At 41.8% G+C, this 72089-nt stretch overlaps 2 protein-coding genes across 2 annotated transcripts in view; both read left to right on the forward strand.

Annotated features, from left to right (window-relative positions):
• Window positions 1-12409: 12409 nt before the first annotated feature.
• On the forward strand, window positions 12410-54644 carry ddx3xa (DEAD-box helicase 3 X-linked a). The gene is made up of 15 exons (XM_068040660.1): window positions 12410-12605; window positions 20917-21037; window positions 21301-21501; window positions 27434-27533; window positions 27833-27968; window positions 29197-29288; window positions 29367-29465; window positions 29545-29705; window positions 45466-45610; window positions 47666-47810; window positions 48534-48715; window positions 48963-49080; window positions 49233-49386; window positions 50918-51027; window positions 51860-54644. Exons 1-15 carry the CDS (start codon window positions 12446-12448, stop codon window positions 51934-51936), a joined length of 2001 nt encoding a protein of 666 aa, XP_067896761.1. The 5' UTR covers window positions 12410-12445; the 3' UTR covers window positions 51937-54644.
• Window positions 54645-72051: 17407 nt separating this feature from the next.
• nyx (nyctalopin) overlaps window positions 72052-72089 on the forward strand; it is a 7490-nt gene continuing 7452 nt past the window's right edge. Inside the window, exon 1 of the mRNA XM_068039975.1 lies at window positions 72052-72089. This exon is cut by the window's right edge and continues 35 nt beyond it. Coding sequence (XP_067896076.1) covers window positions 72052-72089 — 38 coding nt within the window.

Here is a 72089-nt window from a genome sequence, read left to right on the forward strand (position 1 = left end):
CTTTATTTTCCTTTAACAGGAATTAATAACCAGAAAGCATAGATTAAAGAAATTGACGAAGAAGGCTTAAATGGAATTTAACTATTTTACTTGTAGGTGGGGGAGGCAGGATCTTCATGCCATTTCCCATACTGGGACGCTGCTGTAGACGGAGAGGGAAAGTGGGGTTAGGCTGAATAGCTTTCAGCTAGCACATGATGGCCAGATGGCGCTTTTGTGTGCTAGTTGTGAAGCTGTCATCTGAAATGTTCATCCATGCCTTTGTTTCCTCTAGATTTGACTGTTTGAATACTCTAGCCAGCCTATCTACTGTATCTTAACTGGCACAGTCTTCACCCATCAATCCTGTGCTTCCTGCCCCACACTAGTTCCTGGTCGGACATCTCAATTTAAAAAAAAAAAAATATTTTCAAATCCCTCCATGGCCTCTCCCCTACCTTTTCAGTTGCTCATTTAAAAACTATTCCTTTGACCAAGGTTTTGGTCTTCATTATTTCCATCTCTGGTTCAGTGTCAAATGTTATCTGTGAGGCACAAGTACCTTGAATGTTCTGCTACATTTAAGGTGCTATATAAATGCAAATTGTTGCAGCATCTTGGAATGCTTTTCCAAAAGTGCTTGTAAATGAAGCTGTGATTCAATTAAAGCTTGCTTATTCACTGTTTTGTGTAGCCCTTCCATCTGTGAGCTACTTGTTTCCCAGCCAGTTTTTTGAAGGCTAAACATGGCAACCAATTGTACAGACCAAGGATCTATACAGTCAAGTTGACTTGAGGGAGGAATGTTGGCCAGATATTGAGAATTTCTTGCTCAGTGCTATGGGATCTTTATGGTCGCCTCCACTCGTCAGAACTTGGTTTTGTCCAAAAGATGGAACTACTTGACAAGCAGCACTTCAGAATTGCTGAACAGTCTAAATCATGTTAATCCTGGAGTTGCCAGTGATCTCACGGCTCACTGAAGTGCTGTTAGCTGTCCGAGTTGACAATTGTAAATGTGATTTGTTTTGCACATTTTCGTTGCTAGTGGTTCTACAATTTGGAAAATATATCCAGAGTTGAATATTAAATGGAACAATTCTCTCTCTCTCTCTCTCTCTCTCTCACACACACACACACACACACACACACACACACACACACACACACACACACACACACACACATTTCCCCCCCCCCCCCCCCCCAGTCTTTTTCCATGGGTGGAATGTTTTTTGTCTTGCTGCAAGCACCATTTTGCTAGCAGTCTGCAATTCTCTATGGAGGAGGACAAAGTTGAAAAGACTAGGAACAAGGGTGAGTCTATGTAAACTCTACCCGTTTTTCATGAGAGCTGATTTTAAGAGCTATCTGGTCACAAGTGACTTTATTAGCAAAAGTGATAAAGTTAATCTGCACCAAATTGCAATGCAGTTCGCAGTTGGCTAAAATGTAATGGTATTGCTGCATCTGGTGAATTGACAGTTACCATTTCTTTTACAGCTTATAATCCAGTTGGAACAAATCGCTCTATTAATTTTCCAATATTGAGGATTTGTAAGTCTGCACTTTTTTGCACTTAAAATAGAGTGTGCAAAGGCATGATTTGGCTTTGAATATTTAAGATCTTTCACATGCAGAGCTGATCTGACATTTTTGTTACTGTTAGTAACAACCAAATGCCAATCTAGAACTAAATTTCCCTACTTTCCACTGACCAAGTTAATGCTAACTTAAGTCCATTATATGACGATTGTTGAATCTTGGCTTATACTGTACTAAGTTCTAACTAGTAGGCTTTTAAGGTTGGATCTGTATTGTATCTCCAAGTAGAATCTTGTGTTTTCTTTTGATGCAGCACTAATGGCAATAACATACTGCTCAGTAACTTGAGACGGCCCAGTAAAAGGATACTATCTTTTTTAGTGTTTTGTTTAAAACCATATTTTTGAAGCTTTTTTCTGCAAATTGCATTAGGTTACCCTGTATCTCAGGGAAACCACCACAGAACCAGCTGCCTTGAGTGGCTGAGATAGCTATAAAACTGGTAGATGTTTGTAGGCACGCACCCCTCCTTGTTTTGCTTCGGATACATTCCGAATAATGGCTTATACTGTTGCTCAGCTTTCCCAAGAGGTCCCTGGCAAGAGGTGGACATAAATCAGAACTGCAGTGATGTCTGGCTGGACCAATGCGGTATGACATTTAGTGTACTGGTGCATGGTGGGGAACAATGTAGTGTTGTACTAACAGTTGCATGCACCACTGCATACTACAGGCTCTGTAGATGCCTATTCAATTTAATTATCTGGTGTTTGTGGTTAAACTGCATGTTTCCCAACATTTTAACTTTGGAGCCGACAAATAAATCAGTGTTCCACGGAATAGTATGGGAGAACAATACTTGGAGACAAAAGGTTGATGCAGCAACTTGAGGTGAATGGGGCTGAAGGATCGTTGTTTCTTTTGAGCTAGTTGACAATTTCTCTAGACATCCATGTATGGTACACAAATCTCGTGAATGTACAAGACCTTAGCTAAAAATGCAAATGTAATTCTATGCTGAAGTGGCTAGATATTTTAATTTCCCAAAGCTTTGACAATTTGGATGGAAACTCCTGTAATTTGTCTTGAAGCTTGTTCTATGTGCATGTCTTTTCTTTTTAAAAGAACTATAATGTGAAGTTCAGCATTTAGATTTCACATTTATACTAACACAACACTACAGCTGGAATTTAGTGCCTCCAACCTACCTACCTGCAAAAAGTGTTCCATGTGAGTTTGACCTTGTTGAATCTTTGTCATCTTTGTATTCCAGGCTTCCTCCTTTTATAGCATGAGCATTCAATTGAGTCTCAACTTTTTTCATGAATTTGAGCTAGTTTTTGTGTACAACTTTTGATTCGTTTATGTACCCACATGGACTTTTAAAGCCATAGCACAATTATTTTGGAGCACCTCTTAACATTGTGATTTAATCAATTAACAGCTCCTGCATTCTCTGCTTACAAGTGTGCTGTGCTGAACAAATCACTGGTTTAAAAAATGCAGAATTTTTTTGAAAGCCTGATTCCTGCTGCTAGATTTTACCAGCTTTTTAGCCACTGGCATGTAATTTTAATCTGCCTTAATGTAATTAGACAAATTTGCTTCTAACATGATTTCCTGATACTATGTGAAATATACAGCACGGAAATAGGCTGTTCAGCCCAATCAGTCCATGTTTATGCTCCTCAATCTTCCTCTTCTCGTTTTATCAACATAAACATTCCTTCCCTTCTCCCTCATGCTTGTCTAGTCTCCTGTTAAATGCGTCTGATATTTGCCTCAGGTGCACTCCTGGTAGCGTTCCCCTTTTGCAACACTTTGGTAAAGCAATATCTTAATTCCTTATTTGATTTCTTGTTGACTCCTGTATTTATGGCCTAGTTTTCCCTTCCCCACAGTGAAAACACTGTCTACACTCTGAAAACTTAATAATTTTAAGACCTCTGTTAGGTCACTGCTCAACCTTATGACTTTTTTAATTCATTCATGGGATGTGGGTGTCACTGGCTAGGCCAGCATTTATTGCCCGTCCCTAATTGCCTTTGAGAAAGTGGTGAGCTGCCTTGAACCGCTGCATTCCATGTGAGGTAGGTACACCCACAGTGCTGTTGGGAGTTCTGGGATTTTGACCCAGCAACAGTAAAGGAACGGCGATATAGTTCCAAGTCAGATAGTGTGTGACTTGGGGGGAACTTGCAGGTGGTGGTGTTCGCATGCATTTGTTGCCCTTGCCCTTGTCCTTCTAGTTGGTAGAAGTTGTGGGTTTGGACTCAACCTATTTATCCTTATCTGATGGATATAATCTTGCAAGTCAATCATCCTCTTAGATTTTTTTTGCACTCCAATGCTTTACATTCTTTTTTTTATAATGACCAGAACTGTACTATGTAATCCAAGCAAGGTTTGATGCAAGTTTAGCATAACTTCAGTTCTGCCCCTCTAGAAATAAACCCTAGTGTTTGGGGTATCTTAATAGCCTTATTAACCTGTAACCTAGTTTTGTACTGCCAGATCCCTTTGTTCCCCTACTCCATTTAGATTCTATTCAAAGTCATGTGATCTTGCATTTCTTGTATAATACCTATTATGAGGTGAAATTCATTGCCAATTATATGCCCATTTTGCTAGCTATGTAACTTTTAGTCCTCAATTTACTATCCACCCCCAGCAATTTGATGTCGAGTGCAAATTTAAAATTGTATATCTGATTACCAAGTCTAAATCATGAATATAAATTTAAGTGGCCCAGCCTGGATCCTCCTATTTTCCACCTTTTGCCACTCTGAATAGCTACTCTTTAACCATCTCTCTCCCTCTCTTGCTTCCAGCTAGCTATCTGCTACTTGTTCCAATTTTTGCATTCTGACTTTATTAATCGTGCAAGGCATCTTATCAAGGGCCGTTTAGAAATCTAGATAAATTGCGAATACTGTATCACCCTTGTCTATTGTCAGTACTTGAACAAGTTCCATGAAGTTGGTCAAGCAAGATTTTCCCTTGAAATCCATGCTGACCATTATTTTTAGTTTGTAGATGGCTTTCTGTTTCCTCCTTTTTGGTAGGATTCCATTTTTGAGCTGTTGCATCTATGGAACAAGTCCAGTTAACTATCTCCCTCTAATATAAAAAATTGGCTACCCATCAGTCCCCTGGCAGTTTCTAATTAAATGTGTAATAGTGCCTTTGCTATTTAACTTTCTAGAACGCACAGCTGCAATCTGCCCAGACCAGGTATTTTATCCTGTCCAAAAGCAAAATACTGCAGATGCTGGAAATCTGAAACAATGTTAGAAAAACTCTGGTCAGGCAGTATCTTTGGAGAGAAAAGCAGAGTTAAAGTTTCAGGTCGATGGCTATTCAGAACTTGCAAAGGTTTGAAATGTAATAGGTTTTGAGCAAGCGAAAGGGGGAAGGCCTATATCAGGCCTGCCTTTTTTGTTATAAAAAGTGTTGGAAATACTCAAGTTAAGCAGCATCTGTGGAGAGAAGCAGAGTTAACATTTCAGGTCTGACCTTTCATCAGAACTGACAATGGTTAGAAAAAGAGTTAAGTTCTAAGCAAGTGAAGGGGGTAGGGGTTTGGTGGGGAAGAGAACAAAAAGGGAGGTGTGATGAGGCAGAGGGTATGAGATTAATTAACAAAGCTGTCATGGGACAAAGGCAAAGAGCATCTTCATTCTTAGGAAAGACAAAGCATTAGTCCAGAGAGAGTGTTAATGGCAGAGTAATGAGCAGTGCTGGCCACATGAAGAAACAGGCATGTGGTTAAAAAATTAAACTAAAATAAAAAATATAAAAAGGCCAATCATGCTCTGAAATTGTTGAACACAAGGTAGAGTCTGCGAGGCTTTAGAGTGCCTAATCGAAGGATCAGGTGCTGCTCAAACTTGTGTTGATGTTCACTGGAACACTGCAGCAGGCCAAGGACAGACATATGGGCATGAGCAGGGTGGTGTTGAAATGGAAAGCAACCAGAAGCTTGGGGTCATGCTTTCGGACTGAGTGGCGGTGTTCTGCAGAGTAGTCACCAATCTTTGGTGTCTCCAATTTAGAGGTGACTACATTGTGAGCAGCAAATACAGTATACTAAATTGAAGGAAGTACAAGTAAATAGCTGCTTCACCTGGAAGTGTTTTGGGCCTTGGATGGTGAGGACAAGAGGTAAAGGAGCAGGTATTACACCTCCTGCAATTGCATGGGACAGGGATGAGGAGTGGACCAGGATGTCGCAGAGGGACCCATCTCTTCGGAATGCTGACTGGAAGGGAAGATGTGTTTGGCATCGTGATGGCAGAGGATATTCCTTTGGATGTGGAGGCTGGTGGGATGAAAAGTGAGGACAAGGGGAATTCTGTCGTGGTTCAGTGAGGGGTTGGGGTGAGGGCAGAAGTGTGGGAAATAGGTCGGACACGGTTGAGGGTCCTGTCAACCACAGTAGGAGGTGGTGGGGGAGGGAATCCTAAGGAAAAAGGAACACGTCAGAAGTGCTGTTGTGGAAAGTTGCATCATCAGAACAGTTGCATCGGAGACAAAGAGAATGGGATGAAGTCCTTGCAGGAAACCAGGTGAGGAAGTGTAATCAAGGTAGCTGTGGGTGTCAGTGGGCTTGTAATGAATATTAGATGGCCTATCCTGCGATGGAGACAGAAGTCGAGGAAGGGAAGTGTTGGAGATGGACCATGTAAAGGTGTGAGATGCAAATTGGAAGCCAAGTTTTCCTGTTTGAAGTGAGAGCAGGAAGTGGTACAGTCATCAATGTACCGGGGGGAAAAAGGTGAGGGGGGGGGCGGTGCCTGAGTTGGACTGGAACAAGGAATGTTCAATATCCCACAAAAGGACTGGCATAACTCTGACCCATGTGGGTACTCGTAGCAACACCTTTTATTTGAAGGAAGTGAGTGGAGTTGAAGTTCAATGTGAGAACAAGTTCAGTCAAGTGGAGGAGGGTGATGGTGGATGGGGACTGTTTGGGCCTCTGTTCCCTTTCACTTGCTCAAAACCTATTGCACTTCTAACTGTTGCCAGTTCTGATAACAGCCATAAAATGTTAACTTCCTCTCAATGCATGCTCCCGACCTGTGTATTTCCAGCATTTTCTGTTTTTTATCCTGAGTTGGATTATTTTTCTAATAAATGCAGTTACTTCTAATTGCATCTGATGTCTACCTGATCAGATTCCTCATTAAATACTGAAGCAGAGTGGTATTGATGCCAATTTTCTCACTGCCTGTGCTTTTTATATTGCTCTAACTTTGTGCCTGTAGAATATTTTACTATTTTTAATCAGTTACTCTTTGCCTTACTAATTTTTTTTACCTCTTCTAGTCTCCCCTTGCTCTGCCCTGCTGTCCCTGTACTTGGTGTACATCCCTTTCCTTGTCCTAAATTTTTCTTGTCTTAGAATATGATGTCACTTGCCTAGATATTCCCCTAATTTTACTTATCTGCCCCAGTTTCTTTCATTCTTTACTAGAACCAGTAGCAAATCCTCCCTTGGGCTTCTTGCATACGGAGTTAAAAGGAGTCCTGGAACCATCATGGAAACTCCATTCCATTGTCCCCTTTATTTACCTCTTCTAGCCAATTAATTTCAGGGTAGTTGAAATCCTAATTGGCTTTTGTTCATTTCCCTAATTTGCTTGCATATTCCTTCCCCACCTCCTTCCACAATTAGTCTGTAGACTGCCTCTATTGTGATCCTTTTATCTTGACTCTCCAAGTGGATTCCATTTCTGTCTTGCTGATGATGGCTTGCCATTGTTTCCAGTGCTATTTAAACCCCTTTTTGCTCTTTTCTAAACATAACCCTGCAATGTTTAATTCCCAGTCTTGTTTTTCTGTCGCCATTTATCAGTAATTTACCATATCTGGTTTCCTACAATATATTACCTTCAATTAAAGGCCTGCTCAGGTCAGGGAAAAGAAACCTGACCCGAACCTGACAGAACCACATCGGACCCAGCCCGAGTCCTTCCATGTTTTTCCCACCCCGACCACCGGAATGTTCACTTTACTTGCCTTCCGATTCCGAATCTGTTTTTCACTTTCAGTTTGTGCAGGTAAGCAGCAAAAACTGTAACTGGACTTGAAAGGTTGTTTAAAATGATGAAATTGGAGCCACAAAGTCAGCGATTTGGTCGCGAGTTAAACAGAAACCCACGAAGTTGTGCTACGACAGGTTGTGCCACACAGTACCAGTATCTCTATCGCTGAAAATAAACAATTGTCCAAAGAAAATATCATTATACATTATCTGGCATCCTGCTTTACACTCTTCAGTGTGAGATGTTAATGCAGCATCGTCAGCAAAGAGTTCCCTGATGAGGACTTTCCATACTTTGGTCTTCGCTTTTAGACAGGCAAGGTTGAACAACCTGCCACCCGATCTTGTGTGGAGGAAAATTCCTTCTGAAGACTTGAAAGCATGTGAGAGCAGCAGGGAGAAGATCCCGAACAGTGTAGGTGCGAGAACACAGCCCTGTTTCTCACCACTCAGGATTGGAAAGGGGTCAGATGAGGTGCCGCTATGCTGAATTGTGCCTTTCATATTGTCATGGAATGAGGTGATGATACTTAGTAGCTTTGCTGGGCAACCAATCTTTTCTAGTAGTCTGAAGAGACCACGTCTGCTGACTAGGTCAAAGGCTTTGGTGAGATCAATGAAAGCAAGTTAGAGGGGCACCTGTTGTTCACGGCATTTCTCCTGTAGCTGGCGAAGGGTGAACCGCATGTCATTGGTTGATCTCTGCTTGAAAGCCACACTGTGCCTCAGGATAGACACGCTATTACTGTTTATTTTAAGCAATACACATACTGGTTCAGTGTGGCGCAACTCCATGGGTTTCTGTTTAACTCGTGACCAAACAATCGCTGACTTCATGGCTCCAATTTCATTTTTTTTAAGCAACCTCTTCAAGTCCAATTAATAGTGTGCCCAACCTGAGCCCGAAAGCCGGACCCGGAAGAGCAACCTGACACATGTCTGGGTCGGGAAGCAGGCCTTTACCTTCAGTTCCACTGTTATAAGCATTGTATTGCTGTACAGTTTAACTCCTTGTCAATAGCAATTCCTCTCAAACCATCCTTGCACACCTCCCTTTTCTAACTTTTGTTCCTTGTCCTCCCTTAGTGTAGCATGTCCTATGTGTTGCTTTCCCTTTTTTAAGCTTGCTTCCTTTTTTTTTGTAGATCCTACCTGGACTTGCAATCCTTTGCCATCTTCCTATTTCCCATATCCACTCAGACACCAGTCCCTTTCTGGTTCAAGTGGATCCTGTTGTATCAATACAGCTCCTTTCTGCCCCAGTACTGATGCGGTTCCACACCTGACATGTTAATTCTCTTGACCAGTGTCTGCAAATGTGCTCATTACTTGAGCAATAGTTGAGATTATCCTCAATCCTGCTTAAAATTTTTTCCTACTACTGATACTGCCTCCTTGTTCCTATCTTTGTTCTGACATGAAGCCCAGTAACTGAATTCCCCCTTCAGCTTCCTCAATCATATCCTTTACCCTGGTAACGCACCCTTCGTCACCCTTGTCTTTGGTTGCAAAGGACACTCTCATCTCTACCACGTTTCCATTCTGCTTTCTTTCTCTTCCCCCTCCATTGCCATGCAGACAGCATTCTGAGCCATGATGCTTTGATCTGCATTGTGGCTGTCCTGCCTGTAGTCTTTGTCCTAATCCCCTCAGTAGTGAGTACATTGTACCTGTTGGAGGTCCTGCAGACAGTTCTGTCCAAATCCATGCTCTCTGGCAATTGTGCCCTCTTTGAACTTGTGCTTTCTTCCTGGACTCCTGTGGTGTTACTGTTCCAGATACCACACTATCTAGAAACTTCTTCCCCCTCTCTTGTCGCAAGTGTTTCTAACTTGCAGCCCAGCTCAATGAGCTGAAGTGATGAGGCAGACATTTCCTGCAGGTATGGAATACAGGACAGTCCTGATAACAGCTTGGCCTGCCCTGCCAGCTTTAGTCTGTTTATTTCTTGAACTGAATTTAACATTTGGTAGACTGCTGCTTATTTTCTTTTAAAGTTTATGAAAATGTTAACTGGCAACCTGCTGTCCTATAAGAGTCCAGCAGTTTACCCCAGCCAAATGGATGCCATTGAAAAATCTCATGCTTTGAAACCCAGTTTGGAACTTATCTTGGTCCTATGTGTTCAAAGGTAATTACCTTTTTAAATTTAAATTTTAATCATGTGCCAAGTGCTAAAACACAATGAAGCTTTAATGTTAAAGGCAAAAAAAACAACTCCCTTGTCCCACTGCACTGAATTCTTGCACTCCATTCTAAACTGCTCATCTGTTCACAATCCATTCAGTTATGTTGCAGTCTGTGTTATAGCCTAAGCTGCAGCTGAGATGAGATGAAATAGAACCAAATTATATTTGGGCTGTATTTGTAGAATACTGATGCTAAGTTTGGATGTGACTAACTGTAGCATGACTTTTAGAATCTTGTAATCTTTGACTTAATTTCCTTCTTGTGCCAGGTGTCTTGACAACTTGAATTCAGTTTAACCAAAGTGCCATACAAGCCATCAATGTAGCACTTGCAACTTTTTGAAAGAGCTGCTACTTGTAAAATCATTTGGTCTTACCATCAAAACTTGGTTCTGATGTGAGATAATGACTTGAAAGCTTTGCTAATTTTCTAAATGAAAGCTACTTTTAAAAGTAGCTAAGTAAGTGCCAACTTTGCTAAAGCAAGCTTTCTTATGAACTGTGAACATCCAAAGTTCTATCTTTTCTCCATTCATAATGAAATCCTGTACTTTGCAGCTACCCAGAGCTGTTTGACCAAGGTGATTTTTACCTATCCAGTATGCTAATATGAAATTGCTGTACATTCAACTATAAATGTTAAGTAAAATATTTTTTTGTCTAGACAAGTATATTTAAACTCTGTCCAACATTTCAAATTTTCAAGTTTGGTCACCTTTTGGGAACTTTATTTTGCTAAATAGTTCAGTAGCACCTACTTTCTACTGCCCCGCACTTCCCCCAATTTAAGCAGTAAGTCGAGCTGAATTCAATTCCATAAATGGTCTCCAAGTAATTTGTGAGCTTTGCTTGCAGGCAGCTTATGAACAGGGTTTAATTCAGATAAAATTTGATAACTGGCTGACACACACTTAGCCTGACGCATGTTTACACTTAACAGGTGTTAAGATGGGATCAGATGGGCCAGTGGCTGAAGTGTTGCCATAAAACAAGCAATTGATGGACTGTACAGCTGGGTGAAAAATGAGAGCTACAATGTGCTGGTCAGACACTCAACTGTTTCTTCCACCATAGAAATCATATGCTGCAGCTTGTCAAAATTGGTACTGGGTGGAAATACAGCTACCTAAAATACCAGAGATTAATTATTCTTAATCTATAGGGCTACGGTGAAGGGGTAGGACTAATTGGATAGCTTTCTTAGCAAGCACTGACATAATTGGTCAAAAAACCACCACCTGTACTGTGATTTCTGAGCTTCATGGGTTTAGAAAAGACAGTTGAGGGGAAACTATCCAAATACGTAAAATTGAATACAGCTTGAGTAAACATTGTCTAGTTCAAGGATTGACGTCATTGTAACCTACCCATTGCTGCCCTGATTGAGAATAAGGAATCCAATTTGGGGTGTTGCTCTTCCAAACAAAGCTGTAGATTTGCTTGCTGAATTGTCAGGCAATCCAGTGGGGCTGATTGTCCTGGTGTACTTGGAAAGTACTCTTAATTCCTGGTGATTTGGCCTGTAGAAAGCATAATAAATCTTAACAGTTAGAAATTATTTCTGAATCACATGGATAAAAGGTACCAGCAAGACAAATGAACAAGGTCTAAAAGGTAGGTGCAATACTAGGAGGTAACCTGCCCTTTTGAGGATTCTAGCAGTTGAGCATACAATTTTCACTACCTAGAACTGAATCAGGCCCCAACTGTAAGTGTACTCGTTAGGTTGCATAAAATGAGTTTGATAGTCTTGGTGTACTGATGGGTCCCATTTACCACAAGTTGGTAATCTTTGGATGAACATGATTTGTGTGGGGAAGGGAACTGAGGAATAAATGGTATTGCTGCTGTGTGTAGGGGGTTTTCCTTTTTTTTTTCTTTTATATACTTTGAGATCTCTCTCATCATTCTCCTGTTTTCATGTTCCAGAGTGGAAATTTTTCCTTATGAACTGCATTGCTCAGTCTTTCAGTGTTATGAAATGTCATTGTTGTGCTGGATGCAGCTATCGAGTGATGTTTGAACGCTTGCAGTTTAGCATGAAATTATCATTCTGCAGACTGCTTCAGAAACAGGAATACAAGATGCATCTGGAATACTGCTTTCTGTGGTTGGTGTAACTAGAATACTAGATCTTATGAAATGAGATTTGTATTTTCTAAATGCCACTTAGAAGTGAAACGGTGGATAAGCACTTTGAAAGTAGCTCATAGATTTATATCAGTTTAAATATAGTCAGATTAAGTTGTCTTTAATTTTTTACACCATGTGTCCATTGCTGTTTTTGGAAAGTATGGAAGCTGAAATCAACTCATGGATAGCAAAAAGATTTGATTAAAATTGCTCTCCGTATGCTGGGTGAAGCAAATGTTAATTGAGATTAGTTTTTGACATTTCGTTTCCATTCCCACTAAGCAGCTACTGTGGTGGGTGCAGAGGTTCAGTGTAGGCATTGTTTCAAATATTGACCATAATTAAATTGATGGGAAATGGAGGCAAAATTGTTGGATCTTTGCACTAATGTGTTTCGGTGTATCCTGTTGTCAAGTGTGCAAGAGTGCAGTTTGTGCAGGTAAGATGCAATCTCAAATTGGTTAAACTTTTTGATATTGCTGAAAGCTAACTTTCTCTCCATGCAAACTAAGATTCACCAAGCTGGGATTCTGGACATGGAGGAAATGGCTCAATGAATGGGTACCATGATGGAAGCGACGGTCGGGTAAATGGTTATGATCGTGACCACAGTGGGCTCAACAGTAGAGGATCCAGTCGAAATGACACAAGTGGCCATGGAGGTTATCGAAATAGAACATTCAATCCTGGTGCCCAGCAAAGTGCTGGATCAGGTGTGCAATACTAAGCTCTATTGCATTATTATACCAATGTTGGATCAGATCTTCTATGGACTTTATTGTGAATGGAGAAATGAAATTTTTGATGCACAAAACAGGAAATGTTAATTATTTACAATATCATCTAAAACTGGCATGGAGCTTCACAATTTTCAGTCTTTACCACTTGTTATGGTCTCTATCTTGATGGTCTGCTTCTGTGCACACAACTATAGTCATCAGTTATTGTGTAATCTGTGCAGACTTGCATTCATAGTGCGTAACACAAACATCAAGATATTTCACACCATTATCATACAATTTGACACCAACCCACAATTGGGGCAGGTGATCAGAAGCATGGTAAGAGGGGTTTTAAGTGACTTGCTACAGGAGAGGTAGGTCTAGGGAGATTCCAGAGCTTGGAGCATGGGCACTTGAAGGTAGTCAGAAGCTAGAATTGTAGTGCCGAGATCTTGGAGGGGTGAGGCAAAAACTTGGATGAGTTCTAAAATCAAGGCATTACTGAACTGGGAGTCAATGTAGATCAGCAAGTAAAGGGGTCTTGGGTCAACAGGACTTGGGTGATATTTCAGAACTTTCTCCATGATTTTAAAGCTCAGTTGGATGTTAGACCCCAGTTGCTGCTGGCATTGTTTCAAGATCTGTAAGGTTTGGTCTCTGAAGAGTGCAAGTAAAACCAGTGTCTTATGCTAGGCCTGACTGTGACCATTTTCATCAGAAAGACAGTCAGAATTGTTTAGCTTAATGTTTGACCAGTTGTTTCCCTTGCACTTTGATATGGAATTTGATCTGTACTTGTTGACCAGGTAATGTTCCAGAACATGAGGATTGGCTGTCATTGTAAAGCCCACAAAACCTCTGCCAATCTCACATCTTGCATATGCTCATGTATTGGCTGCTCCCCACCCTAACTGTTTACACTAACAGTTGAACCATCTTTTCGTGGTACTGTCAGTTAAATTGTCTGCAGGACCAGACAGGTGGGTAGAGCTGATTGTCAGCTGTGGAAACTGACATACCCCAAGGGACAACTTTTAGAGGAGGACTGAAAGGAGTGAAGGAAAGTTCAGGGGGTGGGGGGGGGGGGGGGGGTGAGAAACAAGTAACTGTAGCAATAGGAAGAGAAACAATTGTTGGAATTCTTGGCTGTGATTAAGTAATGGTGAAACTCAGCTGGACAGTGCAGGATGGTGTTGTCTATGTCAAAGATGGCAAAAGGCATTCGCAGACCATCTTAGTTGGAGAATGTGTGCCTTTGATTTTAGACCTTTGCTGTAAGAGGAATGGGAGTTGTTGGAGAACCCCTATAATTTCAAACACCTGTTTAAAAATTCTGCTCTTAAGTAATGTGCTCCACCCTTTGCAAAATAACTTAAGGTGCAGAGATTTACATTTTGTTTGGAATCTGACTTTAACTTTGCTATACATGTACTTGGTGTTATAGGAGCTTGAACCAATCAAAACCTGTAGTGTACAATTGAATGAATTATTGGCATAACGAATTGAGGGAAGTAGCTGACTCTAGTCACATGAATGCTGAAAATCTTTCTAGAGGGTGACTAATGGTCAATTATTATGCTAAATGTGCCCAAATGATTTTTCTACTAGTATTAGAATGGACCAATTCTTGATACTGATGCATGTCACAACTACAGAATAGTGAGTAGATCCTCTACAAAGTTTTGTCGCAGATACCTAGGTAGTTGACATTCAAACTGATCACCCAGAAAGGCACATGCCAAAGGTAAGCCAGTGTTTTAAGGCCTGTTGGTCTTTGTAAATTTATATTGGTGAATTTTGCTTCTGCTCATCGGATTGTTCATAAATTTTGAGCTGCCCCGTTGTATTGGGTAACAATTGATGCACTTGATTTGTAGTACAACTTGGTATCTTTCTTCTCATATCAACCTGTAATCTAAACTGCGACCCTTCCTAATGTAATGCTATTGGTACTGGACCAGCATTCAAATCCCCATATGGTAAGTTGAGAATTTGGTAAATTGAGTAAGAAAAATACAAGCTGTATGATAAACCTGACTGTACCTTGATATCCTTCAGGGAAGGCAGCTTAGCACCCTACTTGTCACCTACTGTGTCTCGCCTGACTGCTTTCAGAGCAAGTAGGGATGGGGAGCAGATGGTGCTTTGCTAGTAGTGACTAGCCACTTCTAATTCTGTATTTAGGTACACTGGGCTTCTTTAAGTATTAAATTCAATACATGCAGTTAGCACTTTCATTTTTTGGATGATACTAAAATGATCTTGTTTGGTGAAGCACCTTGATTACTGAAGGTAGTCCAGCTGATCTTGTGCCTACTTGGCAGTTGGTGCCTTGTAAATTAAAGTCCAGGGCAGTCCTCATCTGAGGGTTATGATTGAGATTGCATTGGGTATAGTTTGCCGACTAAAAGCACTTGTTTTAAACCGTAATATTCTAGCTTTGTAAAATATGCATCCAAGGCACCTGGTATCAACTTTTTCTAGCAGCTGGTAGGTGGAAATATTTTGCAGTCAATGTTGTATAGTGGTCATCTGAGGTGCTGTAAATTATTTAATGAAGAATTGTAAAGAAACACCTTTAAAAGTTCTCAAACTTGTTGACAAATGGAGCTGCAATCACTACCCTCTTCTGAATAGAGGACACTAATTTTATGATTACCAAAATTTATAAAGGCATCAAAAAGTACAAGGCTACAATAGCATTGGAGAAGCTTCCCACCTGGACTGAGTTTTTATGCTGCTTGTCCATATGATGTGAAAGATACTACAACTACATAAACTAGCTAATCCCATATTGGGGAAAGGGAAACTTTGCTTTCAGTCCTGCTGTGAGCATCACATCTGAATGGAGTCTGATGGGTGATTTATTGCAACAACCTGGATTTTCCTAAGAGGGTTTCTGTTTACAAGATCAGAATATCTTGAGGCTTCTGATTTTAATTAGTTTGTAAAAGGGTTATACCTTAGTATCAGGTACAATAACAGTAATCCAGAGACTTTGACTAATCCAAGGGTTGTTTCTCTTGGAGCAGAGAAGGTTGAGGGACATGATTGAGGTATACAGAATTATGAGGGGTGTTGATTAGATGGAAGAAATTTTTTCCCTTAGTGGAGGGGTCAATAACCAGGGGCATAGATTTAAGGTAAGGGGCAGGAGGTTCAGAGGGGATTTGAAAATTTTTTTCGGAGGGTGGTTGAAAACTGGAATGCACTGCCTGAAGAGGTGGTAGAGGCAGGAACCATCACAACATTTAAGTATTTAGATGAGAACTTGAGACGCCGTAGCATACAAGGCTATGGGCCAAGTGCTGGAAAATGGGATTAGAATAGTACTTGATGGCTGGCACAGATGCAATGGGCCGAAGGGCCTGTTTCTTTGCTGTGTGACTGACTCTAATCTGGAAATGAGTTCAAATCATACCACAACAACTGGGGAATTTAAAATCAGTTAATTAAATCTGGAGTGGAAAACTGGGTTCTGTAATAGTGACCATAAAACCAAACCTTTTTAAAATAAATAAATAAATAATTCTGGTTCAGTAATGAGATTTCGGAAGGAAACCTGTCCTTGGTTAGGTCTATAATTCCAGACCCACAACAATGTTGTTGCCTTGAAACTGCCCTCTGAAATGGCCTAGCAAGCTATTCAGTTGCATGACAGCACTATGAAAATGTGTAAGAAAACTGGGTGAACCACCTGGCATCAACCTTTGGCACCAGGCACAACAAAGGCACACCAGCCCAGTCAAACCTGCAAAGTCTTTCTTAAAACATCTGGGGAACTTGTGCCAAAATTGGGAGAGCTACCCCACAGACTAGTCGGAAACAGCTTGATGGTCATAACGCTTTGACCAACATCCTGGATACGTCCAATCCCACCAGCAGGGGAGACAGCAGATGTAGTGGCACAGTGGTATATAGTTACCAGGTGAGTGCTCCTGGTAATTCTTTGATTCTGGGCCCCATGATGTCTCAAAGGCATAGGAAACCTGATAGCCACCTATCTCCTTCCTTTATCTGGAATAAGTGGTTCATGTTACACACCTCTTGTCAAAGGCACAATGTGTATTCTGAGCAGGAGACTTCATTGCCCATGAAGAGTGGCACATAACCAACTAGTATTGGTGCTGAGTCCTGAAGGACATTTCCAGATTGGCCCTGCTGAAGTTGGTGACAGCCAACAGGAGAAATACATGGTTGATTTTCATCCTCCCCAATCTACCTGTCGGATGTCTATCCATGACTGTATTGGTAGGACTGATCACAGCACAATCCTTGGAGTTGAAGTCTCCTCTTCATACAGGGTACTCGCCATTGTTGCATGGCACTACCACTGCTAAATGGGATAGATCTGGAATGGTTCTAGTGATTCAAAACAGGGCATCCATGAGATGCTGTGGACCATAGCCAATGTTGTACTCATGGCCTAGCATATCACTCATACCATTACTACAAAACTAGACGACCAACCCTGGCTGAGTGTAACAGAGCATGCCAGCAGCAGCTCCAGGTGTACCAAAAAAAAAATAAGCTGCCAACCTACTGAAGCAACACCAGACTACATGTATGCTAAACAGAAGCAGCATGTCATAGACCTAAGCAATCCCACAACAAACAGATCACATCAAAGCCCTGCAGTCTTGCCATATGGAGTCTTCAATGGTGAATAGGAGGTGGCTTGGTGAACAACCCATCCTCTGGCAGAGTCTAACACAAGTGTAAAAGATGAGGCTGAAGTGTTTGCAACCATCTTAAGCCACAAGTGCAAGTGGATGATCCATCTCCAGCCTCCTGCTTTAGGGTTTCCACAATCATGCCAGAGTTGTGATATCACATGGCATGAATTGAATTAAACAGCTGAGTGACCTGGATACAACAAGCTATAGGTTCTGACAACACCTTTAGCTGGGGGCTGAAGATTTGTGCTCTAGAAGTAGCACCACTTTTCTAACAAAGCTGTTCCATTACAGTTACAACGCTGACATCTATCCAACAAAATGGGAAATTGCTCAGGTATGTTCTGGTCACCAAAAAGACATTCAATCCAACGAATTACTGCCCAATAAGACTACATCAACAAAGTCCTGGAAGGTGTTGTCAACCATGCTATTGAGCAGCAATGCCAATAGCCTGCTCATCAATTTGCTAATAAAAGCAAAATACTGCGGATGCTGGAAATCTGAAATAAAAACCAGAAATGCTGGAAATACTCAGCAGCTCTGGCAGCATCTGTGGAGAGAAGCAGAGTTAACGTTTCGGGTCAGTGACTCTTTGGGTTCCATGCGCAGCACTCTGCTCAGATCTCATTATGATCTTTGTCTGAACTTAAAGCAGGTAGATGCCCTTGACATCAAGGAGCCCTAGCACAATTGAAGACTATGGGAATTGGGGGCAAGGAGAAACTTCCACTGGTTGGATTCATACCTAGCACTGAAATGGTTGTGGTTATTGGAGGCCAGTTATCTCCGTCCCAGGGTATTGCTGTAGGAGTTCCTCGGGACGGTGTCCTAGGCACAACCATCTTTAGCTGCTTCACTGACCTTCCCTCATAAGGTCTGAAGTGAGGATGTTCGCTGTTTAGTGTTCAGTTCCATTCTCAACTCCACCATGTGACTGGTCCAGTTATAAGAGCAGGTCAGAGGCTGGGTATTCTGGATTGAAGTAACTCTCAACCTGACTCCCCAAAGTCTTTCACCCCTCACTTGTGCCTTGGAGTTAGAGGAAAGAATATTCATTGACCTGGATGAGTACAGCTTGCACACAATCCAGAACAAAGCCTAGTTGGCACCCCATCCTCCACCTTAAGGATTCGCTCCCTCTGGCTGCAATGTACCATCTACAAGATGGTATTGCATTAACTTGCTGGTGCTGCTTCTACACCTTTTCAAAGCAGCAACCTGTGCTGCCTAGAAGGACAAGGGCAGGTGTATGGGAATACTACCATCTGCAAGTCAACCATACTGACTTTGGTGTGTTGCCATTTTCTCATGGTGGTTGGATCAAAATCCTAGAGCACTTTGGGAGTACCTACAGCACACACTTGCAGTGGTTCAAGGTGGCAGCTTGCACCCCCTTCTGAAAGGCAATTGGGGGCATGCAATAAATGTTGTCTTTGCCAGTAATCCCACGAACAAAAACCGTTCAGATTAAAAGTACAACTTGCATTCTGCTATTTTACTTTCAGCTTCTTGAATTTTGTCCCCTCAGTTCAGGATAAATTGAGTTGGTCTATAGTAGTTCCTTTTGGACAAATTTTAATGGGATTCATGCTTACGGTTTTTTGTCAATTACCATGGACTTGGAATTAAAATCTTCTTGCTAGAGATTCTATGGATTTTTTTTCACCATGTGAATTTGCTCTGGAAAGAACATGTAATGACCTATCAGCAGTAAGATCCTGCCCACATTCCCAATCTCCTCCACATGTAAACTTGCTGTTTCACCCATTCCAGTTATTTCTTCAGACAATGGGCAGAGTACACTGCCTGAAATGTCTGGGTCTGCCAGTTCTTCCTAGAACTCTTTTTTTCAAGAAAATTGCTTTTCAGAGCAAATTCACATGGTACAAAATTATCGTACTCAATGTTGCTCTCACCATAACCTTCAAACAACCTTTAATCTCACTTGTAGCCCTAAATTGCTTCAGTTTGTAGGGTTAGTGAAGTTCATGATTTGGTAAACCAAGTTGTACAGTTTGGCTTTAAGGAATTTGTTCATATTGAGATACAAGAACCTTTGCACACTTCATTAGAAATGGGTTTCTGTTTCTTCTAAAATTGCCTAGATTAGCAAAGTGTAGATGGAACAGTTTGCTGCAGTTCCAGCTGAGTTGGTTGCTGTATCCATCTTAGCTAGTTAAAATAATTGAGCAAAGCTGATATGCATTCTGTAGTTTTGAGAAACCATTTCTTAATAGCTGCTAGGATTGTGATCTGTTGGCTCAAACTGATGTAGTGCTATGCTCGAAAGTTTTCATTTAAAGACAGCTGTTATATTTGGTTCTCTAATGACATAGTATACTTTAATTTTCTCCATCTACTATCCTGGTAAAGAACTGTGGTGGTAAGAACATGGCTCTATATAGTGGGTGCAGGATAAAATTGCATGGTCTATGGGTCCTATGGTGCCAAACTTAAAAGGACAAATGACCTATTTGGCTTAATATAGAGGTTGAAAGTAGCTTAAAACTACAATGTAGTCTCTACCCTAGTAGACAACTTTATGAATTATAAATCAAAAGTTCCCCAAAAATATAAACTGGCCTCCAGACTTAATTTTAAACAGTGAGTAAAGCCTGCCTGTCCCTAGATGCAAACTCTGCTCAAGTATTTGAGGTTCAGAAATAGTAAAAAGCTTTTCTGCTTCATTTCCTCCCCTTTCTCAACATAGATTTCAGTCACTGATGTGGGCGAAATTTAATTCAGAAAGCTGACAGCAGGAATGCTCGTTGTAGTGGATACTTGCTGCATGGGTGCAAAATGGAATTGGTTTAGACTGCTGCACAAATTGTAAGCTGAATTTAATTCTCACCTGTACCAGATAGTTTTCCCCTTTGAAAAGAATTTAGAAAAATCTCAAACTGACTGACCTAAACCTTGAACAAATTTTCCAAATAAGTGGCTTTAATTTGTACTTCTAAGATTTTACATGGACTTGTCATGCATTTTGGATCGTAACAGAAGTTGTTAAAACATCATTCTTTCAAGATGCACATTTCCAGTTTCTCCAACTGTAGCGTATGAGGTGCATAGCACATACAAAAATGGTCATAAATGAGAAGAGTCTTGTGCTCCCATACTAAGCCTGTAAGGCACTCGGCACTTTCTTTGAGGTGCAGAGTACAAATGGTAAGCTTTTATTTAGGCATTGGCCAGTTCCAAGTTAGAATTGTACTTTGACATTTGTGCTCAATTATGATGGGTGGGCATTGAAGTGAAGGAGTTTTGTGGTTTCAAATTTCCTCCAGAGTACTTGAAGTAATCATTTTTTATCTGTTGCATTGGAAATGTTGACACCTGAAATCAGTTCTTGGAATATAGAAGTTATCTCTGTCTGTCAGATATTGGGATTTCAGATCAAATTTTCCTATGGTTTGGATCTTGGGCATTTTTAAATTAGGATAGTGGCTCATCTGCAGACTGAGTGACCACCTCTTTTAGACCCTGGATGCCAAGAATAGGTTTTGTCGTCCTTTCCTCTTGCTCTCCTGCCCCACTCGGAGTTTACTGCTTCAAAATTTGTCACTTGCTTTGAAGTCAAGCTTATAGCAGTGATATAATTATGAACTTTTCTAACCTGACAGGCTTTGGCTATGATAAAGATGGAGGATGGAGTAACAAAGAAGTCAGGGACCCGTACAGCAGTTTTGGATCACGTGCTGATCGTGGAAAATCAAGCTTCTTTAATGATCGAGGAAGAGGAAGGTAAACTAAATTTGGTTTGTGACCATGGTGCTATCCTGCTTTACTATTTGATCAAAACTTGATTTTAGTTTGTACTTATTTAGCTTATTTTTTCCCTATACTTGAGTAGAATGGGTATTGTAACCAGAGAATGGAGATGGGTCAGTATACATAGACTTGTGCTGGTGCTTTTATAAGTTGGGCCTGATTTTTCTCTGCCTCCTTGCTGTTGCTCAGTGAACATTCTGTGCTGGATTTTCAAACATTTTGTTTATTTCCATAAGGTACGAAGACCGTGGCAGGGGAAATGCTAGTGACAGTGCTTACGATCACTTTGGAAGCCGCAGTGACCGTGGAGGATTTGGCAGAATGGATCGTAGTGGATTCGGTTCTCGTGAAGGTAGTGGAAATAGCCGTTGGGTGGAAGACAAGCGGGATGATGATGACTGGTCAAAACAGCTACCACCGAATGAACGTATGGAACAGTAGGTGTTGAGTTCTTACCTACTCAAAAGGGGCAAGTTAGGAATTTCGCATCTGTATGCACATCTTGGAAACTTGCATTCGGGTGGTGGGTGGGGGGGGGCGGTGGTGTAGAGAAAAAGGTGAAGTTGAAATTTGTAGGACAGTTGCAAGGCTGGAAGAGATTCAAGATGAGGGGTTGAAGCCATGAAGGGATTTAAAAACATGCAACTTTTAAATTGGAGGTGTTGGAGCACTAATGTGGGTCAAAGGATGGAAATGTGGTCACGGCTTAGTGGGAATAGGATAGAAGTTGCAGTTTGTGGTAGGGGCCAAAGATGGCTAGTTTTCCTGATCTTTAGAGGAACCTTTGGCTGGTCCAGGGCTGGATATCTGACTGGCACTCTGCACAGAAGCAGTGGATGACTGAAAAGTTGGAGGGGTCAGTCTGTCTTTGCACAGATGGAAGCTAACCCAGTCTTTGGATAATGTTGCCAAGGGTCAGCATGATAGGGATCTAGGATAGATCTTTGGAAGAGATGTGGGGTTTGGAAGGAATGCAATTAGATAGGTAAGTGTAGAACAAAGTGACCTGGACAGTAGATGGTGAATGCTTGATGTGGACACTTGTAAGGCTGCAGAGAGGATGGGGGAATAGTTTTCCATTATCACTCAACTTATGAAGTACTATCATGAGTGTTTTATTTCATTGTGTGCATAAGGCTACCATGTATTGCCCATTGCTAATTGCCCTTGAAGGTGGTGGTGTGCTGCCTTGAACTGCTGCAGTCCATCTGGCATGAGTATACCCACAGTGCTGTTAAGGAGGGAGTTCCAGGATTTTGACCCAGTGACAGTGAAGGAACAGTGATTATAGTCATGTCCCTTGGAGGTGTTCCTACATGTCTGTGGATTTTGTTCTAGATGGTTGAGGTAACAGGGAAGTTATCAAAGGAGGCTTGAATTGTATATGGTGCACACTGCTGCTACTGGTGGTGAGGGTCCATGTTTAAAGTGGTGGATGGGGGTTCTGATAAAGCATGGCACTTAGCTTGTGCCTTGCAGATGGTGGACAGGGTTTGGGGAGTCGGGGTGTTGCTCACCACTGAATTCCCAGCCTCTGACCTGCTCTTGTAGCCATTATATTTTACAACTGGTTCAGTTTCTGGTCAAAATAACCTCATGATGTTGGGGGATTCAGCAATGGTAATACGGTTGAATGTCAAGCAAGATGGTTAGATTCTCTCCTGTTGAAGATGGTCATTGTCCAGTACTTGTGTGGCATGAATGTTACCTGAGACCAAGCCTGAATGTTAGCCAGGTCTTGCTGCATATGGACACTGACTCCTCATTATCTGAGGAGTCCAGAATAGTTCTGAACACTGCAGTCATTAGCGAACATCCCCACTTCTGTCCTCCTGATGGAGGGAAGGTTATTGAAGAAGCAGGTGAAGATGGTTAGGACTAGAACTCCTGGGGAATAGATGTTTGGTCTCCAACAACTGTAACCATCTTCCTTTTGTGCTAGACATGTCTCCAACCAGTGGAGAGTTCCCTATTGACTAAGGCACCTTGATGCCAGACTTGGTCAAAAGCTTTGTCAAGGGTAGTTGCACTTTCCTCACCTCTGGAATTCAGCTCTTTGTCCATATTTGAACCAAAGCTGTTGAGAGGTTTGGAGCGGAGTGGCCCTAGTGAGCATAGGTAAGCAGGTTATTGAGTAAGTGCTGCTTCATAGCACTGTCGATAGTACCTTCCATCACTTTGAGGGTAGACTGGGGCAGTAATTGGCTGGATCGGATTGATCCTTTTTTGTGGACAGGGCATGCCTGGGCAATTTTCTACATTTTAGATGTACTGAAACAACTTGACTAGGGGCATGGCTAGTTTGGAGTACAGGTGTTCAGTACTACTGCCAGGATGTCATCAGGGCATAGACTTTACTGTATCCAGTGCCTTCAGCCAGTTTTTGATACTGTAGAGTGATCCAAATTGGCTGAAGACTAGCATATGTGGTGTTGACCCTGGGAGGCAGAGTTGGATCATCCACTTGACACTTCTGGATGATTGCAGAAGTTTCAGCCTTATCTTTTGCAGTGACATGCTAGACTCTCCATCATTGAGGATGCGGTTAGTTAATTATCCACCACTTACAACTGGATGTGTCAGAATTGCAGAGCTTTGAGCTGATCTGTTGTGGGATCACTTGACTGCATGCTGCTTCTGTTTAGCATGCATGTAGTCCTGTGTAGTAACTTCACCAGGTTGGCTGCTCATTTTAGATATGCCTGGTGCTGCTCCTGGCATGCTCTCCTGCACTCCTCGTGGAATCAGGGTTGATTCCCTGGCTTGATGGTAGAGTGAGGGATATGTCGGGCCATAAGATTACCAATTTGTGGTTGAATACAATTCTGCTAGCTTACAGTGCCTCATGGATGCCCAGTTTTGAGCTGCTAGATCTGTTCTGAATCTTTCCTATTTAGCATGGTAGTGCCACAGAGCATCCTCCAGTGTGAAGACGGGACTTCATCTCCAAGGACTGTGCAGTGATCACTCCTACCGATACTGTCATGGGCAGATGCATCTGCAACAGGTAGATTGAGGGTGAGGTCAAGCAGGCTTTTCCCTGTTTTTGGTTCCCCTCTCCTGCTGTAGGCCCAGTTTGGCATATATATCCTTCAGGGCTCAGTCAGTAGTGATGCTACTTAGTGGGCATTGAAGTCCCCCATCCAGAGTACCTTCTGTGCCCTTGCTACCCTTAATGCTGCTGCTAAGTGGTCAACTTGGAATGCTGATTCATTAGCTGAGGGAGGGTGGTAGGTGTTAATCAGGAGGTTTCCTTGCCCATGTTTGACGATGCCATGAGACTTAATGGTGTCCATGTTGACTGCTCCCAGTGCAACTCCCTCAACTATACACTGCTGCCATATCTGGTGGGTTGGACATAATCAGGGCTGGTGATGGAGTCTGGGACATTGGCTGTAAGGTATGACTCAATCTATTGCTTGACAAGTCCGTGGGACAGTGCTCCCAATTTTGGCACAAGTCGTCAGATTTTGAGGAGGACTTGGCAAGGTGTGCCTTTGTCATTTCCAGTGGCTAGGTTGATGCCATGTGGTTGGTCTGGTTGTATTCTTTGACTTTTCTGTAACAGTTTGGTCCAACTGAGTGATTTGTTCAGAGGGCAGTAAGAGTCAGCCATATTGCTGTGGGTCAAGTTGCATGTGGGCAGATTTCCTTCCCTAAAGGACATGAGCCAGATGGGTTTTGACAGTTTCATAACACATGAAATAGGAGCAAGAGTTGACCATTCAGCCCTTCGCGCCTGCTCGGCCATTCAGTGAGATCATGGCTGATCTACTTCAACACCATTTTCCCGCACAATCCTGTAACCTTGAATTTAATATGTAGAAATCGATCAAGTCTTGAACATACTCCGCGACAGCCTCCACAGCCCTCTGAGGCAGAGATTTCCAAAGATTCACCACCCTCTGAAGAAGTTCCTCCATCTGTCCTAAAATGGCTTGCCCTTTATTCTGGGACTGTCCCCTGGTTCTGGACTCCCCAGCCAGGAGAAAAATCCTTCCTGTATCTACCCTGTAAGAATTTTCTATGTTTGAATGTGATCACCTCATTCTTAACTCCATAGAATTAAGGCCCAGTCTATTTAATCTTTTATCATGGGACAATTCCTTCATCTGAGGAATTAGTTTGTGAACCTTCGTTGCACTTCCTCCATGGCAAGTATATCTTTCCTTGGGTGAGGAGACCAAAACTGCACAATACTCTGTGTGGTCTCACCAAGGCTCTGTATAATTGCAGTAAGGTATCTTTTTACTGCTATATTTGAATCCTTTTGTAGTAAAGGCCAACATACTGTTTGCTGCCTTAATTGCTTGCTGTACCTGCATGTTGGTTTTCATTGACTCATGAACAAGGACACCCAGGTCCCTTTGAAACTCAACACTCCCCAATCTCCATTTAAGAAGTACATTCTTCCTGTTTTTCCTACTGAAGTGGATAACCTCACATTTCTCCACACTGTATTCCATCTGACAAATTTCTGCCCACTCGATTAGCCTCTCCAAATCCCCTGAAGTGTCTTTGCATCCTCCTCACAACTCACATCCACCTAGTTTTGTCATCTGTAAACTCGGAAATACTACATTTAATCCGCACATCCAAATCATTGATATAAATTGTGAATAACTGGGGTCCAAGCACTGATCCTTGCAGCACCCCACTAGTCATTGCCTGCCAATCTGAAAATGACCCAGTCATTCCTACTGTTTGCTGTCCTGTTCTCCATCCAAGCCAGTATATTCCATCCACCAATTCCATGTGCTCTAATTTTGCTTACTAACATCTTGGGACCTTATCAAAATCTTTCTGAAAATCTAAATATACCACATCCACTGGTTCTTCTATTTTGCTAGTTACATCCTCAAAATAAATTCCCAACAGCTTTGATGAACATGATTTCCCTTTCACAAATCCATGTTGACTCTTCCCAATCCAACAATTTTCTAAGTGTCCTGTTGCCACATCCTTTTATTATAGATGCTAGCATTTTACCTATGACCAGTCACCATTACTGAGACAGACTTTTGATTGCAGATGAACTGAATTTAAATTCCACCAGCTATTGTAGTGGGATCTGAACTTGAGTCCCCAGAGCATTAGTCAGGGCCTCTGGATTATTCCAATAACATTACCACTATACTGCTGTTCCCCTGCATTCCCTGTTTATCAACAACTGAGCTAGGAGACATTTCCCATTGTTTGAGTTGATTGGAGTATTTGGATCTCACTTTTATCTGGCACTTCCTAGTCTTAACTCCTATGGAGACTGGCCTAAAAGGACATGCTATCTGATAGCATTACAGCTGCATCTGCTTTACAAGATTTATTACTAAATGAACAAGTTAAGTTGCTAGTGTATTCTCTCCTAACTAGCAGAGATCCACAAAACATTTGTAGTCAAATTGGTATACTTGACCAATTCCATCTCTCCCACCCCTCATCACCTCAGTCTCCCTTTAAATTGTCAACCCTGCCTTAAATCCGCCTTAAACATTCCAGTACCAATCACCATAGTCTGCTCTCCGTATGGCTTTGCATGCACCAACACTGTTCACCAAAGATGTCTTCCCCAGGTGCCTTGAATTGATCAAAGAAACACCAACATATCCTATCCTAAAATGTTATCTCATCAAGCAACTGGCAACTCGCAAGTGCAAAACTTCACTACCTTAACACAACACTCTACAAACACAACAGAAGTTGTTTTAAAATGGGTCTCCCTCTCTGATCTCTATTACATTGATTAAACTTTACCTCAGTGTCTTAATTTTATTGCGAGTGCGTACTAAACTCTCAACTCACTGAAAACATTGAATGTATCCACTGTAGACCTGATCTCTAGATTTCATTCCAAATGAAATGCCAAAAAATTTTTTTGCACAAGTCTCCTCCCTTACAGTGGAAAATGAAGCCAATTAACTTTCTGCTGTGTGCTGGCTCTGCCCGCCAATTCAACCCACTGGCCAAATAGAAACTAATTGAGATTGCAGTTTGCAGAGGTCCAGTTGTTGCTTGTTGGACTTTTTTTTTTCATTACCAGAAGTCACCTTGAGTCCTAGAAGTGCCAGCTTGTTTTTGAGGAACTGCAACATATTGAGGTAGTCAAGCTACTGCAGAGCTACCATTTCAAGTCTGTCCCTATAGCAGAAAGTGACTTTCTTCCATCTCCACCATCCTCACTGATACTTAAGCAGTTGATGGGGAGAATTGGAGAGTCTGCAGCATTTCTCTCTTGTAGCAGCTGAAGGAATAGGAAACACTTTTTTTTGGGCAGGGTACCCTTGCTGCAAGCATTTTAGTGCATGTTGGCTTGCAGCAGTGCTATGAACAAGGAAACAAAACTCAAGATTAGTTCTGAAATTTTTTTTTTAGGGAGCTGTTTTCAGCAAGCAACACAGGAATCAACTTTGAGAAATATGATGACATCCCTGTTGAAGCAACTGGTGCAAACTCTCCTCCTCATATTGAAACTGTAAGTAGTTCAACCCTTGCACTGGTGCTTTCACTTTTTTCCTTAAACTTCCATTGAGACTCAATAGTGCAGGTATAAATTTGGAATTGCAGTGCAATAGCAGCACCTAAAGGAGAACCAATACATAGTCATTGAGGGCAAGGGATGTGAGTTAAGACCAGGTCTTCCCGTGATGGCTGGACCAAGTAGCATTGAGAATTGTTGACCATAATGTTCAAGTTGCAACAAAGTTGAGTTCAAAACAGTGGGTGGGAGAATATCAATTTATCCAGCATTCAGCCTGAATTATGCTGTTTTAGTTCCAGGATGTAAACATGGGAGAAATAATAATGGGCAATATTGAGCTGAGTCGCTACGATCGTCCAACTCCTGTGCAGAAACATGCGATTCCCATCATTATATCGAAGAGGGATTTGATGGCATGTGCTCAAACAGGCAAGTATACTCTTGAAAGTTGGCTCAGCCTGCAGTAGTAACATGTGACAGGTCACAATTATACGATTAAATAAATGCGTGCTCCCACCATACTAATTTGGCACAGTAGTTCCTGTTCACTTCTACCTACCCCTTGGGATGCTATCCCTTGTACACTATTACTTTATGGCTACGTTTTGTGAACATGTAAACTTAAAATTGAATACATTTTAATGCTTGGTCAGAAGCTTTGACTAAATTTAATGACTTGTGGTTCAGTTGTGCAATTTCACTTCAGAAATCTGGAAGGAGCTTTTTCTAGTTGGCTATTCACCTCCAAACCTGCTTAAATTATGGCTGATCTGTACCTTGACTGAATTTCATTTGCTTTGATTCCCTATCCCAAACTATTGCATAAGAAAAGTCTTTCTCAGTTTTGAGTTTTCAATTGATCTAGCCTGAAGGTGAATCTGTACTGGTCCCCTCCAAGGCAAGTATATCCTCTTTTTTTGAGGTGCAGTGCTCAACTGAATTTAGTACTCCTAAATGTGGCCTAACAGCTTTATACAACTATAGTATAGCTTCTGCTCCTTTTTGTGTCCCACTCTATTGAGATGAAAGTTAACACTCCAGTCACACTTTTTGCACCTGTCCTCATTTTTTGACTTCTGTGCATGGACCCTTGTCTCTCTCTGCTTCCACAGTTACTAGCATTCTCTCAATTTAGAAAATGCTCTATTTAGTTGTTTTGGGTCCAAAATGGATTAACGTTCACTGAACTCTATCTGCCACAGTTTTGCTCATGTTTCTATCTGTCCCTTTTGCAACTTTGTTTCTTTCTACTCTATCTACACTTAGTGTACCACTTCGCCTATCTTAGTGTTGGCGAACTTGGCTACACAGCTATTCTTCCCTTCATAGCTTCTGAGTTATTAATTGAGGCCCCAGTACAGCGCTCTGGGTGAACCACTACTTGCATCCTGCCAATTGGAGTGTGTATCTATTATAACTAGTATCTCCTACCCGTTAACCAATTCCCTCAATAGGTTACCTCCAATTCACGCACTTGGATTTTTAACAGTCTCTTGGTGCACTTGGGCTTTCTATTAACAAGGTGGCTGAAATATTTGTGTCCCAGCTAGCAGTTGTAGAATGTTAGACCCTTGAAGGTCGAGTAGAGGATTAGTGTAATTTTTGTTAATTTCTTTTATGACAATCATGCATTAATTGATGCATATTATCCCTGTAGGCTCTGGAAAAACTGCAGCATTTTTACTTCCTATTCTTAGCCAGATCTATGCAGAAGGCCCTGGTGAAGCTTTAAAGTCTGCAAAAGCACAGGTAAGCAACTTTGTTTTTTTAACTTCAGTGGTATTTTAACATTTCTGTAGCCTTATTACTGCATATATATCCCAACAGGATTCCTCTAAATATGGTCGTCGTAAGCAATATCCAATTGCTTTGGTTTTAGCACCTACCAGAGAACTTGCAGTACAGATATATGATGAATCCAGGAAGGTAAGATTTTAAATAGCTCCTGCTATTTATAATTTCACCAGAAGCTGATTTACATTTTAACATTATTTTTTATATGCAGTTTGCATATCGTTCTAAAGTTCGTCCTTCTGTCGTTTATGGAGGAGCTGACATTGGACAGCAGATCAGAGATTTGGAGCGTGGATGTCATCTTCTTGTCGCCACTCCTGGTCGTTTAGTTGATATGATTGAGAGGGGAAAGGTTGGATTAGACTATTGCAAGTATGTTGAAGCCTTTATATAAAATGCCTTGTGCTTTTGGTCTAATGAGGAACTGCATTTAAATGGTCCAATTATGTATTTTATTCAAATGATGTATTGCCTCTTTCAATTTCCATTGTATCTTAACGTTCTGCCCATTCTCCTGACTTCTGTAACTGAGTTGTCATCTGCCTATCAATACTGTGCCTGATATTCCAGATTAGATCAGTTGGATGATCAGCCATGATGATGAATGGCGGAGCAGGCTTGAAGGGCTGAATGGCCTACTCCTATTTTCTGTTTCTATCTCAGATCATGTTCACTATACAAAAAAAAACTTCTAAACTTGCATCAACTTTTGAATTCAGACTTTTTTCCCCCCAGATCTTTACTTTGATCATGTCTTTCTAAGTTGCTGTTAATTTTGCACACTACTGGTGGGCTGTCTACTCTACAGTTATCAGTAAATTCCTTTTTCTTCCCTTGAACAGAGGTTTCATTGGTAGTCCTCCAGTGTAAGTTCTATATCCATTGATGCTTGAAAGGTTGGTTAGAGCCTCTGTTTCCTCCCTCACTACCTACATTCTAGGATGCACACCAGCAGAGCTTAGTAAGTGTTTTAAATTTGATTTCCTTATCTAATAGTCTCACTTCTTGTACCCTTTATTCACTTTGAAAACTGAGGCAACTTAATGTGTACCATTCTGTAATCCTCTAATGTCCCTGCTCCCCCACTCTAATTGGTTCTACTTTTTATCTTTCATTTTTCCAAAAAAGGCTTTTCTTAGTCTTGCTACTTTTTTGTATTTGCCCTATATTTGTTGCATGTCCTTTAAAGTCTCATTTAATCCTGTTTTGCTGCACTGCCCATTGTTTGTTCTTCTATTTGAAGGTCACCCATTGATTACTGGGTTTGATTTATCTGGCATCAAATCTTACCTCATTTTAAAATGTGCCTTTACCTCTAGGCTTCTGTTTTACACCTTACATTTTATCCTCCATTATGGTTGTTGTGTGGACATTGCATTACCTTATGTAGTCCATTTTCATTTCTTAAAACTAGATTCAGCATGGTCTCTTGAATTTAAAATACTAATTTAGAAAATAGTCCTGGGCATATTGCTGAAAACTGTTTGCCATTTAGGCTGGGATAATAGAAGTAATGTCATTATGCTTAAAATTGCATCTCCTAATTTGGCTTGTAATGTCGTCTTACTGGTCCTTTTTTTTTCTTCCCCTCCCCCAATCTACATGTACTCTTTGATTTTATACATGCGCTTACTCTTACTGCACCTCCTAACTTTTAGTAGGAGGTAGGTTAAATTAATATAGCAAAGATCTCGATCAGCCCTGTTCAAGTAAAGTTGCATTCCTGATTTGCTTATGTAGTTCCTGGGACAGCTTAGAGGGAAGTCCAGTATGTTCACATCACAAGAACAAAGAACAGTACAGCACAAGAACAGGCCATTCGGCCCTCCAAGCCTGCGCCAATCTTGATGCCTGCCTAAACTAAAACATGCTACTTCTCCTTGAATGTGTTTGAGCAGTGCACTAGTGTGTATATATACCATTAATGTTGGGACCAAACACTAAACTGTAACATTTTAACCTACTTGGTTAAGTATACAAGAATTGCTCAATTTTGGGATGTTGACCACGTGGTGGTGGTTGGGGGGTTGCAGGGAGGAATTTGCTTTTCACGTTTTCACCACCGGATGTCCCAAAACACTTCGGGATTATGAACTCATTCTGAAATGAGGAAACATGACAACTCCCACAAACGGCAACGTAATTACCAAATCTGTTTGTGGCATCAGTTGGAGAAATATTGGTTGGGACACAGGGTTATGAATTGAGGATAGTGATCTTCAAGAGGACATGAGCTGGTGGAATGGGCAGACACATGGCAGATGAAATTTAATGTAGAGAAGTGTGAAGTGATGCATTTTGGAAAGAGCAGCACAGAGGGACAATCTAAAGGATGCAATTATAAAGGGGGTGCAGGAACAGAGACCTGGGGATATATATGTACACATTGTTGAACATTTGAGAGTTTGAGAAAGTGCTTTCATGGGCATCGCTGGCGAGGCCAGCATTTATTGCCCACCCCTAATTGACCTTGACCTTTTATAAAACACTGGTTTGGCCTCCAGCTGGTGTACTGTGTCCATTTTGGACACCATTTTAGGAAGGCTGTGAAGGCATTGGAGAGGGTGCAGAAAAGATTTACACACATGGTTCCAGTTGTGACTGAGTTCAGTTACTTGGATAGATTGGTGAAGTTGGGGTGGTTGTTCTGCAAGAGAAGGTAGAGAGGAGATTTGATGGAGTTATTCAAATTCACGAGGGATCTCTATAGAGTAGATGGGGAGAAACTGTTCCTATTGGCAAAAGGGTTGAGTACCAAAGGATGCTGACTTAAGGTGGTGGGCAAAAAAAGCAATGGTGACACCATTTTTGTTTTTAAATGCAGGCAGTGGGAGATGGCACAGTAATGTCACTGAACTAGTAATCTAGAAGCCCAAGCTAATTCAGGGCACTGGTTCAAATCCCACCTCAGCAGCTGGTGCAATTTTAATTGAATTAAAGAATCTGGAATTGAAAGCTAGTCTCAGTAATGGTGCTGTGAAACTACCATAGATGTGAAAACTCACCTGGTACACTAATTCCCTTTAGGGAATGAAATCTGCTGTCTTTACCTGATCTGTCATACATGTGACTCCAGACCTACAGCAATGGGGTAGACTCTTACTGCCCTTAACTCACTCTTAAATGGACTAGCAAGCCACTCAGTTGTTGAGGGCAGTTAGGGGTGGGCAACAAATGCTGGTCTTGCCAGTGACACTCCATGAAAAAATAAAAATCTGGAATGCACTGTCCAAGTGCTGGAGGCAGATTGTCAGGGCTTTCAAAAAGGAATTGGATAACCACCTGAAGAGAATTTGCAGGGTGGAGGAGTGGGACTAGCAGAGTTGCTCTTGCAGAGAGCTGGCATAGACATGACTAGCTGAATGGCTTCCTGTGCTAATCATTTTATAACTCCCCTGCTCTTAATAGTGCCTTGTGTTGACCTGAGAGCAGACCTCATCAGTTTAACATCTCATTCAAAAGATGGCACCTCCAACAATGCAGCACTGCACTAGAATGTCAAGCCAGGTTTTGAGCTCAAGTCCTGGAGTGGGACAGGACTTGAACTCACAACTGTCTGACTTGGATGCGAGTGTTACCAACTGAGCCATGGCTGACACTACAAAATTCAGTTCATTAGCCAAAACATAAACCCTTTTTCCTCAAATTCTAATGGTATAATTTCATGGGCATGTTGGTATCTTCTGGTATCTTTTGGATATCAGCAGATGGCCTGAGACACTATTAGCGTTATTGAAATCTAGTAAGTCACTAGTTGGAATGTGTCCTAGATTGCTGAAAGAGGCATTGGTCACAATCTTTAAATCCTCATTGGGTATGGAACTAGTGCTAGAGGGTAGCTCATGCACCACTACTTAAAAAGGGGAGAGGGGTAAACTAAAATTACAGGCCAGTCGGCCTAATGTGGTGTAGTAGTTGCTGGAAACCATTGTCAGGAACAACAGTTTTAATTTTGGATGGTATGGGTTAATCAAGGAGCACCAGTATTGATTGAAGGCAAATCCTGTCTGACTTGAATTCTCTTGGGATAAAAAGGGTGATCTAAGGTATTACAGTAAATGTTCATGGATTTTTGGAAGGTGTTTAAGATGGAAGCCCCTGGAATTGAGGGGAAGACTATATTGGATACAAAATTGGTTGCTGGAAGCAAGAGGGTGCTGGATGGCTGTTTTTCCAGACGGACATGATTTGCAGTAGTGTTTCCAAGAGCTAGTTAAATGTTATAAACCTTGGGTGTAGGGAGCAGCATACTAAATCTTGAAAAGTAGATCATGAGGATAGTTGCAGGCTTCAGTATGGTGGAATAAACAGAAGCATGGCACATTAAGTTCAGGTGTGAAGTGATTCCCTTTGGGAATTTTGAAGTCTAAATGAATAGAGACCTTGTGTCCACATGGACATAGGTGTGAGGGCATATTGATAAGTGATGTAAAAAGCATATGGGTTTTGTTTTTGTATTCTATATCTTGTTATAAACCCAAAGAGGTCATGCGAACCACTTTATAAATCACCAGTTGGGTCTTGGAGTTTTGTGGTGTGTATATATGTGGGAAATTCTTGCCCTGTCACATCAATTTCTTTTCCCCTTCAGGTCCCATTTGAAAGCTGAGATTGCATCTGCCTCCACCCTTTACAGGCAGTGCATCCCTGGTGGTAACTACTTGCTGCATAAAAATGCTTTTCCTCATGTTGCCTTTATTTAGCTCCTTTGCCAATCACTTTAATTCGATTTCCAGTTCTTGACCCATCTGCCAATGGGAACAGTTTCTCTACTGTCTAGGCTGCTTGTGCTTTTGAACCTCCTATCAAATCTCTCAACCTTCTCTTCTGAGGGAACAGCCCCAGCTTCTCCAATCTATTCAAATAACTGAAGTCCTTCATCCCTGGAACCATTCTCTCATCTTTTCTGCACCCACTCTAATGCCTGCACACCCTTTAATGTGCAGTGCCCAGAATTGGACACCATTCTCCAGTTGAGGACAGACCCATGTTTATCGAAGTTCATCATAACGACTTTGCTTTTGTACTGTCTCTATAAAGCCCAAGATTCCTTAGCCTTTTTTAACTGTTTTCTCAACCTGCTATGTCACTTCAATAATTTGTGCAATTTTTTTTATACTTTCGTGTGGACATCACTGGCAGGCCAGTATTCGTTGGCCATCCCTAATTGCCCTTGACAACTGGCTTACCAGGCCATTTCAGAGCAGATAAGAGTCAACCACATTGTTGTGGGTCTGGTCTGTAACACAGGTCTCTGTTCCTGCACCCCTTCAGAAATGTATCATTTATTTTGCCCTTCATTCTGACCATATGAATCACTTCACTTGCATTAAATTTCATCTGCCACTTGTCCACCCATTCTACCAGCTTGTCTATGTCCTCTCGAAGTCTCTGTATCCTCCATACAATTCACAATACTTCCAGTTTTTGTCAACTGCAAATTTTGAAATTGTCTAGTACACCCAGTCATTGATATCAGGAAAAGCAGTGGTCCTAGTGTGGCCTGCTGGGGCACCCCACTGTATAAAGTAGTTGAGCATGATTTGCCTTTAACAAATCTCTGCTGGCCTAAATCCATATTTGTCAGTGGCAGTTTTGTTCTGGATTATTTCTAAAAGCTTTCCCACCACCATTGTTAAACTGGCTTGTAGTTGCTGGGTTCATCCTTGCACCGTTTTTGAGCAAGTATATAACATTTACAATAAAAACGAAGTGCTGGAAAACACTCAGCAGATCTAGCAGCATCTGTGGAGAAAGGAGCAAAGTTAAGGTTTCAGGTCAGTGACCTTTCAACAAATATTTGCAATTCTCCAGCCCTATGGCATCACTGTGTTTATAAGGAGGGTTGGAAGATTACAGCCAGTACTGTCTTCATCCTCTGCATCTGAACAGGATTTGGTGACTTATCAACTTTAAGTGCAGCCAGGTTTTCTAATCTCCACTTTGTGGAAAACTTTTGGATTCCCTTTTTTGTTAGTTGCCAATCTCTTATACACTTTTTTTTTTAATTTCCATTTTTCAGTTTCCCTCCTGTTCAGCCTGGTTCATATTTGTATTGTCAACCTGACCATCAATCATCTACTCCCTTTTTTTTGTCACCCAGGAAGCTCTGGCTTTGGTTGCCCTACCATCCCCCCTCATGGGAATGTACCTTGACTATATCTGAAACAATTCTTTGAGGCAGCCCATTGTTCCAATTGTTTTGCCTGCAATCTTTTGATTCAATATACCTGGGACAGATGTGTCCGCAACCCATTAGAATTGGCCCTCCAATTAAGTATTTTTTACTCTGGATTGCTCCTTGTCTTTTTAAAGAGCTAATCTAAACCTTATACGGTCATCTCTGTTCCCTACTGACACTTGATCCACTTGACCCATCTCATTTCCCAGATCCAGCAATTCTTCCTCCTCCTTTGGATCAGAAAGATGCTGATTTTTTTTAAAAAACGTATCTTAAACAACTACAGAACCTCTTGTCCGTCTCTACCCTTACACTAATGCTATCCCAGTTTATATCCAGTTAAAGTCTGTCGTCAGTACTATATAGTTCTGGCACCTCTCATTTCCCTGCATCTATCTTCTATCTTTCCCACTCATTGGCCTGTGGAATACACCAAGTAGTGTAATTGTACTTCTGTTGTTTCTTAGCTCTAACCAAATAGACTCTGCTCATGCTCTTACTTAACACTGCCAATCCTTCTCACATCTCTCCTGAACACCTTGTATCTAAAAGTTTAGTACCTAGTCCTGTTTGAGCTAGGTCTCCATTATTGCCACATCTCATTCCTATGTGGCTATTTGTACCTGCAGCTCACCAACCTTTACTAATGGATGTTATATGCATTGTAGAACAAATTTAGACCACCTTGCACTTAGTCTGGTCCCAACTAATACTTACTCTAGTGCTATGTTTCTCCAATCCCTTTTTGTGCACCTTGTTCTTTCTAATGCTATATCATGCCCATCCCCATGTCAAATTAGTTTAAACTCCCTCCAACAGCACTAGCAACCTGCCCTGAGGGCTTCTCCAGATTGAATTCCATTTGCCCCTTACTGCACTCTACAGCTTCCTCACTATCAACCACAAAGCTGATTTTTGTATCACCTGCAAACTTCTCAATTGTACCCCTTACATTTAAGTCAAAATCATTGAAATATATTTATAGAAGTGATTTGGGTTTGTCAAATTTTTTTTTGAGGAATTCATGGTGCAACATTTTTTCAGTTTGACTTTTTTTCAAGAGGGCACTAGTTTGGCAACAACATACTGGTTGTCACATGACTCAAGTTTAATCGAACAGAAACCCTCATAATAGAGATGTGGGCCAAGAAGTCAGTCGCGCACCCCTTGATTGGACAAGCCTGGCAGCAGCAACGTGCATGTGAGGGCAGAAAACTCTCAAACTTTTGTTCATAGGGTCGGTGTGTTTTACCTTCTGGAATGAGCAGGCTAATAAAGTTAGCGTGCTGCTGAAGTCAAGGAGAGAAGACCACAACCCAGCTTGCTTTCCAGTATCTCAAAGACCCTGAAGTCCACTGTCAATTCATGTCTCCTTTCTTTGAAGAAAGCCTGCTAAAATGGTTCTCAACACCACTGAAAACTGTTCTAAAACTTCCCAGTGACCTGTCTACATGTATTTGGAGTCTAGACTCTACCAGTTTTTGAACAACATAACTCATCTGTTTAATTCAAAAAATGAGCAAGTAATCAGCCCAAGTGTTTTTTGGTCTAAGAGCTCTGAATGTTAAAGCCCTTTTTTCTGGTTAACCAGTGTATGTATGAGAGGGGCTAAGATGAAAAGGGGACCTCAAAATTTAAAATGTTTATGCTTTACTTCATTACTAGTTGAGACCTGGTCTATAATCTGAATTTTGTTCACTAAAGAAACCTGTTTAGTGTTCTGGGAAAAATAAAATTATGACTGGGAAAATTTAAAATATATGTTGTGACCTTAATCTGTACCTTTTTAATGTATACTGTCAATTCTTTGCAATAATTTGTCCACCAGAGATTGAACTGATCTGTAATTACTTTGTCTATCCCTTTATTTAAACGGTACATCGTTATCAGTCCTGCAGCACCACACCTACGCCCTGGAATACCTTTTTATTCCTGGGATGTGGGCAACGGTGGCTAGGTCAGCATTAATTGCCCGCCCCTGATTGCCCTTGAGAAGGTGGTGGTGAGCTGCCTTCTTGAACTGCTGCAGTCCATGTGAGGTAGGTACACCCACAGTGCTATTGGGGAGTTCCAGGATTTTGACAACAGTGAAGGAACGGTGATATAGTTCCAAGTTAGAATGGTGTGTGACTTGGAGGGGAACTTGCAGGTGTTCCCATGCATCTGCTGCCCTTGTCCTTCGAGTTGGTAGAAGTTGCAGGTTTGGAAGATGCTGTCTAAGGAGCCTTGGTGTGTTGCTGCAGTGCATCTTGTAGATGGTACACACTGTTGACACTGTCAGTGGTGGAGTGAAAGTTTGTGAATGGGGTGCCAATTAAGTGGGCTGCTTTGTCCTGGATGTTGATCTTCTTGAGTGTTGGAGCTGCACCCATCCAGGCAACTGGAGAGTATTCCATCACACTCCTGACTTGTGCCCTGTAGATGGTGGGTGGGCTTTGAGGAGTCAGGTGAGTTACTCGCAAGATTCCTAGTCTCTGACTTGCTCTTATAGCCATGGTATTTATATGGCTATGCCAGTTCAATTTCTGGTCAGTGGTAGCGCTGAGGATGATAGTGGGGGATTCAGCAATGGTAATGCCATTGAATGTGAGGGGAGATGGTCATTGCCTAGCACTTGTTTGGCACGAATGTAACATGCCACTTATCAGCCGAAGCCTGGATATTGTCCAGGTCTTGCTGTAATTCTACACTATCTGCTTCAGTATCTGAGGAGTCCCAAATGGTGCTGAACGTTGTGCAAACATCCCTGCTCCTGACCTTATGATTGAAGGAAGGTCATTGAAGCATCTGAAGATGTTTGGGCCTAGGACACTACCCTGAAGAACTCTTGCAGTGATGTCCTGGAGCTCAGATGATTGACCTCCAACAACCACAATGATCTTTTGCGCTAGGTATGGCTCCAACTAGTGGAGAGTTTTCCCTCTGATTCCCATTGACTTCAGTTTTGCTAGGGTTCCTTGATGCCATACTCTGTCAAATGCTGCCTTGATGTTGAGGGCAGTCACTCACCTCCCCTCTCGAGTCCAGGTCTTTTGTCCATATTTGAACCAAGGCTGTAATGAGGTCAGGAGCTGAGTGGCATTGGCAGAACCCAAACTGAGCATCACTGAGCAGGTTATTGCAAAGCAAGTGCTGCTTGATAGCACTGTTGATGACACCTTCCATCACTTTACTGGTTGAGAGTAGACTGGAGTGGTAATTGGCCGGGTTGGACTTGTCCTGCTTTTTGTGTACAGGACAGATCTGGGCAATTTTCCACATTGCAGGGTAGATGCCAGTGTTGTAGCTGTACTGGGACAAGGTGTGGCAAGTCATGGAGTACAGGTCTTCAGTACTATTGCCAGAATATTGTCAGGGCCCATAGCCTTCGCAGTATCAAGTGCCTTTAGTCATTTCTTGATCTCTGAGTGAATCGAATTGGCTGAAGTCTGACATCTGTGCTGGAGACTTCAGGAGGAGACCGAGATGGATCATCAACTCTGCACTTCTGGCTGAAGATTGTTGCAAATGCTTCAGCCTTTTGCACTGATGTGCTGGGCTCCCCCATCATTGAGGGTGGGGATATTTGTGGAGCTGCCTCCTGTTAGTCGTTTAAATGTCCACCATTCACAGCTGGATGTGGCAGGACTGCAGAGCTTAAATCTGATCTGTTGGTTATGGGATTGCCCAGCTCTGTGTCGCATGCTGCTTATGCTGTTTAGTATGCAAGTAGTCCTATGTTGCATCTTCAGGTTGACTCCTCATTTTTGAGGTATGCCTGGTGCTGCTCCTGGCATGCCCTCCCTTTGAACCAAGGTTGGTCTCCTGGCTTGAAGGTAATGGTAGAGTGGGGGATATGCTAGGTCATGAGGTTACAGATTGTGGTTGAGTACATTTCTGATTGCCCACAGCACCACATGGATGCCCAGTTTTGCATTGCTAGATCTGTTTGAAATCTATCCCATTTAGCACTGTGGTAGTGCCACAAACACAATGGAGGGTATCCTCAATGTGAAGGTGGGACTTGGTCTCCAAGGATTGTGCAGTGGTCACTCTTGCCAGTGCTGTCATGGACAGATGCATCTGTGGCAGGCAGATTGGTCAATTATCTTTTTCCCTCTTGGTTCCCTCACCACTTGCCACAGACCTAGTCTAGCAACTATGTCCTTTAGGACTTGGCCAGCTTGTTCAGTAGTGGTGCTACCAAGCCGCTCTTGGTGATGGACATTGAAGTCCCCCACCCGGAGTACATTCTGTGCCCTTGCCACCCTCAGTGCTTCCTCCAAGTGGTCAACATGGAGTACTGATTCATCTGCTGAGGGTGGTAGATGGTAATCAGGAGGTTTCCTTGCTCATGTTTGACCTGATGCTATGAGACTTCATGGGGTCTGGAGTCAATATTGAGGACTCCTAGGGCAACTCCCTCCAGACTGTATACCACTGTGCTGCCACCTCTGCTGTGTCTGTCCTGCTGGTGGGACAGTGTTCCCAACTTTGGCATAAGCCCCCAGATGTTGGTAACGAGGACTTTGCAGGCTCAACAGGGCTGGGTTTGCTGTTGTCGCTTCCGGTGCCCAGGTCGATGCCGGGTGGTGCGTCCGGTTTCACTATTTTTTCTTGACTTCGTAGTGGTTAGATACAACTCTGGCTTGCTGGGCCATTACAACCATGTGATTGTGGGTCTGGAGTCGCATGTAGGCTTGATCGGGTAAGGACAACAGATTTCCTTCTCTAAAGGACATTAGTGAGCACAGATGGGTTTTTTAGAACAATCGACAATGGTTTCATGGCCATCATTAGACTAGCTTTTAAGATTCCAGATTTTATTTATTGAAATCAAATTCCACCTTCTACTGTGGTGGGATTCAAACCCATGTGCCCAGAGCAGTACCCAGGGTCTCGTTTACTAGTCCAGTGACAATACCATTACACCACCACCTCCCCATATTTTATCTGGGGCCTGGTGATTTTATCTACTTTCAGATGCTAAACCTGTTAATATCTCCTCCTTTCATTGTTTATGCCATCCAATATTTCAAAGTGCTCCTCCTTGACAGTGCAGACATTCTAGTTCTGACAGATGCAAAATATTGGTTAAGAACCATGTCCAGATCTTTTACCCTCCACAAGCAGGTTACCTTTTGGTCTTTAACAGGCCCTACTCCTTCCTTAGCTATTTTGCTGTTTATAAAACATCTTTAGATTTTCCTTTATCTTTTTTACTTGTATTTTCATGCTCTCTTTGCTTTCCTACTTAACTTTTAATTTCACCCCTGCAATTCCTGTACTCAGTAGGCTTTCTGCAGTATTGAGCTTGCTCTGTCATAAGCTTCCCCTTTTGCCTTATCCTACCCTCTATGGCTTGATGCCATGAGACTTCATGGGGACTGGAGTCGACGATGAGGACTCCCAGGGCAACTCCCTCCTGACTCTATACCACTGTCATCTGTCTTCCAAACTCTAATATCTAGGGGATTGAGACTTGGGGATCTTTTTTTTTTTAATTTCTCCTTTCTGGTAATATATTGGTTCTGAACCCCCCTCCTCCTTGAATGCCTCCCAGTACTCTGACTGATTTACCTTTAATGTATCTGTTTCCAGATAATTTTTGACATCACATTTTCATTTAGTGAAATTGGCCTTTCCCGAATTGAAAACTTTTTTACTTGGCTTGTCTTTATCATTTTCCATAATTACAATAAATCTAACTGAATTATGATCACTACCACTAAAATGTGCTCACTGTTCCTTCCCACCTTGTCTTAGTTTTAAAGAATGAAGTCCAGAGCTACCCCTTTCCATGGGCTTGCCATGCATTGGCTTAAGCTCTCCCGAATGCATTTTGAAGAATTCACCCTCCTATACCTTCGACACTTTTTAAAAAATCCCAGTTAATGGGGTAGTTGAAGTCCCCTACTACTCCGTTGCTTTTGCTATCTCAGCAATTTGCCTACGTCATGTCCTTCTCTCTCTCTGGTGGTGGTGTGTTGCAAGCTCCAGCAGTTTAGTCAGTTTGATTTTGCCCTGATTATTTTTTGTTCCTCCATTCAACCCATAAGGCCTCATTTGATCCTTCTAGCATATCATCCCTCCTCACAGCCAATATAGTAACTTTCCTTTTCTATAACTCAATCCCTTCTGAACACCCTGTAACCAGGAATGTTGAGCTGTCACTCCTGCCCTTTAAGGATAAATGTTTTAAATCTCTAACTCCTTTTGTCTGTTGTCTAGCCTGAGTCCTCTGCCTTCCAAACTCTCATCCTAAGTTTCTGCCTTCTGTTTCCAGCTTTACTTCTCTCCCTTCTAAATCTACACCAAGGCTCCCATCCCCCTGCCAAGCTAGAAGTCCTCTCCAACAGCACTAGCAAACTTCCTGTGACTTGTATTAATCCCAGCCCTGTTAAGGTGCAACCTTTCTGGCTTGTACAGGTCTTGCCTCCCTGGGAACCTAAAGCCCTCCCTCCTGCACCATCTTTCCAGTCACTTATTCATCTGCACGGCCCTATTTTTGTGCTCACTGGCATATGGCAGCAGGAGTAATTGGAAAATTGCTACCTTTTTTGAAGTCTTTATTTCCTAGCTGCCCTATAATTTGCCTGCAGGACCATGCCCCTTTTTTCAACTTTTCATGGTACTGATATGACTAACAATCTCTGGCTGCCCCCTGCCCATGTTCTATAGCCACTTAGTGACATTGACCATGGGATCAGGGAGGAACATATGGAGTTGTTCGTGGCTGAAGATACACCTGTTCCTATCTCTATTCCAATGTTCCAATCGATTGGAGCGTAGCTAATATAACACCAATATTGAATGAAGGAGGCAGAGAGAAAAAGGAGAATTATAGACCAGTTAGCCTGACATCAATAGTGGAGAAAATGCTAGAGTCTGTTACAAAAGATGTAATAGCAGAGCACTTGGAAAGCAATGACCTGATCAGACAAAGCCAACATGGATTTACGAAAGAAATAATGCTTGACAAATCTACAGGAATTTTTGAGGATGTAACTAGTAGAATGGATAAGGGAGAACCAGTGGATGTGGTGTATTTGGACTTTCGGAAGGCTTTCGATAAAATCAGACGAGATTAGCGTGCAAAATTAAAGCAAGTGGGATTGGGGGTAAGGTACTGATACAGATAGAGAACTGGTTGGCAGACGGGAAAGAGAAGGAATAAACGGGTCTTTTTCCGAGTGGCAGGCAGTGACTAGTGGAGTACCACAAGGATCGGTGCTAGGACCCCAGCTATTAATATAAAAGATATAGATGAGCAAATTAAATGTAATATCCAAGTTTACAGATGAGACAAAGCTGGATGGGAGTGAGTTGTGAGGAGGATGCAGAGAAGCCTCAGTGTGATTTGGACAGGAGTGAGTGTGCAGATGCCATGTAATGTGGATAAATGTGTGGTTATCCACTTTGGCAAAAACAAAGGCAGATTATTATCTGAAGGCCGATTAGATTGGGAAAGGGGGAGGTGCAGCGAGACCTGGGTGTCTTTGTGCACCAGTTGCTGACAGTATGCATGCAGGTGCAGCAAGCAGGTAGGAAGGCAAAATGGTATGTTGGCCTTCAAAGCAAGAGGATTTGAGTACAGGAGCAAGGATGTCTTGCTGCAATTATACAAGGCCTTGGTGAGATCACATCTGGAGTATTGTGTGCCGTTTTGGTTTCCTTATCTGAGGAAGGATGTTCTTGTTATGGAGGGAGTGCAGTTCACCAGACTGATTCTTGGGATGGCAAGACTGATGTATGAAGAGAGATTCGGTTGATTTGGCTTGTATTTGCTAGAGTTCAGAAGAATGAGGGGATCTCATAGAAACCTACAGAATTCTAACAGGACTGGACAGACTAGATGCTGGATGGATGTTCCTGATGATGGGGGAGTCTAGGACCAGGGGTCACAATCTAAGGATAAGGGGTAAGCCATTTCGGACTGAGATGAGGAGGGATTTCTTCACCGAGAGTGGTGAACCTGTGGAATTCCCTATCGCAGAAAGCAGTTAAAGCCAAATCATTAAATATAATCAAGAAAGAGTTGGATATAGTTCTTGGGCTAAAGGAATCAAGGGATATGGGGAGAAAGCAGGAACCGGGTACTGAGTTTGGACGATCAGCCATGATCGTATTAAATGGTGTTGCAGGCTCGAAGGGCTGAATGGCCTACTGCTCCAATTTTCTGTATCTGTTTCTATTGGTTTTTCTGTGCCCCCTCCTCATCCCCACCCATGGTGCCATGGACTTGGCTCTGGCTGTACTCTCCAGAGGAACCATTGCCCTTGTCAGTGTTCAGAACTGAATAATGGTTAGAGAACAAGATGCACTCTGGACTCCTGCACTACCCGCTGGGTTGTCCTTGTCTCTGGCAGTAGCCCATTCACTTTCTGCTTCCACTCTAAACTATGGGGTGACCACCACCTGAAATGTGCTATCCATGAAAATTTTGTTGCCAATGTACTGCAGTGATGCCAGCTGCTACTGAGTTTCTCCACTTGTGGTTGTCCAGGACACAGTCCTGGAGTTCTGTAACACAGGATGTGCATTAACTGTGACCATGCTGCTTTATTATTGTATGTAAACTTAACATGTGAGATTTTAAACTTGCAACCTCCCCCTTTTTTAAACCCAGTTTAATTCTAGTTCTTGGATCCGCAGCTCAAAACTTAGTCGATACTGATCTCTGTTCCCTTGAATTTGGCTGCTACTTTCTCTACACTGGTTTATGATGTCATTTTCAATTTCTACCTGTTGGAGTTGGTCTCTGCAATGGTACTTTATATTGTACTCAACTCCCATTCCTTCAGATGACCTTGGAGGTTTTCAAGATGTTGCTGTTCTAATTGGGGGGGGGGGGGGGAGAGGAGGAGGAGGAAGCAACCCTCAGTGGGTCAATAAGTCATCAATTCAAAATCATTTTTAAAAGATCTAGAGGGGAGATGAGAAATTCTTCCACTCAATTGTCAGGCTCTAGAATGTGCTACCTGAAAGTGGTAAAGCAGTTCATTTTTTTTTTTAAAAAGGAGTTGGATAGGTAGTACTTGAACTTAACAGGGTTACATGAACTTGCAGATTAAAATGAGATTCAGCAGGACTGTTTTTTTTTTTGAAGCACCAGCGCAGGCTCAATGGTCCAAATGGCCACCTATGTTGGTTTCTGATTCTATAGTGTTGGCAGTCATCCTTGCCTAATGTTTATAATTATAGCTCTGGTAGGCAGCAAGGGAAACAGTAGCCCATCTTTTTCTCTATCCTGTGCTGCTGTCATTCAGATCTTACACAATGAACTCTTTCCAAAATATAATGCTGGAAATATTGTGGTCTGGCAGCATCTGTAGTGTTAATTTTTGCTCAATATAACAGTTTCATGGTAACTGGGATGTGCAGTGGTTTTCTTGTGCAAATTTGCATTGCATTCAATGGATTTAAGTTCGCAGTGCATATTTTTGCCCTAATCCTTTGGGCCCTGGCTTGACAACTCAATCTAAATGGCCACCTATGTTGCTTTTCTCAGTTAGTCTAATCTGTATAAATAGTGCAATAGATGCTATTTCTAAATCTCCCTGGTGCCAGAATAAAGCCAGTTGACCCAGTTTAGTAACTCTGCCCTGAGTAGCTGAGTCATAGTCAAGGAAGACCCCTCCAGGCTTCCTTAAATTGGTCTATGCATAGTTAGCTCATGCTGCTAATGGACTTGGTTAGCAAGATGAAAATCAGCAATGCTAATTGGCCATTAGTTTCTGAATGCTATTGAGATGCTTGCTGGAGATGTATTTGTATATTTCAGTATCCAATTTGTTTTGCTCACTGAGTCTTTCGTCTTTTGCACTTAGACCACTTACTGAAAGTGTTTGGTGTGCATCAAAGGTGGTTTTGGGTGGGTGGGGGGGGGGTTGGTGGGGAGGAATGTTGTAGAGCTTTGTAGTTTGAAACCTCTTTGTTATTTTCTAGAGTTGAATATCTTTCTCTTTTTAGGTATTTGGTGCTCGATGAGGCTGATAGGATGCTTGACATGGGATTTGAACCACAGATTCGCCGCATTGTTGAGCAGGATGCAATGCCACCGAAGGATGTGCGGCAGACTCTAATGTTCAGTGCAACATTTCCAAAAGAGATACAGGTTTGTGACTATTGCTGAGACTCCACTTAAACACTGATCTCTTTGGAATGAGAATATTAGTTGTGCAAGTATTTTCCAGGTAGCAAAGGAATCAGCTGTTATGACCTTGCCCTGCCTTAAACTGTGATGTCTGTTTTACCTGGAGAACAGGTGGCTTCTATCATTCTGTAGCTGAAGCCCTTGTGGGAACTTCTGTGTATTGTTTCCACCTCCATATGTTGCCACTTAAATTATTTGTTTACTGTTGAGATAATGGGATTATGATCCCCATGGTGATCAACAAACGAGTTTACTGAATGGCCCAATAAACCAAATGGACAAGATTTCACTTTTATAACTGCTCCAACAGTCAACTCAATGAACATAAATTAAACACAACAGAAATTATGGTCAATATATAGTTTATAGATTTCACAATTATCAGATGTAACAAAGAACACTCATTTACTGGACAGTCCCTCAAAGATGGCACTGACCAGTCACAAAGTTCTCAACTATAAACTTCAGGTAGATTTCCAACTCCTGTTCTCCCAAGATACAGATGTAATATCTACTCGTCAATAGCGAGCATTGCAGTCTTCCCTTCAACATTTCAGTCTTGTTGCCTCAACGTCCTCAGTCATGCGTACAGTGGTCTTGATGGCATGGTTCCACCAGTAACTCTTAAGTCACCAAAAGCAGCTGCTGTCATTCATATTTACCAATGGCCAGCTCCCAGAATCAGGCTCCAGTTTCAGCAGCCTGGCTTCAAAATGGCCTGCTTCAGCTCTGGAATCTGAGCTTGAATAGCTCTAGTTGTGTTCCTCTGGTTAAATGACTGTTTTATCTGGTTCCAGCCAGTTCTTTCTCTACAACCTTTCATTTTCAAGTCAGGGTCTGTCTCAACAGAAAGCTTTGAAACCAGTCTTTGTACCTAACAATACAACAAGTCATCTGTTCTGATAAATCTGCACATGCTTCTCCACTGGTCCCGCACTGCCGACTCCATAACAATGGGGCCACTCTAGCTTTCAAAAGATGTTTAGAAAATGCAACGTTGTCATTTGTAGTTTCTAAATTTCAAATGAATTTTTAAAGATCTGTTGCTTAATCTTTACATATCAGATCACATTCCTTGGCATAATGATTTGGCTGTTGTAAGCTTTCATCCTTGAGTTTTACTTGTATTGGGCAATGAATCTCTTGAAAGCAAATAATGTGTAACGGTCAAAATGGCTCTTTAGGTAACCGAACAAGATCTTAATTAAACCCATGAAGTTATGTCGGTGTTGCATCTTATTAGTTCTGGGATGTTGTAGCCTTATTTGTGGCCAGGGTTAACTAGGAGTAGCAGTCCTACTTGAAAGGTAGGATAAAGAAACATTTACTTTTGATGACTCAAATATTTTGGTGACCCAGTTCTCAAAATAGGCTGCATCCCAGATGCACCCCCAGTCTTTGCACTCTTGGTTATGCTGCTCTTTGAAAATCAAGTTATTTGATCATAAATTAGACCTTGCCGAGGAATGCCCAAATGAATTGCATGCTTTTTTTTCCTTCCACGCCCTGTGCCTGCTATGACTTTCTGTTTCTGTACCTTGCTGTCCTTGGATGTGATTCTGTCCCTAGCCAAAACTGAAGGTGTCCAGAACATGAAACCTGTGGAAGATCACATGATTTCACAATGCAGCTTCAGGTGGCTTTTTCCATGTTCTAATTCTTCTCTCCTACTGTACAGACAGGCTGCCTACACTTCGGAATTCTGTGGAGATGGTCAGACTTGGGTAATTGCATTGGGCAAGACTTTGAAGCTGCAGCATAGTTGTTAATTGTGGGTACAATGTATTATGAAGTAACATACAGTAATTCAGTTAATACTTTTAAGCTAGTGCTTGCATTAGTGTACTAAGTAAAATGGCAATTAATAGTGAATTATTCCTATTTGGGTAGGCTTTTGGACTTGATTTATTTTGAAGAAATGTTGGGTGTGGGGAGCTGTTAAAACTTTAGTAATTTTATACCTTTTTTAAAATAATGGTCCAGTGTTTGATATTTCTCCTGCAAATCCACCCTTAGATACTTGCTCGTGACTTTCTCGATGAATACATATTCTTGGCAGTTGGTCGTGTGGGTTCCACCTCTGAAAACATAACTCAGAAGGTGGTGTGGGTGGAAGAACAAGACAAGCGCTCATTCCTGCTGGACCTCTTGAATGCCACAGGTAAATATAACTTTTTTGAAAATGCTGGTCCAGGTCAGTTCCAAATTTAAACCTGAATCTTCCACTGAGCTAATTCATTACCATTGCTAATAAAATAGGACTTGACCTGTTGAGGATTATGTAGAGCCTTCTGTATTTCTGTCCCACATGTGGTCATCTTTGCAGTATGGAACTAATTAAAAGGCAATTCCTCTTGGCCATTGCTAAAGAATGGAAGTCTGGGTCAGTTGGTGCCTGTGCTTTCAGTACTTTGGAATTGTTCTTCAAGGCTAGTTGCTCTTTTAAAGAGCTGTAAATGGACTTTCCCACCTTTTCAGATTGTGGAATGACTTCAATTGCAGCAGTTGCCTTCAACATTAGCAGTTTGGGCTGCATTTTCTTCGCGATTTATTGCTGTTGCAAGGATTTTCTCTGTCACAAATAAAAAACAGCCATAATGGGCATTTTATTTGTGCTCTAAATATCACCTAGTTTGCAAACTAATTTTGTTCCATTCCATGGATAGAAGATTGAGAAACTAGTCATTCCATGTTTTAATGTCAATATTTTTCCTCTTTTGCTTTTCTCCCCCTCCCTTCTCCCTCCACAACCACCACGCACTGTATTTCGATTTGAGAGCTTTTTCCCCCAACTATTGGGTTTGTATGGTTATAGAATGCCTTCAAACTAGGATGCTTGCCTTCACTGATGTCCAACCAATTAGTTTTCTTTTTCCTGCTGTAGGAAAAGACTCTCTAACACTGGTCTTTGTGGAGACTAAGAAGGGTGCCGATTCGTTGGAAGATTTCCTTTACCGTGAGGGTTATGCTTGTACCAGCATCCACGGTGACCGTTCTCAGAGAGATCGAGAGGAGGCTCTGCATCAGTTCCGCTCTGGAAGATGCCCCATTCTGGTTGCCACAGCGGTATGTCCATTTTTAAATTGGGTTGAACAGTATTAAGTGTTAACAGCATGCAGTTATGCTTGTTTAGACTTTTACATTCCACGCATTCTAGTGGAGTTCATACTTTTTCAGTTTAATGCCAAGCTACTTAAAGGTGGGCTCAGTGTAATTTGAGTGCCAGTCAGATATTGGGCTGAATTGAAACTGAATTGCAAGTGATGTAATTTGTATTGATTTTTGGATAAAATGTAACTTCTCTAATTCATAGGTCGCAGCCCGTGGACTTGACATTTCTAATGTCAAACATGTCATCAATTTTGACCTACCTAGTGACATTGAGGAGTATGTGCATCGCATTGGGCGTACTGGTCGTGTTGGCAACCTTGGTATGTTAATTGAACGAATCACCAAATTAATTTTAGTATCAAAACAATGTACTTAAATGCTGTCTTAGTGTTCTTGTTAGAAATAGTATTAAATGTGCCACTGATCCTGCAGTAATTTCAGGTGCATCTAAGTTTTGGTTGCTTTCGTTTAGGTCTTGCCACCTCATTCTTTAATGAGAAGAACAGTAATATTACTAAAGATCTTCTGGATCTACTTGTGGAGGCTAAACAAGAAGTACCATCCTGGCTGGAAAACCTGGCGTATGAGCAGCAGCATAGGAGCACTGGCCGTGGACGATCTAAGAGGTGAACCTGCAGGCAAAATAATTCCTGAATATGCTTTCTGCATCTTTCCTTTTATGCAAGGAAATCAACTGAGGTTATGTCAATCAGGAAAAGGCTAGTTCTTGTAGAGAAGAGGTTGAGGGGTGACCTAATAGATATTTAAAAATGAAGGATTTGATGGGGTAGATGTACAAAAAAAGATTCTGCTTGTCAAGAGATCAAAACTAGGGATCCATAAATATAAGGTTAGTAACTAATAAATCCAGTAAAGAATTCAGGTGGAACTTGCTACTAATAGTTGAGGTGACTAGGTCTATTTTTAATGGGAAGCTAGATAATCATGAGGGAGAAAGGAATATGATAGGTTGGAGTTTTGTAAAGTAGAGTAGGAGGAGGCTCATGTAGAGCATAAACACTGGCATCGACCAGTTGAGCTGAATGGCCTGTGCGCTGTAAAAATTTTGTAACTCGTATTCTGTTCTACCCATGCAGGCTTCTTGGCATTAACTTTTCCAGCAAGCAGGTTAGGGCAGTCTTACCTGTAGATCTTGGGTGCATCTGTGCTTTCTAAATTGCTACATAATTGTAACAAGGTTCATGCAAGACAGGGTCCCTTTTTTTAATCGTTGCACTCCTCAACCTGGATTGCGATATTTGTCTGTTCAGTGTTCTAAAATTGTTTAAAACGGTTAACCTCTTCGAGGCAATTTGTGGCACAGCTAGGCTCAGCAAGCTCCACTGCTCTTGGGTAAGGCATCTCAAATTTGCAACATGCCTACCACTTAGCCAGAACATGTTCAGCATTTTGAGTTAAGTTCAGCAGCAGGTTTTATTCAAAATTGAGCACTTTAAATAGGCTCTAATTCCTTTAATCTTGAAACTATTATAATTGCACTTATACTGTTCCTGAATTGGATATTAGTAGATTTCCACCTTTGTTAATCATTTGTGATGCAGGAACTTTGTATACTGCAATTTCTATGAACATTTCATGTTCATTTTCTAGTTTCAATAAGGTAAACAATGTTACGTGAAATCAATTTGTCTGCCTGTACATTCAAAGACAGAATTGTGTGTTTTGGTCTGTCCTGTGATGCTTGTAATTATCTTTGTGGTAAACACACAAGTCTTAACTAGTCGCACCCCAAAATGTTCTCCATACACTGCAAAGAGCAAAAATTTAGATTCCATAATTGAATGTTCAGTTTATGTTTGAACCACTTCTCAGCCTTGATACCCTTTACTATAAATGAAGTGGTAGGCCTAGTTCTGCATGGAGTTTGAGATGGATTTAAACTGGAATTAGCTGCAGACCTGAAGCAGTTGCTGCTTGTCTTCCTTCTCCCTTGCCCAAACCCAGGCTGGTTTCGGTGCATTATTTGTTAACCTTTTCACTTTGCAGCCTCATTTTATCTTTGGCTACTAACTTGTTTGAACTTGCATGTACAAACTATTTAGAAATGAAGTTGAGGGTATTGGAGCTAGGATAATAGAGCTGAGTGAAGCAATATTCATAACTTCTCAGAAAAGCATTTTAAATTTTGCATTTCAGTCGGTTTGCAGCCGGATTTGGTGCCAGGGATTACAGACAGACCAACAGCAGCTTCAATGCCCGTGGAAACCGCAACACTGGCCACAGCGGACCCAGAGGATATGGAGGAGGTGAATATGAAGAAATTATCTTGCTATGCCTAGTACTTGAGATTTTCCTGGAACAAATTTTAAAGTGCAATTAAGTTGAAATACTGTTGCCACCTGCTTCCCAAGTCGCCAGCAAAGCTGCTTTTGTCGTAGTTGTGTTGGGGGGAAGCTTTTGTATGCTCAAGATTGGTTTGAGGGATTGCTGGTTCCTTATACTAATAGTTAACTCCTTAACATGTGTTAATGCGATCGAATTAAACGCATCAATTGTGCAATAGAAACTTGATTACTTTTGGTACGCAATTGAGTGCTGCCTTAGATTGGCGCTGTCTGCAGGGGGTTTAATTTCTTCATTGCAATTTATCTTGGAGTATGGCAAACTGAAATTCCAGCTGCCAAAATAGCCATATGGTTATCCTAAGCATGTATGGGGTACAACTGCCTTTCTTGTCTCGGCAAATTTTAACTTGTGCTGCACTCATTTCTGTTCCTGGCTGACTCCTCTGCTGAAGGCATTTGCCACTTTGGATTATAGTTCCACAAGTGGATTTTATGCAGTACTTTGGTCATATGAGCCAGTACAGTGTCGGGCCTTTTCAATTTGTGTGGTTAGTAACCACACAGAATACCTCCCGTTGCCCAGCGTCCATCTTCCTTGAAATTGCTATCCAGCGACTCTTACTGGAGTCAACCAATAGAGATATCTGGGTAGCTTTTCCCTTTACTAATGCAGGATGCAGAGGGCAATTGCAATTTCACTGAACAGCTAATGTACTTTCTGATCTTTCTACTTTGCATAATCTATGAAACTGTAAAAGTTTAAATTCTCCAACTGAACACATTTGTTTTCCAGGTAGTTATGGAAACTATTACAATGCTGATGGATATGGCGGAGCTTACAACTCCCAGGTGGATTGGTGGGGAAACTGAAGAAATATTGCAGTGGATGCCACCTTGCCAAACAAGCTAAATGGAAACCACATGTAACTGAGCCAGACTATACCTTGTGTAGCTTCAAGAACTCACAGTACATTACCAGCTGTGATTCTCTGGATTTTTTAAAGGGAGCTCAAATGCAAAAAGAGAAAGCAGTAACAGAGGAACATGAACCCTAGACCATGGAGAAAATGTGGCCATAAACAGCACTAGAATATTGGCTATAGATGTTTAAACTGTGTGCTGTGTTTAAGTTTATTTCTCTGTAACTGAGGATCATTTGTATGTTAATGTACTGTGCCTTTATAGAGGAACTTTTATTTTTGATGTCCTACTGGTTCATTGGGCCTGAGTTCTCACAATCATTCTCTAGCACAATCTGAGAGAGACTTGGGCAAAACAAACCTTGGCAGAAGCAGGGTGAAATGGCTTTACCAGGAGTCATTTACCCAGTTGCACTTAACATTGTTACAAGGCTGAAAATAAGCAGCGACCTCCATTACGGCCTTGACATGCGTGACCTGTAAAGACAACTTTGGGGCATTTGCAGCATTCTGATCCCTAATGTGGGGAACTGATGTTGCTCACTCTATCCTGGATAGATATCTGTTGGGGACATGGTAGTTTTACAAGCCATTCCAACAATGTGTACAGTGTCAAGTTTTAATTCACTGCTGTTTCAGATTACTACACCTAAGCAAATGCAAAAGTTCAGAAAACTTGACATCAAGTAACTTGACAACATTTAAAGGCAGCTAGTTAACTAATTCAGGCTTGCCTGGAGTGGGCAGAAAGTAGCTAGAATGTATTTTTAGGGGATTTTGAAAACTTGAAGTTTTTAGATATGGATGAAAATCCCATCCATTAGAAATCTTAAATGCCTGCCGTATCTAAAAGGAAATTTGGAATTTCGGAATGGCTAAATGGACCACAGCACCGAGCGACTGTACAGGCAGACTCGGCTGATTTTGGTCTGATACGCATGCTAGTGTTGTTTTTTGGTCAAGGGGAACGAACAGAAAGATCTCTGCAGCAGGCTTCTTTACTGAAAAAAATTACATTTGTGTATATTCAAGCTGCATTACAAAGTTCAGAAAAGCCGCATTTAACTGTTTACTGTAGATTCTGTAAAGTTGCTCCACTAGGGTCTGAAGTTTGATGCTTGGAGATCACAGAGAATGGAAATGTACACATTACTGCACAAGGTGCCAACGCTGGTAATTGATCGCATATCCACTACAGCATAGTGGCTTAGGTTTCCTTTTGCACTGTCCATTATGCGGACAAATTGTCAGTTTAATCCGCTAAATCTGGCCAAAGATGTTTTTTCCCACCTGTTTAAATGTTGAGCTGTACAATGCTGCAGTCAGGTGAGTTGACTTCAAACTGCCAAGATAGGGTAGTTTTTTTCCTTAGCTTATTTTTTCAAGTGGCCAGACTGCCAGTATAAAAACTACTGGAAATATTTGGTGGTGGAGAATGAACTGAAAAGTAGCAAAAGAACTTATCAAGTGCAATACATCTATTAAATGTGTTGTGCCTTCTTGTACTGAAATTCTCATCAATGGAAAGTAGATGCACTGACAGTATTGAGCTAATCTCTTGTGATGAATGGTGCTATACAGGTAGGTTTAGGCCCTTATACATTGTGCCCATCAGGTTTTATATAAGAGATCTAAATACCTTTAACAAATTTATTTTAATGCACATTCAGAGAATATTTTATATACAGATGTCTTGTCTTGCATGCATTTTCTTGAACCTCCAAGTCTTTTTTTGCAGTGATTGTCAAATGCAGCTTAGTTAGAAGGGGAGGGGGTGGGAAAGAGGCTAGATACCAAACCAGGACTATTTTGGGACCATGGGGGTCTAACAGTTGGGAATTAACTATTTGCACACAACAGATTTAGGTATTTTTGCTGCTAGTTTTGTGTAATATTTATTCATTTGACAAATATTTAATTTTTGTGTTTTTGTTTTGTAAGCCTAAAAGTGATTCTTTGAAAGTTCATAGAAAACCCGAAAAAGTAACTTGACCAAAAGACAGTCCAAAAACACTGGCACTTGAATGTTGAATGTCAACGTATGCGTGAATATATATACATATATTTCGGGGTAGCGTGAGCTCTTACTGTTAAGGTCATATTGGACCCAGAGTCAGAAACTGAACCACAACCCACCGTCGGCCTTGATTGCCGCTATTTCCCATTGTCCTATTAAATTCATTCATGTGGGTAATTTGATCAAAACTGAAATAAAATATGCCAAGGTTTGGACAGAGTTTCTTAAAATTCTAGAGGAAAATGTTTAGAAAATGGCAAAATGTTGAGGTACTCCAATTTGTTTTTTTATGTTTAGTAATGTCTGGCAAAGAGCAAATTTAATACATGTGGTTATCACTTTATTGTTGCATTTGTGTATTAAGTGACTTGGGTATTCAACTTGACACTTCTAAGCAAGTTGTAGTTTTTAGACCTAACATTCGTAAATTGTAGAAATCCTCTTCATGCTGTAAATTCCAACAAAACTATTGCAGTGCATGAATGTGTCCAGTCTTGCTCAGTGCATTGAATACCTTTTAGTCACTGTAGATCTAGAATTTGCTTTCTATAATAGTTTAGATGCTATGCTCTACATTGCACGAGAAGACACAGCTGTGCATTACTTATGATTTTATCAATAAAAGGTTTGAGCTGCATCAACTAATGGTTTTTGTGCTGACTTGTGGGCAGGGAGAAAAAGTTCTAGAGTATTAAGTTTGAGTCTCAACTTTATAGTAAAATATTGACTTAATTTTCTAGTTTGTTTAAAAACTTAAAGATTTTCTGTAAATTCATTGTAGCTTGTAGATAAAATCTCTATACTCAATCCACATTACTGGTCCATAATCCAGTAAGCCTACCAATGGAGATTGAGCTGCACTGGCAGTTACTCTGGATCCTGAGAATGGGGTTGGTGTTAAAATTTTTCTTTAAAAATCCACCTTTGCTTTTGAGCTCAACCGATCATTGTTTTTCTTCAAGCCATTGAGACAGTGAGGTGAGTGTGACTTGACATCAAGGCAGCATTTGAGTACAGCATCAAGGAGCCCTAGCAAAACTGGAGTCAATGGGAATAGGGGAATCTCCGCTGGTTGGAGTCGTACCTAGTGCAAAGGAAGGTGGTGGTTGGTCAATCTCTGCTCCAGGGCATCACGGCAGGCGCTCCTCAGGGTAGTGTCCTGGGCCCAACCATCTGCTTCATCAATGACCTTCAAACATAAAGTCAGAAGTGGGGATGTTTGCTGATTGCACAATGTGCAACACCAGTCTCAACTCAGATACTGGAGCGGTCTGTAGAAATGCAGCAAAACCTGGACAATTTCCAGGCCTGGGCTGTTGTGTGGTACAAATGTTACTTGCCACTTAAGTGCCAGGCAATAGCCATCTCAAACAAGAGAATCTTGCCACATCCCCATGACATTCCAGGGGGTACCATTGGCCAGAAACTGAACTGGATGAGTCACATAAATACCATGTCAGCAAGAGGTCAGAGGCTAGGAATCCTGTGGTGAGTAACACTTCTGACTCCTCGAAGCCTGTCCATCTTCTACAAGACCTGTCAGGAGACTGTGATGGAATACTCTCTACTTAACTGGATGGGTGCAGCTCCAACAACAGAAGCTCGACACCCTCCAGGACAAAGCAGCCAGCTTGATTGGCACCCCACCTATGAACATTAACTCCCTCCACCACTGACTTAGTGGCAGTAGTGTGTACAATTTACAAGATGCACTCCAGCAACACACAGGCTGCTTAGACAGCATCTTCCAAACCCATGACCTCTAAGACCTAGAAGGACAAGGGCAGCAGGTGCATGGAAACACCACCACCTGCAAGTTCCCCTCCAAGCCCCACACCATCCTCATGTGGAACTATATTGCTATTCCTTCACTGTTGCTGGGTCAAAATCCTGGAACACTCTCCCTAACAGCACTGTGGGTGTACCTACCCCACATGGATTGCAGTGGTTCAAGAAGGCAATAAATTCTAGCCTAGCCAGTGACACCCATCCCATGAACTAATAAAAAAAAAACCTCCAATGTTGAGAAATTGACACTAGTGGTGCAAGGCAGGTAAATTCTGGGTTGCCTATGACTTGTAGCATATTGCTATATCAAGTGTTTACACTAGGTAATGAGAGGTCACTTCATTCTGTAATTCTGATCTCTAGGTCATTATTGCAATGACCAGTACAGTGCCTGACCTCTATCAGAGCACTAAGAATGTTGCATTCAGATGAGGACTAGTTTGGCCTTCAGGGTAACCAAATGCTTCCAGAGCAATCCGTATGGGACTTCTGTTATAGCCATCACTTCAACCATTAGAGCAACACTTGTAATTATGTCAATGCTGTTGACACATTGAAGTTAGCTGCCATGTTTACCCTCCATTGTAACCATTATTGCATTTCAGTACTTAATTGGCTGAAGTGTTAGCAGGTTTTTGAGACTGGAGAGCACTTGTATGGGTGAGTATTTCCATTCCAGGTGTTCAGGCCATAGGATATAATTCAGGAGTTGGGTTAGTAGTTTGAGTAGATCTCATGAAATTTGAGATGTGATCCATTTTGGGAGGACATCTACATAAGAGTTCAGATACACAAATCTTGGAGAGTAAATAAAAGCAAAATACTGCAGATGCTGGAAATCTGAAATAAAAACAAGAAATGCTGGAAATACTCTGGTCTGGCAGCATCTGTGGAGAGAAGCCAAGTTAACGTTTCAAGTCAGTGACCCTTCTAAGGGGAAGGGTCACTGACTTGAAACTAACTCTGCTTCTCAAGGATAAAGCTGCTTTTAGGATCTTGAGTTTTACGAACAGTGGATGATTAAACCATTTGCTTGTCTTTCAGCCACTTTTAAGATGTCAAGGCCATGACAAGTTGACGATTCATTGATTCTAAGGATGAGGGGCTTTAGTCTAGATGTTTAGATAACGCAGTCTGTAATAGTGACTACGTTGCATTGTTTTCAACTAAACTAGCACCCAAGGTTGTAAACGTAGAAACATAGGAAATAGGAGCAATAGTAGGCCATTTGGCCCTTCGAGCCTGCTCCGCCATTCACTATGATCCCTACGCCCAAAGAGCTATATCTAACTCTTCCTTGATTTGACCTCAACTGCTTTCTGTGGTAGTGAGTTTCACAGGCTCACTACTCTGGGTGAAGAAATTTTTCCCCAACTCAGTCCTGAAGGGTTTACCCCGTATCTTTAGACTATGACCCCACCATCGGGAACATCCTTCCAGCATCTACCCTGTCAAGTGCTGTTAGAATTTTATAGTTTTGAGATTTCCCCCTCACTCTTCTGAACTCCAGCGAATATAATCCTAACTGACTCAATCTCTCCTCATATGTCAGTCCTGCCATCAAAAGAATCAATCTGGTCAACCTTTGCTGCACTCCCTCTATAGCAAAAATATCCTTCCTCGGGTAAGGAGACCAAAACTGTGCACAATATTCCAGGTGTGGCCTCACCAAGGCCCTGTATAATTGCAGCAAGACATCCCTGCTCCTGTACTCTGTTTATAGCCGTTCGGATATTCTGCCTTCCTGTTTTTGCCTCAAGTGGATAATCTCATTAATCCACATTTATACTGCATCTGCCCACTCGCTCAACTTGTCCAAATCACCCTGAAGCCTCTCTGCATCCTCCTCACAACTCACCCTCCCAGTTTTGTCATCTGCAAATTTGGAGATATTACATTTAGTTCCCTCATCTAAATCATTAATATATATTGTGAATAGCTAGAATTGCAAGTGCACTCAAAGCTGGCCTTGCCTCCAAAATGAATTAATTGTTATTGAGTTTCTGCTAATTGTCTGATTAGTGTGCCTTTGTGGAGACTTCTAAGTTTTCTTAGGTGCAAGACTACTAATAGGCATATTGTAATGGCTTTTGAATAATTGATTAATTGGTTAAGTCTTTTTTTAAATTCTTTTGGGATATGGGTCATTGCTGCAGTCAATGTGATGGAGGAACACACACTGTTCTTTGGGAGTTCCAGGATTTTGATTGTGATGCAATATATTTCCAGATCAGGATGGTACCTAACTTGAACTTGCAGGTGGTCCTATGCACTTGTTCAAGGTGGTACAGATTGCAGTTTGGAAGCTGTCAAGATTTGACAAGTTGCTATAATGCATTCTGTGGATGGTATACATTGCAGCGACGATGCACTAGTGGTGCAAGGAGTGAATAAGGTGGTGGATGGAGTGCCAATCAAGCAGGCTGCCTTGTCCTAGATGGTGTCTGGCTTTGAGTGTTGGAACTGCATTCATCCAGGCAAGTTGGGAACATTCTGTCACACTCCTATTTTGTACCTTGCAGATGTTGGAAAGGTTTTGGGGAGTTAGTTGCTGCAGAATATCCAGCCTCTGACATGCTCTTGTAGCTGCAGTGTTTGTGACTGGTCCAATTAAGTCTCTAGTCAGTGGTGGTAAACTTCAGTGTCAAAGGGAGATAGTAATTGCCTGCCACCTGTGGTGCAAATGTTATTTGCCCCTTATGTCCACGTCTTGCTGCATGCAGGTATGGACTGCTTTATTTTTTTTTAATTGCAAATGGAACTGACCACTGCAATCAGCAAACTTCACTTCTGACCTTGTGATGGAGGGGAGGTGATGAAGTAGCTGAAGATGGTTAGGTTAGGCACTACCCTGAGGAACTCTTGTAGCGATGTCCTGGACTGAGATGATTGGCCTGACAATCACAGCCATCTATCTTTGTGTAACTCTAGCCAGCGATGAGGTTCCCCCAATTCCCATTGACTTCAATTTTACTAGGGCTGCTTGATGCTACATTCAGTCAAATGCTGCCTTGATGTCAAGGGTGGTTACTCTTGCCTCATTCCTGGAATTTGGCTCTTCTGTCCATGTTTGGACCAAGACTGCAGTGAGGTCTGGAGCAGAGTGACCCTGGTGGAACCCAAACTCAATATTGGCAAGTGCTGCTTGATAGCACTGTCGACAACACCTTCCATCGCTCTGCAGACTGGAACAGTAATTGGCTGGAATGGATTTGTCCTTTTTTGTGGACAGGACATGCCTGAAACCAAAAAATTGTCCAGGTAGATGCCAGTATCATAGCTGAAACAGCTTGGCTAGAGATGTCTAGTTCCGGAGCGCAAGTCCTCAGCACCTAGCCAGGATGTTGAGGTCCATAGTCTTTGCTGTATCCAGTGTACTCTATTGTTTATCATGTGGAGTGAAACAAATTTTCTGAAGACTGGCATCTGAAGGGACTCTTAAGAAGCAGAGATGGAGCATCCACTGGGCAATTCTGGCTGAACAATGTTGCAAATGCTTCAGCGTTGTCTTTTGCTCTGCCTTTGAGGATGGGGGTGTTTATGGAGCCGTATTTAGAATTAGGTTACAGGTGGTGGATTAGACACTTGTAAAAATTCTGCTTTTTTGTGATAAATCAGTTTTCAGCTGTATTAAACTTACTAGGTCAACACAAGTTTTTTTTAAAGCAAATTTTAAGTTGTAAAATGTCAGCTGAAGGTGTTGGTTCATGGCATATTACTCTGATATGCTTATGCGAGTTTGAGCAGAAACTTGAAGGGGAAACATACTTCTCCGAACAATGCAATTTTGGGTACAATTTGTGCCTGAATTACCAACTGCACCTACACCTGCTGTGGCTTGCATTAGAACACAGTTAGTCTAATAGGTGTTTAACTATTAAAACCACAAATCAGGAAAAAAACTCCACAGGTCAGTAACTAGATGTATAAATGTTTGGAAAAGATAAGTTTTGGGGTAAGGAACTAAGTGAATAGCTGAGAACTGATGCACCTAATTCCAAGATTGTGGTTGGGAAACAATCGGAACTGGAGTAGGCCCTTGAGCCTGCTCTGCCATTTAATTAGATCATGGTTGATAAGTACCGTAGCTCCCATTTATCTACAACAGTTCCGTATCCATTGATGCTCTTCTGTCAAATCTATTAATCTCAGTTGTGAAAGCACCAAATGTCCAACCATCATAGCATTTTGGGGGAGGGAATTCCAGTTTTCTAGTGCCCCTTTGTAGAAAGAGTGCCTCCTGATTTCCCTCCTAAGTGCCTTGGCTCTAATTTTATGTCCCCACCAGAAGAAATAATTTCTTTATCATTAACATTTTAACACTCGCTATAGTTCTGGAAGTTCATGCATGTGATTGAGACTATACATCCTTTGTAAGCTTGAAGACTGAATGTCACAGGTTAGGAGGTCAATGGAAAGCAAATGCTTGAAGTGGTATGCTGCTAATGAAAGTTACTGCTGTTTGCAACACCTGGTAAGGAATTGGTTGCCAGTTAATGGTAGCCATTGAGGCAATGGATATGCAGGTGACAGATTCGTAAGGGGACCCTTGAAGATATATTTCAGTAGGTAAGGAGCAATACTATAGATGCTTGCAATCCAAGTGAAATCTGTGGCTGATGTTAGGTCTGTCCCATATACAAGGTGCTTCCAAGTTTCTGTCCTTGTGCAAGTTTACTGTACTCCTAATGGCATAATTTGCAATTCAGACAAACCAAGGATAGATATGTATCATTGTGTTGGTCATCTTTTGGTACAATGTACTGAGTTATTTGCATAGTTTCCACATACCTTATGTTGTATTGAAGCTTCAACATGCAGCGCATCCTGTGGTAATAGATTGTAGGTGGTTTGCAGTGATGTGGGGTCAGGAAATGCCCTGTTAATGTTACTTCTGGGGAATCCCCTCTCCTGACTTCCAAGAGTCTATGGAACTTCATTGACATTCAGCTAAAAATAATGCAGTTAACCAAATACGGACATATTATCCTGTAGCACTACTGGGAAATGGGTGTCTAGCCTTGGGTAAAGGTATTCCTTGACCCAGTGCAGCTCCATCGTCTTTGCACTTGGCAATTAAGCAATCTCAATTTTGTGGATCTGGAAGTTTGGAGAACAAAACTGGGAGACTACAGCCTAAAGTAAAAATGGCTGCTTTTTCAGAAGGCAGAACATGGAACTCATGATTCATATGAAACTTGTTTAACAGCTGTAAGAAAAGTAGAGATATGGGACATTTATATTGACAATTTATTTGAAGAAACTTCATTTCATGAACCTTGATAGCCAATCACTTGACCACCCTACCCACTGATCTGTGTTTCGATTGATTTAAATTGGGGAGGAATAAACAGTGCAGGTAGCATTTGGGCTTGATGGATGGATTGGCTATGTCTTAACATATTTACAATTTGAATATTATTTGCTCAATGGCCTAATTTAAGGGAGCAGCTTGTGGAACAAAAATAACAAACTGTCCACCAGATGGAGCTGATGCTAACTTTTCTTAAATCGGAACAAAAATGGTCCATCAACTTCTGAAAAAACATGTTAATATTCTTGGTGTCCTTAAGTGTCCACCTGAAACGCTAGCTCCTGTATATATCTTCTGAGGGGCCTAAATATGAAATATTTTCAGAAACCAGTAGATCCATCTATTTCTAACATATTGCTGATTTGGAGAATCTTCACTTGTGTAACTCAAGTTTGATTTCTATTTAGAATGTAATGCAGTACAGATTATCTTTATACAAGAACACTATCAAGCAAGGGAAATTTCACACCGGGGGCATGCTTGGATATAAAGGCACAACATTGCAGATTGGTACTTTATGATCTTTTTCCATCTTGCACAAAGCCCCATCTAAAAGATCTTTTAAAGTTAGATTCCAGTTATCTTTGCCAGGAGCTTTTATAGCAAAGTTCAGGTAGTGTTTCTCATTGTAACTACAGTTAGCTGTCCCTCAATGAAACTATGCGTGTTTTATTAGTTATCAGGATGTGGGTGTTTCTGGTAAGGCCTTCAGTTTATATACATCCCTAATTGCTTTTCAAATGGTGGTATTGGATTGTATTAATGAACCACTGCAGTCCATGTGGTAAGTTGCACCCACAATGCCCTTAGGCTCTTTATGACTTTAATGTCCTTTCAATAAAACTCCACACAGGGCTCTGCCTATTATTGCCTTATACAAATTTATCATTACCTCTTTACCCTTGTATTTAATGTCTCCATTTAAAAAAAACTGGAAGATAATGGGCCTGCCAGCAAATGAAGATTATTCCTCATCCCTTCAAGGTGTTATCAGTTATACCAGTAATGTAATATTCCCTTCAAATGAGTATCCCTCATTATAGCGATTCCAATACTACTTTGATATTGAAGCACTGCTCAAGATGGGCAGTAGTGGGTTCTTTTCAAACTATATCTCTCAAAGGTATCAAAACAAAGCAGAAGTATTCCCCAAAGAAATTTTGGGAAGATTCCCAAATCCCAGAAAGCATCTTGAAATGAGCTTGATTTTGTACTCTGCCCCCTTCATTCTTGTGAATGGATAATCCTTTACTACATATGTCACTCATAGCCAATCCCCTTGTAATAAAAGCTAACCTACCATTTGTCTTAATAACTTGTATCTTTATGTTAACTTTGTGCACAATGCCACTCAAATCCCTCAACACCAATATTTACTGGTCTCTACCTTTTTTTAAAAGAATATCAAAGTGGATAATGTCATACTTCCCCATATTGTGCTCTATTTGCCACGATTTTGTCCATTCACTTAATCAGTGCATATCCCTGTGCACCCTCTTTACGTCCTCACAGCTTACTTTCCAACCTAACTTTGTATTGTTATGACCAAGGTGGAAGGAGTGCACTGTTAATTCAGTCCCACTTCTCCACTGTTCACAGTGTAGCAATACATTTTCTCACCTGGGGAAAAAAAGCCACTTGCATACTCTATTTGTCCCCCAGAATAAAGCACACTAACCAGGTTTCTTTAATCAACGTAACTATTTATTGGTTAGGACTTGGTTTTTATAATAGAGAAAACTCTAACTAGAAATAAGCTCCTTACTTCTCTAGCCTTCATGCGTACGCATATATATTTTTTTTGAACAGTTAACTGGGGAAAAGGAGCTTTGGTTTACAGCTATTTCATAGGAATGAAAGGAATAATAAAATAACTTAGGTTGTCATACTCTGATAGGAAGTTCTTTGGGTTGGTGAGGTGTCCCAGAGTGGAATAGTCAGATGCCATTCTAAATCTCTCCGGGCGAGGATGAGCAGTCTGTAATGGGTAAGTGTTCGAGGCAATTTAACTGTATCAGGCTTCACAGGTCTTTCATCAGGGGTGTAGCAACAGGTCTGTTTGGGTCTTAGATTGTTGCTCTATCAGTAGATTTCTTCAGATTCCAGGATTTCTTAAAACACGAGACAACAGGGATTCTTCAGAGACAGGAGGCAATAGGAACCTGCCACCTTTCTTCTCGAGATGCAAGATTTTGTTACCTCTCTGTGTAACACTTTTTTTTGGGCCTTCCTCTCTGATCTCCAAGTAGGTCAAAGCCAAATTTCAATCTTTGGACCCTTTTTTTAAAAAAAACTGGTGAGTTGGACCTTCCTGAACTGGTCACATGTCCAGACATAAGCTCCCTGGTCATTCAAAAAGTTGCTCTGAGGAAGGTCAAAGCCCATGCTGGTTTCCTTGAAATTGCCTGCTTTCCTGTCATCGTACAAGTTCAGCTTCCTTTCACAACCTGCAAAAATTTTCAGCTATTTGCAGGTGCCTCAATGTCATTGAAAAATCCTTGTTCAGTTCTTTAAAAACACCATTCTAAGTTTTTAATACAAAAGCAAAAACCTTGTGATAGTATCATGAACAAACTTGAATATAATACACTCGCTTGATATAGACTGCAAGTAGCTGAGGCCTAAGCACTGATGCTTGTGGTATTCTACTAGTTACATTCTGCCATCCCAAGAATGATCTGTTTATTCCTACTCTGTTTTCTGTCTGTTAACCAAACCTCAATTCATTTTAATACATTATCTCCAACCCCATGAACCCTAATCTTGTGCCACACAAAAGGATGTTACCTTCTGAAAATCCATTGAGAAAGCATCCACTGATATCCCCGCTCCACTCTCCTGGTTACTTCCTTAAGCAATTGTGGAATCCCCCACTATCCACGTCCTGGGTGTCGCCATTGATCAGAAACAACTGGGCAAGTGCTATAAATAATGTAGTTACAAGGGAAAGATGAGGGGTTACTTGAGAGGGTGTGGAGGAGATTTGCCAGAATGGTTCCAGGGATGGAGGCTTTTAGTTACAAGGTTGGGTTGGAAAAGTCAGAGTCATAGAGTCGTACAACATAGAACCAGGCCTTTCGGCCCATCGCGTCCACGCCGACCAGAATACCTTTCTATACTAATCCCACCTGCCTGCATTAATTCCATATCTCTCTATGCCTTTCTCATTCAAGTACCTGTCCAGATGCCTCTTAAATGTTGCTACTGTTCCTGCCTCCACCACCTCCTCTGGCAGCTCATTCCAGATACCCACTATTCTTTGTGTGAAAAATTTACCACTTTGATCCCCTTTAAACCTCCTTCCTCTCACCTTAAATCTATGCCCTCTAGTTTTAGTCATCCCTACCATGGGAAATAGACTCTGGCTAAATACCCTATCTATGCCTCTCATAATTTTATATGCCTCTATCATGTCCCCTCTCAGCCTCCTTTGCTCCAGGGAAAACAGACCCAGCCTATCCAATCTCTCTTTATAACTCAAACCCTCCAAACCGGGCAACGTCCTTGTGAATCTTTTCTGCACCCTCTCTAGCTTAATCACATCTTTCCTGTAGTGTGGCGACCAGAACTGCACACAGTACTCCAAATGCGGCCTAACCAACGTTATGTACGACTGTAACATGACGTCCCAACTCTTGTACTCAATGGCTCGGCCGACGAAGGCAAGCATGCCATATGCCTTCTTCACCACCCTGTCTACGTGTGTTGCCACTTTCAGGGAACTATGTACTTGCACCCCAAGGTCTTTCTGCTCAACAACACTCCCCAGGGCCCTGCCATTCACTCTATATGTCCTGCCCTGGTTTAACTTCCCAAAATGCATCACTTTGCACTTGTCTGTGTTAAATTCCATTTGCCAATCCCTTGTCCACTTTCCCAGTTGATCTATATCCTGTTGTAACCTTAGACAACCTTCTTCACTGTCCACTATACCATCAATTTTGGTGTCATCTGCAAACTTACTAATCATGCCCCCTACATTCACATCCAAGTCATTAATATATATGACAAACAACAGAGGGCCCAGCGCCGATCCCTGCGGCACACCACTGGTCACCGGCCTCCAATCTGAAAAACAACCCTCCACTCCCACCCTCTGCCTCCTATCACCAAGCCAATATTGTATCCAATTTGCTAGCTCACCCTGGATCCCATGTGTTCGAACCTTCCGGACCAGCCTACAATGCTGGACCTTGTCAAAGGCCTTGCTAAAGTCCATGTAGACAACGTCCATCACCCTGCCCTCATCAATTCTTTTGGTCACCTCCTCAAAAAACTCAATCAAATTCGTGAGACATGATTTCCCATGCACAAAGCCATACTGACTATCCCTAATCAGAGCATGCCTTTCCAGATGCATATAAATCCTGTCTCTCAGAATCCCTTCCAATAACTTTACCACCACCGATGTAAGGCTCACCGGCCTGTAGTTCCCTGGTTTATCCCTGCTGCCCTTCTTAAATAAAGGCACGACATTAGCTATCCTCCAGTATTCCAGTACCTCACCCGTGGCCAACAATGATATAAAAAAGTTGTGTGTGTTCTCCTTAGAACAAAGGAGATTGGGGGAGATTTAATAGTGTACAAGATTATGATAGACTTAGATAAGTTAGACAAGGAAAAGCTGTTCCCATTAATAAATTATACGAGGACTAGGGGACAAGGATTGAAAGTTTTGGGAAAAAGATGCGGGGGAATGTGAGGATGTACTTTTTTACGCAATGGGTGGTAATGACCTGGAGCTTGCTGTCCACAATGGTGGTGGAAGCAGAGACAATGACTTCAAGAGGAAGTTGGATGGCCACCTGAGAGAAATACTTGCAGGGCTACGGGGAATCAAGCAGGGGAGTGGGACTGACAGCATAGCTCTGTGGAGAGCTGATTGGCCTCCTTCTATGCCATAAATGATTTTGACTGACTCTCAGAGCATGTCAGAGTGTGGATCTTTTGTGGCATGTAACTTGCCTCCTGACTTACAGAATCACAGACCTGTTAGTACAGAGGGAGGCCATTTGGCCCATCGTGTCTGCACCGGCTTGCCGAATGAGCCATTCATTTAGTATCATTCCCCCCATCTCCTCCCTGTGACCTTGCACATTCTTCCTTTTCAGATAACTATCTAATTCTCACTTGAATGCCTCGATTGAACCTTCCTCCACCACACGCCCAGGCAGTGCATTCCAGATCCTAACTGCTGCATGAAAAGGTTTTTCCTCATGTTTAGCATTGCTTCTTTTGCCAATTGCCTTAAATCTGTGCCCTCTCATTCTCGATCCTTTCACAAGTGGAAACAATTTTTCTCTATCTACTCATGATTTTGAATGCCTCTATCAAATCTCCACTCTGCTGTCTCTTCACCACAGAAAATGGTCCCAATACTCCAGTTGAGGCTGAACCAGTGTTTTATACAAGTGTAACATAACTTCCTTGCTCCTGTACTCTCTGCCCCTATTAATAAAGCCTAGGATGCCGTATATGTTATTAACCGCTCTCAACCTGTCCCTGCACCTTCAATGACTTATGCACATATATACCCAGGTCACTCTGCTCCTGCACGCCTTTTAGTGTGCTACCCTCTGTTATATTGTCCCTCTACGTTCTTCCTACTAAAATGAATCACTTCACAATTCTCCGCATTGAACTTCATCTGCCACTTGTCTGCCCATTCCACGAACTTGTCTATATCCTTTGGAAGTCCTACACTATCCTTCTCACAGTTCACAATGCATCCAAGTTTTGTATTATCTGCAACTTTTGAAATTGTGCCCTGTGCACCATGGTCCAGATCATTAATTATCAGGAAGAGCAAGGGTCCCAACACTGACCCATGGGGAACGTTGCTGCAACCCTTCCTCCAGTGCGAAAAACACCCACTAACTACAACTCTGTTTTCTGTCATTCAGCCAATTTCGTATCCATGTTGCTACTGTCCCTTTTATTCCTTGAGCTGTAACTTTGCTCACAAGTCTGTTGTGCGACCCTGTATCAAATGCTCTTTGGAAGTCCATGTATACTACAACGCCTTCCCAAAACCTTTTCACTATCTAATCAGGAGTATGATAGAATACTCTTCACTTACCTGGATGAGTGTAGCACCAAAAACACTCAGGAAGCTCGATGCATCTGGAACCAAGCAGCCTGTTTGATTGGCACCCCATCCACAACTTAAACATTCATTCCCTCCACCACCAGTGACAGTGGCAGCAATGCGTACCATCTGCAAGATCCACTGCAACAACTCGCTAAGGTTTCTTCAACAGCACCTTCCAAACCGTGACCTCCACCACCTAGAATAACAAGAGCTGGGAACACCACCACCTGCAAGTTCCCCTCCAAGTTGCACATCACACTGACTTGGAAATATATTGCTGTTCTTTCATAGTCACTGGGTCAAGGGCAATTAGGGATGAGCAATAAATGCTGGCCTAGCCAATGCCACCCACATCCCATGAATGAATTTTTTTAAAACTCCTGGAACTCTCTACTTAACAGCACTGGGGGATCTTCAAAATCATAGATTGTGGTGGTTCAAAAAGATGGTTCACCACCACCTTCTCAAGAGGAATTATAGATGAGCAACAGATACTGCCCTTGTCAACATTGCCCACATCCCATGAACAAAGAAAAATAAGAAAGCGGGGCTAGAAGTTAATTCATCATTTTTTGAAACTGCTTCCTGGGCATCTCTCAATCTGATGTCAATTAATAACATATCCAAGCCTGCCACATGAAGCAATCCTGAAATAAGCACAGAACATTGGCCCAGTTTTTATGGTAAGAATAATGGTGAGGCTATCAGCACTCCACAAGCTTTCCTACACGCCGCCATTTCCGCCACCTCCAGCGTGATGCCACTACCAAACGCATCTTCCCCTCCCTTTCCCTGTCAGCATTCCGAAGGGATTGTTCCCTCCGCGACACCCTGGTCCACTCCTCCATTACCCCCACCACCTTGTCCCCATCCCATGGCACCTTCCCCTGCAATTGCAGGAGGTGTAATACCTGCCCATTTACCTCCTCTCTCCTCACTATCCCAGGCCCCAAACACTCCTTTCAGGTGAAGCAGCGATTTACTTGTACTTCTTTCAATGTAGTATACTGTATTCGCTGCTCACAATGTGGTCTCCTCTACATTGGGGAGACCAAGCGCAGACTGGGTGACCGCTTTGCGGAACACCTCCGCTCGGTCCGCAAGCAGGACCCTGAGCTTCCGGTTGCTTGCCATTTCAACACTCCCCCCTGCTCTCATGCTCACATCTCTGTCCTGGGATTGCTGCAGTGTTCCATTGAACATCAATGCAAGCTCAAGGAACAGCATCTCATCTACCGATTAGGCACACTACAGCCTGCCGGACTGAACGTTGAGTTCAATAATTTCAGAGCATGACGGGCCCCCCATTTTACTTTCATTTTTAGTTGTTTTTTCTTTTTTCTTCTTTTTTTCTTTTTTACATTTTTTTACAACCTTTTTTTTGCATTTATTTCATTTCATCTTAGTTTGTTCAGTTTGCTTACCCATTGTTTTTTTTCATGTTTGCACTTGCTGCTGTTCAATATTCAGTCCGTTAACACCTTTTCTGTACTAATGCTTTGTCTTTCAACACACCATTAACACATTGTTTGCCTTTGCTCCATGACCTTTTGGTGAGCTATGTGGCCTTGTCCAATCTGCACCTTCTCCTTTGTTATCTCTTGCCCCACCCCCACCTCACTTGCTTATAACCTGTGACATTTTTAATATTTGTCAGTTCCAAAGAAGGGTCACTGACCCGAAACGTTAACTCTGCTTCTCTTTCCACAGATGCTGCCAGACCTGCTGAGTGGTTCCAGCATTTCTTGCTTTTATTTGCTACATCGGTACCTTGCTGAAAGACTTGGCATTTAAATACTTGAAGTGCTTAAAGTTTCAGTACTTACCCACAAAATACTCACTAAACATAGCAGAAAACGTTAGGGCTTGTTTGTTCAAGTGTAAGTGATTTTTTAACAGAATGCTAAGTATTTCTTACTGTCAAACAACCTCTCTGCCACTGAAACTTAATCTTTACAAGTGTGGAGTCTCATTCCTTCAGGCATTAGTTGTAGGTTTTTTAAAATGTCTTTTTTGTCCCTCTCTAAATCCAATCTTTCTTGCCCTCTCTTTATTTCTCTTTCTGTACCTGATTTGTTATTGAATTTACCCACTCAAATTCGATCTCTTGCCCAGTCCTTCTACTGTTTATTTCTCAAATCTTCAATCTGGTTGGTTAAGGAGATAGCCTATTGGTTACCCTGTTCACTTGTAAATCTGAGTTCTTTTTGCCTTCTGTCTGGTTCAGTAAATATACCGAGTCGGATGTGTAGGTAAAATCAATTACTTTATTTGCGCATTTAGCTGGCTGACTTACTCTAATACAATGACACTGACTCCACCCAGAGTCTGTCTGGTCCACTAGAGTAAGTGAAGTTTTTGATACAGGTACTACTGTTTATACATTAAGATTCATGCTACACCTCCTTGTTTAACCAATCAGTGCGGTACAATTCGACTTCACCCACGTGGTGACATGCAGTACATCTGTTACTGAGGTTACAATACACTCCATTCTCAATACATACTTGTTACTAATAAAATATTGTTTTGTACCAGCAAGATAAAACAAAGCGGATAAGCAAGCTAATTAGCAAGAGCATAGGAATCATCAATAACCATTCTGGTCTCACTCCCTACATGGATCATGAGTTCTGTCTCTACCCTTGTGACAAGTAATTGCGGCGCATCCTGCTATCTCTATTAGGTGTACATTCCTGAGTGTTTCGTGCAGTCTGCATCTACAAGTAGTGGCAGCTCACAAAGATAAGAGGGGCCTAGCACTCCTTATCACTCACACAGGGATGGACATCATTTGATTCACAGAAGTCCATTTGTTCCAAAGCACAGGGAGTCACACAATCAGGCCATAAAGAACAGATGTCCTTGCAATTACCAGTGTCGGCTAGTCTTTACAGTCTCACACGCTCTGCCTTTACTTTTAACTATTTCATTGTGGTTTCTGCCACTTAAAATCAAAGCTCAGCAAAGCTACTATTCCTAACTTGGCTATATTTCCCATTAAGCATAGTGCCATGCCTTTCTGCTCACTTCCACACACTCAGGCTCCAGATGTCATTTCCCTCACTGCACCATTATCAGCTCACACATTCAACAACTTTGTGGGCAAAAATGTCTTGAGCTGAAAAGTGCAGGGGCAAATCTAACTAATGGCAGACACATTTAGATGACCTGCTACAACAAAATCTGGCCCGATGTTTCAGCAATGGTAATGGTAGAGTGGCACAAATGGCCCAAGAAACTTTGGCATGACATTAGTAATGGCATGTCACTGATGCCATAATTTCTTGGAACATCTGCACTTGGATAATAGTGTATGTCGTAGATGCACTGATACTACGGTGCAAGTTTTAAGGAAGTTCCCAGTACCTACCAGATTGGCTGTAGTCCTACAGTATTTGGAAGATGCATATCTTTGGAAGCAAGAAGTAGATCTACAAGGTAGATCGTTCATACTAAGTCAATATTCAGTCAATTCCAAAAATAGCAAATCACCCTTCCAATTTGTGTTTTTCTTCTCAGACTGTGAAGGTTCAACAAAGAGAGTTGATGCTTTATAAATCTCCAACATCAAATGGATTGGGGTTGTCCTTAAGATAAAGTGCAGACGACTCTTTAATTTATTCCTTTCGGATAAAATATTGCTCAAAACTGAAAGTAGAAATATTGTTGTATTGAATAACTATTAGAGCTATTGCTGGAATTTACTAATAGCAATTTCAAAAAGATTATCAAATGGCATGAAGCATTAAATATCTATGCACTGCTTGTGTCATTATGCACCATTTTTGTTCCAAATCAGGATACCAACTGTAATAATAAACTAGTTAAAAAGTGAAGGCATAAAAGGTTTTTGAAGCAACAGGAACTCTTGGATTGCAGTTCGAAGATTTTAAAATGAAATTACTTTTTTTTTCGTTCATGGGATCTAGGCAGGTGAGCTGCCTTCTTGAACCGCTGCAGTCCATGTGAGGTAGGTACACCCACAGTGCTGTTAGGAAGGGAGTTCCAGGATTTTGACCCAGCGACAGTGAAGGAACGGTGATATAGTTCCAAGTCAGGATGGTGTGTGGCTTGGAGGGGAACTTCCAGGTGGTGGTGTTCCCATGTACCTGCTGCCCTTGCTTGGAAGGTGCTGTCCAAGGAGCCTTGGTGTGTTGCTGCAGTGCATCTTGTAGATGGTACACACTGCTGCCACTGCGTCGGTGGTGGAGGGAGTGAATGTTTTTGGATGGGGTACCAATCAAGTGAGCTGCTTTGTCCTGCATGGTGTTGAGCTTCTTGAGTGTTGTTGGAGCTTCACCCATCCAGGCAAGTCAAGAGTATTCCAACACACTCCTGATTTGTGCCTTGTAGATGGTGGACAGGCTTTGGGAAGTCAGGAGGTGAGTTACACACCACAGGATTCCTAGCCTCTTACCTGCTCTTGTAGCCATGGTATTTATATGACTACTCCAGTTCAGTTTCTGGTCAATGGTAACCCGAGGATATTGATAGTGGAGGATTCAGTGATCGTAATGCCATTGAATGTCAAGGGGAGATGGTTAGATTCTTTCTTGTTTGAGATGGTCATTGCCTGGCACTTGTGTGGCACGAATGTTACTTGCCACTTATCAGCCCAAGCCTGGATATTGTCCAGGATTTGCTACATTTATACACAGACTGCTTCAATATTTGAGAAATCGTGAATTAGAGGCCTGCTCAGGTCGGGAAAAAAGAACTCGACCCGAACCCGACCGAACCACAACAGACCCGAGCCCAACCTGGCTGGAGTCCCTCCAATTTTGCCCCAAGCCCGACCTGACCATCCGTTTACTTACCTTCCTGACACCGAACCTGCAAGAAGCTCCAGTGCATGCATGATGACATCATAGTGACATCACTCGCTCACTG

This window comes from Heterodontus francisci, chromosome 10 (assembly GCF_036365525.1).
Source record: "Heterodontus francisci isolate sHetFra1 chromosome 10, sHetFra1.hap1, whole genome shotgun sequence".
Taxonomy (NCBI): domain Eukaryota; kingdom Metazoa; phylum Chordata; class Chondrichthyes; order Heterodontiformes; family Heterodontidae; genus Heterodontus; species Heterodontus francisci.

Coding starts and splice junctions, on each gene's coding strand:
- ddx3xa (XM_068040660.1), top strand. CDS start 12,446: ATGAATGGGTACCATGATGGAAGCGACGGTCGGGTAAATGGTTATGAT. Junction 21,038..21,300: donor AATGATCGAGGAAGAGGAAG/GTAAACTAAATT, acceptor TATTTCCATAAG/GTACGAAGACCGTGGCAGGG. Junction 29,289..29,366: donor TAAAGTCTGCAAAAGCACAG/GTAAGCAACTTT, acceptor ATATCCCAACAG/GATTCCTCTAAATATGGTCG.